General features: G+C 40.3%; 1 long non-coding RNA gene across 1 annotated transcript; it reads right to left on the reverse strand.

Annotated features, from left to right (window-relative positions):
- Positions 1-26,139: 26,139 nt before the first annotated feature.
- On the reverse strand, positions 26,140-35,732 carry LOC112428849 (uncharacterized). The gene is made up of 3 exons (XR_003020919.2): positions 35,601-35,732; positions 26,913-27,021; positions 26,140-26,355 (listed from the first exon to the last, which is right to left on the reverse strand). It is a non-coding gene; the product is annotated as an uncharacterized lncRNA (long non-coding RNA).
- Between the last annotated feature and the right edge of the window lie 36,357 nt (positions 35,733-72,089).

Genomic DNA, 72,089 nt, shown 5'->3' on the forward strand with positions numbered 1-72,089 from the left:
CTTCCAGAACCCCAAGGAAGATCCTACTCAGCTGCCTAATGATAACATTTTCATCAGATTTCCATTCATTTCATCTCACTGACTTCACGCTCACCTTTATTTTGTTTTCGTCATTTCTGGAGTGGGTCAATTACTTAACCCTGAATAGAGACGTGATATAGCAGAGTCTTAGGGTGGGTTCTGGCTGATTCCTCATAAAGAATAAGATTCTATTTCCTTTGTCCTGAACAGGGTAATCTCTTCAGATTACAAAGTTGTACCTACCTAGTACTGTTTGTTGATATTTCTGTTGTTTATAAACACTGGTCTCATCTCTCCAAGAGCATAATACACTCCTCAAAAGCACTCACTTCCCTTATAGTTCTAATTCTTCATGACACTCTCTAAGAAGCACATGTGGATACTTAACACTTGTTACTTGATTGTTCTCAATCTTAAATACCTGAGAGAGAAGGCATTTCCACAACCTTACCAGTCGCTAAATCCAAGATCTAAATTCATTGAGATCAAGTTTTTAACAGCAAAATTAAAGTCCTTTTACTTATCATATTTTACACCATTTCACCAACATCTGTAGTTTAATTGGTTAATTTCCATCTGTTGGCCTCCTAGTTAACTCTGAGGCGTTCCCCTGATGTTACTATTATAATTGTTCCTGGAGGTCTACGATAAAAAACAGTGGTTATTTGTAGAGGCTTAATCACACACAAAGTGATTTCACAGGCATTTCTACTTAGAGCATCACCCTCTGTGGTGGCTATAATTGCACTTCTCAGGTCTCCAACATCAGGAGCAACATCAGGGAACATAATTAACTCAGCGCAGACGGGCTGTAAACTCCATCATGTGTTTGTGATGTGGTCTGATGGCCCTTTCAGCCTCTCCACGCTCCTGGGCTATTTTGTCTCACAGGTGTTTCCTCTAACAAAATGTTCTCGCACACATTCTGTCTTCACATCTGTTTTTCTGAGAACCCACTCCCTCGAACCTGGCTTGACGAGCCCCTTCTCTGGGTCTCTAGAGCACCCTGGATCTGTCTCCATCAGATAATTCTGTATGCCACATTACACTGTCTGTCTCCATATCAGACCTGGATCCACAACTGTACTGTAATGAGGTGAGTGCTACCCATGCTGGGAGAGGGCGATTCACCTCACTGGTGAGTTCAAGCATGAGCGTGGAGGTCAAAGAGGGTTTCAGCAACAAGGTACCTTCACCTGTGCCTGGAAGGATGGGTAGGATCCAGGTAAGGAGGATGGGAGCCAGCATTCGATGCAGAGGGAACAGTGTGAGAAGGAGAATGGGCTTAGGAGCCTGATCAATATGCTGGTGTGGCTGGAACCTGTCTAGAAATGTGGCATCTTGGTGGTGATTGCCACACTGAATAGTTTTAACTTTATGTTGTACGTAGTGCTTCTCAACCAACGTTTCAAAAATCTGCCTTCACACAGTGTAATCAAGTAACTCTTCCCTATTATGTAATGATTCTCAGGTTGGTGGGGTGTCCCCTAAGAATTACTCTGCCTTGTACTGCCCAGGACCATCCCAATAGCCCTATGTGGCTAAATAAACTTTAAATTCATTCAAATGAAAATCAAATTAAACTTTCAGATTTTCAGTCACCCTGGACACATTTCAAGGGTTCAGGAACCACATGTGGCTCAGCTCCCCTGTATAGAACAGCACAGAGGGAAGTGGAGGAGGTAGGGATGAGGAAGGCCAGGAAAGGTGGTTTCCAGAGAGGCAAAGAGACTGTGGTGTGTCACACAGCTGACAGTGAAAGAGCAGAGCTTGAAGCCCAAATCTTGTTAGTCTTAACCAAGAGTTATTTCCACTGGATTTTTCTATTTTTTCCCAACTTCCTGGAGCTGGTTGGTAGGAAGTCTCATTCATGTCCAGATCCTAACCTATGGGTGCTGGAAGTGAAATAAAGTACAAAGCATCCAGGACCTAAATTGAGATTATTTAGATTTGAATCCAGTGCTGTCATTTAGGAGGTGCAGGGCTTGGGCAAGCCAAGCCCATGCACACATGTGCTTGGAACTTTTATTAAGCACCCTCATGGACATCCTTCCATGTCAAGACATCAGATTTTTCTCATTTTTCAAGATACATAGCATTTTATAGTTCTAGTACATAATGAATTATTTGGATATTCCCCACTTCATAGATACTAAGTTTTCTCCCTACCTTTTTAAATTTCAAATACTGCAAAGGAACTCATGTTGAGCTTTTGATTTTGTACAAACATAGTTCAAGCATAAATCCTAGAAGTGTGATTGCTAGGTTAAAAAGCAGTCATTGCCAAAATGTTCTCCAAAAAGGGGGCAGCAGTTCTCCTAATAATGCATTATACTCCCTATAATGCAAAAAACTGCCAATTTTCCATGGCCTTCTCAATACTGGTCTCCCTTCTTTTTTAATTAACTCACTTAATGGATACTTTAAAATGTGTTGCAATCTTTCAAATACTATGCAAATGTAAGGTGTTATGGCCAATAACCTTTTCTAGAAGGCCCCATATCAAAAAGTGGACATCCAAGCCCTTGGGGGAGCTTGTATCATCCAGAAGTTTTTACTATATGTTCTTTCATTTTCTGGAAATAATGTTTTTGGCCTTGGATCCTAATTTTTTAGGCCAAAATGTCAGTTTTCCAGGATGATGGGGTTGTAAATAATGAATAAGAGAAACCCTCCAGCAAAAGCAGCTATCACCATTCTTAGAGTTTTGCTGGCAAAATAATTGAATTTGATAGCAGATAGGGCCACTTGTGCCACCCAAAATTTTTTACTGAGCCAGCCTGGCAGGGAATGATTTGTCAGGTCTTTCGTTTACTGTTTCCAAAGTCTTTATTTTATCTACTTTCTTTTTCAAGCCTTTTTATTTTTACTACTCATTTGGAAACTGTAAAATTGAGGCTTCAGCATCTACTCACTTTTATTTATTTATTTATTTTAAGAAGCACAGGCCTAGTGCAGTGGACTGCAGGGGTCTCCCATGTTGATTTTGAAAACAAAGGAAGTCTGACCCTAAGCTCCTTTTTCCTTCCTATAGAATCCATCCACCCCAACATCACCACTTGGTAAACTCCTAGTCCTCCTTCCAGAACCTAAGGACCATCTTTCAAGTCAGTTCTTTTGTAGAGCCTTACCTGCTCTGTCTTCCCACACATTTCATTTTTACCTCTAAGCAATTATGTATTTCCCAATAATTTCCTTGTTTGCATCTTTCCCCATGCCTGTCTCCCAGCTATGAATTACTTGGGCTGAACCTGGGCCTCATTTATCTTTATATCTCTAGTTGGTAGTGCTTGGTAAGTTTGTCGAATAAACATTTCTTCATTTTGAATCCTTGCCTGGGTTGGACATAAAACAATAATAACACTCTTAGAATATGTAGCATAAAGACCAGCACTCCCCAAATATTCCACAAGCTCCCTCATGCTTCTCAGCCTCCCTTGTATTTATGGTAGGGTTATGTGACTAATTCTGGTTCATAGGCAGGCGTGTGAGTGAAGTAATCCTTGGCACTTTCTGTCTGAGGTAGGAAAGAAGGGTGGTGAGTTCCATACATGCCCTCTCTCTTGCCACTATGCCTGGAAACAAAGAACTCTGAAACAGCCAAGGTGCAAGATGGAAACAGCCTAAATGTCTCATCACTGTTGAAGAGTAGCCACCAAGGAGAGCAGTCTAACCTGCATCAGACCATTCAGAAAGTGAGGAATAGCCTTTGGGATTTGGGAGTTTATTGTCACAGCAAAACTTAGCCTACCCTAACACAGCATGTGAATTTCATGAGTTGAAAATTATGTAGAAAGGAAGCTCCTAAAATATGACAATGTCATTTGATCATGAAACCTTTAACCTTCATCCCCTAGGACAAGTGAGGGTTGGTACTATAGATTTTATGACTTCAAAGCAGATTATTTTCTCAAAAGAGCACAGCCATTCCTATTTTATTGACAGAGATTCCAAGGCTTGGAGAAGTGAAAGCACTGGTTTCTGGAATTATGGGTGAGATTAGCATGAGAACACAGACCCAAATTTCTGAACCCCCTGCCTAGATAGAAGTGCTCATCCCACAACATCAGTGTCCTCTGGGGTGAGTATTCTAGGAATAATATTGACCTACTTAGAAATGGGACAGATTTTACATCTCTAAAGCTAACTCCACTGAAGAGTATCTGTTTCGAAGCAACATGGTGGTAAAAAGGTTAACACTAAATTTGAAGTTTATTTCTAGGCAGACATCCTGAGCCCTGGGGGAAAGATTGCAGCTGCCCTGTGGCCCAGATAATGCAATATCAGGGTGAACAAGGACATCTTAGAACATTCTGTTCTCCTCCCCCGAGACCAATTAAAATCTGTAGGCATCTTTCTGTTGACCAGGCTGACTGACTAATTGAATCAGAATTATGACATTTTCACCAGCTTTCTCTTACCCTCTCTGCCTTGTCAGCAGACAGAAAGTTTGACAATCGTGCAGCTTCAAGTATATGAGGCCCAGTGAATGGATCTGCTCTCACCTTAAACCACTGAACATTGTACATTAAATAAGATCCCAAAAAGGATGGAACAAGATTGTGGGCAGGGTAGTGTACCCAGATATTAGTCTCTGTTTATCCAGATAAGAAGCAGCTAAATACCAAGACACCACCTTCAGGATGCCTGATGAACAAGAAATCTGTCATTTAGCAGCTGCTGTTCCAATAAATCAACTCCGTAATTACCTCTGCCTTCCTAATTAACCATCACACTGCCCAACTGAGAAAGCTCCTCATGTTGAAGGACCAAATACCTGCTGAAGTCCAACAAGATTCCTTCCATTCTATTAAGCTAGGAAGTATTTTCTCCTGCACATCCAAATGGCCTGGTTAGCCTTAGAGACTGCCCCAAACAGTATCAAAGCCTCTGGGAATCAGCTACACATTTCCAGTTGTGTGAGACATCTCAGCTTGAGTGTGACAACCTCCACATTAGTAACTTCTGTGAAATTATTTCTTTATATCTAAACTGCCTCAGAAGTTAGGCATTTATAGCAGCATTAGTTCCAGCTGTGAGGAAGCTTCAGCTCACAAGATATTAGGAAGGGGTGGGGTGGGGGGAACCTCTGGGACAAAGATTTCAGCCTCAGGACCGGTTTCTGAGTTTTCTAAAAGGAAACCCCCTCAACAAACTAGGCATTGAAGGAGCATACCTCAAAATAATCAGAGGTGTATATGGCAAACCTATAGCCAACATTATACTGAATGGGAAAAGCTGAAAGTATTTCTCTTGAGAACTGGAGCAAGACACAGATGCCCACTCTCACTACTCCTATTCAACATAGTATTTAGAAGTGCTAGCTAGTGCAATCAGGCAAGATAAAGAAATCAAAGGCATCCAAATAGGAAAATAAGAAGTCAAACTCTCTCTCTCTTCACAGCTGATATGATTCTATACCTAGAAAACCCCAAAAACACCAACAAAAGGCTCCTAGAACTGACAAACAACTTTAGAAAGGTTTCAGGATACACATCAATGTACAAAAATCAGTAGCATTTCTATGAACCAATAATGTCCAAGTCCAGAACCAAATCAAGAACACAATTCCATTTACAATACCCACAAAAAATTAAAATACCTAGGAATACATCTAACCAAGGAAGTGAAAGATCTCCACCAGAAGAATTAAAAAACACTGATGAAAGAAATCACACATGACATGAACAAATGGAAAAATATTCCATGCTCATGGATTGGAAGAATCAATATCATTAAATGGCTATACTGTCTAAAGCAATCTATAGACTCCATGCTATTCCTGTCAAACTACCAATGGCATTTTCCACAGAATTAGAAAAAAAAACTATTCTAAAATTCATATGGAACCAAAAAAGAGTTCAAATAGCCAAAGCAATCCTATACAAACACAAAGCCAGAGGCGTCACATGATCTGATTTCAACCTAAAGACTATGATAACCCAAACATCATGGTACTGGTACAAAAACAAACACATAGGCTGGGTGCGGTGGCTTGTGCCTTTAATCCCAACACTTTGAGAGGCCAAGGTGGGGGGATCCCTTGAGGTCAGGAGTTTGAGACCAGCCCCACCAATGTGGTGAAACCCTATCTCCACTAAAAACACAAAAATTAGCCGGACGTGGTGGTAGGCACCTGTAATCCCAGCTACTGGGGAGGCTGAGGCAGGAGAATCACTTGAACCGGGGGGATGGAGGTTACAGTGAGCCGAGATGGTGCCACTGCACTCCAGCCTGGGCAACAGAGTGAGACTCCATCTCAAAAAAACAAAAACAACAAAACAAGCAAACAAAAAACACATAGACCAATGGAACAGAATAGAGAACCCAGAAATAAAGCTGCACACCTATAGCACACCTTTGCCTGATCTTTGATGACATCAACAAAAATAAGCAGTGAGGAAAGGACTCCCCTATTCAATAAATGGTTCTATGACAGCTGGCTAGCCATAGGGAGAAGAATAAAACTGGACCCCTACCTTTCATCATATATAAAAATTAGCTCCAGATGGATTAAAGACTTAAATATAAGACCTCAAACTATAAGAATCCTAGAAAAAAACCTAGAAAACACCATTCTGGACATCAATCTTGGGAAATAATTTATGGCTAAGTCCTCAAAACAATTGCAGCAAAAACAAAAATTGACAACTGAGAACTAATTACATTAAGGAGCGTCTGCACAGCAAAAGGAACTAACAGAGTAACAGACAACCTACAGAATGGGAGAAAATATTCACAAACTATGTGTCCAACAAAGATCTAATATTCAGAATCTATAAAGAACTTAAACAATTCCACAAGCAAAAAAAAAAAAAAAAAAAAAAAAAAAATTAAAAAGTGGGCAAAAGACATGAACAGACATGTTTCAAAAGAAGACACACAAGCGGCCAAAAAGCATATGAAAACATGTTCAACATCACTTATCAGAGGAAATACAAATTAAATCCACAATGAGATTTCATCTCATATCAGTCAGAATGGCTATGATTAAAAAGTCAAAAACAACAGATGCTGGCAGGACTGAGAAGAAAACAGAATGCTTGTACACTGTTGGTAGAATATAAACTAGTTTAGCTTCTGTGGAAAGCAACTTGGAGATTTCTCAAAGAACTTAAAACAGAGCTACCATTCAACCCAGCAATCACATTACTGGCTATATATCCAAGAGAAAAAAAAAATCATTCTACCAAAAAGACATACGTACTCATATGTACATTGCAAGCACTACTCACCATAGCAAAGACATGGAATCAATCTAGATGTCCATCAGTGGTAGACTGCATAAAGAAAATGTGGTACATATACACCATGGAATGCTATGCAGCCATAAAAAGAACCAAATCATGTCCTTTGCAGCAGCATGGATACAGTTGGAGGCCATTATCCTAAGCAAATTAATGCAGGAACAGAAAACCAAATACCACATGTTCTCATTTATGAGCGGGACCTGAACATTGGAAAGTCATGGACATAAAGATGTCAACAACAGGCTCTGGGGACTGTTAGAGAGAGAAGGGAGGGAAGGGAGCAGGGCCTGAATACTATTGGGTAGTATGCTCACTACCTGGGTGATGTGATCGGTGGTACCCCAAACATCAGCATCATGCAATTTACTCATGTAATAAACCTGCACGTGTAGACTCTGAATCTAAAATGAAAGTTGAAATTATTTAAAGAAAAATATAAAGTAAAAGGAAATCTAAGGCTGAGGCATGTTTGGGAAAAGCTATTTTAGCTTTGAAGCTACCTCTCACCACATTGGCAGGAAGGGTTACGGACTAGTTGTCTTTCCCCAAAATTCATGTTGAAACCCTAATCTCAGATATGATGGTATTAGGAGATGGGGGCCTTTGCAAGCTGATTAGGCCATGAGGAAGTAGCCTTCATGGTGGGATTAGCACACTTATAAGAAGAGACACAAGTGACTATAGTTAAGAATAATGTATTGCACTCTTGAAATTTTCTGAGAGAGTAGAACTCAAGTGTTCTATACACACACACACACACACACACACAAAGTATCTAGATAAGGTAATTAATATGTTAGCTTCACTGTAGTTATTGTTTTACAACAAATTCATTGTTTGTTAAGAATTTTTCCCCCTTACATTTAGGAATAAGCCAAGAATGTGTGATGTCAACAAAAAGCAATTTTGTATAGGAAGTCCTAGCCAGTTTAATATGGCAAGAAAAATAAATGAAAACATAAAGATCATAAATAAAGAAGAAGAAAATGTGTCTCTGTTGTAGACAACATAATGATCTATGTAATCAAAACAAATTCACACATATAATTATTGATTTTCAACAGCGGTGCAAATTGATATTCTTTATAACAAATGATGCTGGAACAATTAAAATATCCACACATGGAAGTGATGAACCTTAACCCTTACCTCAAAAATACACAAAAATTAACTCAAAATGGATCACAACCTAAATATGATGTTGAAATTACATAACTTCTAGAAGGAAATAGAGGTGAAATTTTTTGTGTACTTAGGTTGGTCAAAGCCTTCATAAATAAGATAAAGTGTACACTGTAAAACATTCATAGATTGAACTGTGTCAAAATCAAAATCTTTTGCTTTTTAAAAGACACAAAATAAAATGAAAAGGCAAGCTACAGATTGAGAAAACATTTGCTAATTAAAAGCTTATACCCAGAATGTAAAAGGATTCCTAAAATTCAATAATAATATGGCAAACAACCCAATTTAAAAATTGGCAAAAGATTTGAATGCATACTACACCAAAGAAGATATACAAACGGCAAGTATATGAAAAGATCCTCACCATCATTATTTATTAAAGAAAGGCAAATTAAATCCATAAGGAGATACCATTTTATTCCCACTAGAAAGGCAAGTATTAAGTATTGTTGAGGATGTGGAAGAACTGGAACACTCTTTGTTTGCCAGTGGTAACATAAAATGGTACAGCCACTTTAGAAAATAATTTGATTTTTTTTTGAAGTTAATATACACATCTGATCCACAGCTCTACTTCTAGACATTTACCCAAGAGTAATGAAAACATATGTCCACAAAAAGATTCTTATGTGAATGTACATAGTAGCTTTATTTTTAATTCCAAGAACTATAAAGATTCAAAATATGCATCAACTGGTGAATGTTTATATATAAACTAGTATCTCCATAGAATGGAATACTTCTTAGCAATAAAAAGGAACATAAACTACTGATAGATACAACATGGATAATTCTTGAAAAAAATTATGCTAAGAGAAAGAAGACAGTCAGAAAATGTTACATACTGTATGATTCCATTTATATGAGATTCTTTGCAAAAGTCAAACCTTAGTGATAGAAGGAAGATGCTTCAATGGTTGCCAAGGTGTGGAGAATTGTACTGATGCCAAAGGGCATAACAGATCTCTCTGGGGTGATGGAAATGTTTTGCACCATGATACTCATGGCACTAACAAATCTATACAGTTGTCAAATCTCATCGAATTGTACACTGCAAATTGGTGAATTGTATGTAAATTATGCTCAGAGGTGATTTTATACACACATGCATACATACACATACACATGCATAGATATACACATTATTTAAAATGAAAGAATTCAGTGTGGAAAAGATTACAGATTACACACAACTTGGTCCTTCCCATCAGTAACAGAAGGTAAAAAAACTCTTGGTAAGAAACTTTGAATTCCAGTTTTTTCCTGTGTCCCTAATGTTATTCCTGCTGCCTCTCTGGAATAAGAGAGCAAAAGACATAGTCTGTCCAAGGACCAAAATAGATCCTGTGTAAACACACACTGTGGTTGTGATTGCACATATCTGCAGATGGACCTAAACCCTGTAGCCTTAAGCAAGGACTCTGGAATCACTGGTGCCAACTCAAATCATTTATCAAAATATATTTCCCTTGCAAAATCAAGCAGCCAATCATCAGGACTCTTGGCCGAGGTGGGAATCGTTTTGGCTAAAGCACTCTAATGCTTCTGCTAACGCAAAAGCCCATGGGCATACTAATAAATATGATGCAACAACACTTGTATTGCAGGGCAGAAGGGCAAGGAGAGGGAGCGCTTCTGTCATGGATCTGTTTACTGTGTGTTTATCAATTAATGTAATTATTGAGAATGTACGTATGCCTATTACTGTGAAGATGCTAAGGAGAAAAGGGTCAGGGGACAGATGTTTGGTGTAGCATGCTATGCCTTCAAAGTGAGTATATTTTTATACTTAAATTATAAAACGTTACTTTAAATACATAAGAAAGCAAGAAAGCATGAAAATAAATGTCATCTTCAACTTAAGAAGTTAGAAAAAGAACAAACAAAATACCCTGAAGGGAAACAGAAGGGAGGAGTTAATAAAGATAAAAGCAGAAATTTAGATAGAAAGCAGAAAAACAGTATGACCAATAAATAAATCCAAAAGCCAGATCTTAGAGAAAAATAAACATACCAAAAAAACCCACAAAAAACAAAAACTAGTTACCAATAGATTGCCCAATCAAGAAAAAAATTAGCTCATAAAAACAGAATACAAAATTAGTATGTGGGAAATAATTACAGAAACTGATGAAAATGAAGGAATGACAAAAGAGTTATTTGTTCAATTCTATGTAAATAAATTTGACATAAGTTTTAAACCTTCCAAATTCATTAAAAGAATTAAGCATAACATTGACAACAAAAACCAACAGTACACAAAAAAGATAACTATTAATTTGATACAAAAATCATAAATATTACCAACAATGCCACCAACTGAAATAAGTGCCACATTAAAGGATTATATACTATGACCAAGTGGAATTTGTTCCAGGATAGTTTAATATCGGGAAATATTTTAATAGAAGTTACCATAATCATACATTTAAAGAGAATTAGCCAAATGATCATCTCAGATGTAGAAAAGATATTTAACACTACACACATTATTGAATTGATAAAAGTCATCAAGATAGGAACAGAAAAAGACATGTATATATACATATATACACTTGTGTCAGAAAAATTTGTGTGTGTATACGTGTACATGAGACTGTGTGTGTGTGTGTGTGTGTGTGTGTGTGTGTGTATTTACATAGAGCAGGAGGCAGAGCGAGAGCCCAATGGCCAGCATCATGCTTAATGGAAAATACTAGAATACTTCCTCTAATGCAGGAATAAAAATAAATTACTACTCAATGAAAGTACAAGTAACTTCAAGATTAGTATTAAGAAAGAAATGAAGACAAGGTTAAACATAGAAAGATGAAAGTAAAATTATCACTATTTTCAGGCATAACTTTATATCTAAAAATTCTAAGAGATTCAACTGAAAAAGCATTGTACACATGAGAGAAGTCAGTGAGGTTACAGAGGACAAAATTAATATGTAGAAATCAATGGCTTTCATATATGCAAACACCAACAAATTAGAGAAAATAATGGAAGATTCCATTTACATTAGCAACAAAAAGTCGTGAAATTTTTAGGAATAAATATAAGGAACATGTAAGCACTTTGTATATGTAAAGCATATGTAAAGCATATGTAAAGCATATGTAAGGCATTTGAAACATTCCCTAGTGACAGAAAAACAGATGAAAATGAGTATTCAACCATGTTTTTAATAAAACTCACTGTTCAAGATGTTTTCCTAATTTAATTTAAAATTTTAATATACATAATTGTCTCTGTGTTGATGAAGCTATGGGGAATAGCCACTCTTGTACTTCTATTCATTGTAGGCAGGAGTATAAATTAATATAATCTTATGGAAAGCAATTTGGTTAATGGTTTCTATCAAAATTAGAAGCAAACATAGCCATTTAATAAAATGACACTTCATTTGTCTTACAGATACACTCATGCAACATGACACATGTGCAAACTCATTAATTACACCACAGTATGTTATAGTAAAAGATTTGGCATAGTGTACCTGTCCATCAGGAAGGCGCTGGTTAAATTATACTCCATTCATACAATGGAACACAATGCAGTTGTAAAATTAAACTTAAAAGAATGAGGAAGTTCTACATATATGGCTATGTAAATAACTTCAAGATTAGTATTAAGAAAGAAAATGAAGACAAAAGCAACATGTAGAGTATGCTACGGTTCATGTAAAAGTTTGTGGGTCCGGGGAATAAGAATTCATATTTCCCTGTGTATATGCAAAGACCATCCCTGGGTGGACACACAAAAAGAAATTAGTAAATTCGCTGCTGCTTTGAGGCTAGGAGGATAGAAAACAGGAGTAAAAGAGGAAATTTGCAGAGTATAGATTTTGATAATTTGTGATTTTCAATCCATATGAATCCATTGCATTTAGAAAATCAAAATCAAAACTTTAATAGAAATAAATGAAATAAAAATTTTAATTTAAAAGTAAAGACATTTAAATGGGAGAAAAGATTGAGAAAATATTTAAATACTAATAATTGCTACTTGCTTTAAATGCTTTCTATCCTGTTTCAGGCATTTTACATGTTGTAGCCTGTTTTAGACTATGGTAATCCTCACTTACAGGTGAGGAAACTGAGGCAGAGAGATTGATTACATGTCCTAAGTCACAACTAGGCCATCTCCAGATTCCTGAAGTTTTAACTTCTTAGCTATGCCGCCTCCTGATATTATGTGGTGCAGTCAAAATACACACTGTAAAGGCCACAACCACCACCAAACAGTAACACCTGAAGTTCAATCCCCCCACTTTGCTTACTAGCTATGTAACCTGGAAAAGTTCATTCAACACTTAGAGACTCAATTCTATCATGTGTCCAGTGGTTATAATTATACCTGTGCTGTCTCTAAAACTTGCCATGAGATCATACGTGTTTGTGTGTGACAGGAAAGCAGGGGGAGAGATTTAGATTTTAAATATGTGCCACAGGACAGAGATTAGAAAAGAAGCAAGAATTCATCTTCAGGGGGATTTGGACAGTACAGAAACAAATCTTGTTTATCCACTGATTTCCTCTGTGATTCTCAGGGAGAGGTTACCCTGGGGAAAGTTCTGGCCCCTGAGTGTAATTAAATGGCACTTATTTAAGGAAAGAAATTATGCCGCCAAACTCTTTCACCTGAAACGGTCAGGAAATTGCATTATTAGCATTATTACTTGGTAGCGGAGTGAGAAAGGGGGAGGTAGTTTTTTGGACAGTATGTACCCCTAGTGTGAGTACTGTATTTCCTTATTTAAGGAAATAAAAAAAAAATGGTAACTTTTCTAAGAAAATATCAACAGTCTTATCCAAAATAGTAACAACTTCAAAAATCGAGTGACACAGGAGGAGTGTGGAACTCCAGCTCATAGCCACAGCAGAACAGCTGGGAGCAGAGACATGCCCAACCTGTTGTGTGAGGAGGGCGAGTTGGTGATCATTCATAAATTGATCACCGTGGGATCACCGTGGGCCTCTATTAAGTGGATTTCTATTAAGCGGGAGCTCCATGGCTTCTTGGGAGACTCGCTGCACAGTAAGGAGAAAAGCTCTCCCTGGAGAATCTACCAGAGTAACTTCAGGGTGTATGTTTTGCTTTAAAAAATAAAATGTTGGGCCGGGTGCGGTGGTTCACGCCTGTAATCCCAGCACTTTGGGAGGCTGAGGCAGGCAGATCACCTGAGGTCAGGAGTTTGAGACCAGCCTGACCAACATGGAGAAACCCTGTCTCTACTAAAAATACAAAATTAGCTGAGTGTGGTGGTGCATACCTGTAATCCCAGCTACTCGGGAGGCTGAGGCCAGAGAATCGCTTGAATCCAGGAGGCAGAGGTTGCAGTGAGCTGAGATCACGCCATTGCACTCTAACCTGGGCAACAAGAGTGAAACTCCATCTCAAATAAATACATAAATAAATAAATAAATAAATAAATAAATAAATAAATAAATAAAGTGCTGGCCCAGGCACAGTGTCTCATACCTGTATTCCCAGCACTTTGGGAGGCTGAGGCAGGAGGATGAGTTGAGACCAGAAGTTTGAGACCTCATCTCTACAAAAAATTTAAAAACTAGCCAGCTGTGGTGGCATTCATTGGTAGGTCAAGGCAGACCAGGAGGCCAAGGGAGGAGGATGGCTTGAGCCTGGGAGGCTGAGGCTGCAGTGAGCCATGAATGTACCACTATACTCCAGCCTGGCTGACACAGCGAGACCTATCTCAAAAACAAAAAGAAAGTCATAAAGTGCCTTTGATAGCAAATATAAATAACAATATTGTGAAGGTGACAGTCACTGTTATTCTTATTGTTTGTGGCCGGAACAATTCCCTGACCTCCCTCAGGAATCCATGACACTGCCTCAGAATACAGTACTCACACTAGGGCTACATACGGTCCACAAAACCACCTCCCCCTTCCTCACTCCGCTACCAAGTAATAATGCTAATAATGCAATTAACTGAATGTTTCAGGTGAAAGAGTTTGGGGGTTTACTTCATCTGCATCACATGCATACATAGTCCCAACACTAAAGCCAGAAAAATATTGATTTAAATACATTTTCTGCTGATTAATTCAACTTAGGATGTGTAAGTGTTGATAATCCTTCACAATCCCATAAGAATTCCACTGGAGTTGTCCCCTCTGATTCCCACAACAAACTGTAAGAGAAACTAGTTATCCCCACTCTAAAGACAACAAAATGGAGGACTGGCAAGGTTAGTTGATCTCCCTCAGGGTAGATTAGGAGTAAGAGTCAGGACAGGGTCTAGGTCCAGGGTTCCTGCAACCACCCTCCTCTTAAGTGTCTGCTAAGGTCTTTTTGAATCTTAAGATTTTGGAGCCTAGAAAGTTAATTAACTTAGCCCCAAAGCTGTCCCTAAGAGTACCCTTTACCCACTCTTAAAGAGGAGACAGACAAAATTGAACTGGGTACGTCACATTCATCTCCTGGTCTACTTAAGAAGCAGAAGATTACCAAGAGTGGGAATCCACCAGGCTATAGTTCCATCTCTCCCATCTCTCCCCTGGTTATTGATGTTAAGCTACCATGTTACTCACTGATAGAAAACTGGAAGCAACTGAAACAAAAATTTTTTGGCCCTAAATTACCCCTTTGACCCTTAACCTGAATTTTGGCTGCTTTTGCTTAGCAGTTACTGATTCAAAGGCCTGACTGTAAGCCACAGTGACCATGCATCAACCCTCCATCTGGTGAACGATATTGATTTAACAAAGGGCAACGCCATGGCCAAAAATGTGTGAATGGCCCCGACATGGCGTGCCAGCCACTGAGGGACCCTGTACCACAGAGGCCCATGGTTCTTCATACAAACACTCAGACACCCCCTGCCACATACCACACCCCCATGCCCAGCTCCCAGAACAATTTGGATTCAGTTATTCAACAAATATTTATAGAGGACCTCCGAGGGGCCAGGCACATTCTATGTATTCGTATTACGGGATCTTTGGGTGTTGCTTTTCTGGTCGGAAACCTGTGGTCAATGGTACCTTTTCCCAGGTTTTGCTTGGGCCCACTGGGCTCATTCCACCTACTTGGCCTGGCAGGCTACGCTCAGCTCATGCTACCAGCCTGGATCCCATGTCCCCAAGGGAGACTGCGAGTCAGGCGTGGAGCAACGAGGGGTGTGTGAGCGACTGTGGGGTCTGGCCACTGTACAGACATGCTGGCTGCTGCTGCAGGGTGGGCAGCTCCAGGTGCCGGCATGGGCACCGGCTCTCTGTGAGGCTGTGGCTGGACCAGGTGCACTGCAAGCAGCTTCATTGGCTGACACTGGCGAATGCAGTGACACCTGGAAGCTTGGAGATGCCAGCAACCACAGGGCCCCAATGAGGGAGTCACAGCCCTGGTTTGGGGAGTTCCCAGATCTGGACTCCCTGAAGGGCCACAGCTCATCTCTCCTTCTCTTCACCTTCGATGTGGGAGAACAAGGAACATGTTTCAGCCCTGTTTGGGTTACAGCTCTTTTAGCCTCACCATTCTGCAGGTCCCAAGTTCTTGTCTTACAACCAGGAAGAATGAGGTATGCAGACAGTGGAGGGTGATCAAGATGAAGAGCAGCTTTACTGAGTGATAGAACAGCTCAGAGGAGACCCACAGTGGGCAGTTCCTTTCTGCAGCCAGGATGTCCTATTAGGTGTTCAGCTCCTAGCAGAGAGCATAGCTTCTCTCTGCAGCTGGTCTTCCTGTCCTCTGTCTAGCTCTGGCTCAACCTGGGGCTTTTATGGGCCTCAGAGGGGAGGAAGTAAGTGCTGATTGGTCGATAGGCAGCCATGGGTGGGCCCAGAAAAGGCATCACAAGTTCCCACTCTGGTCCATTGGACTGGCAGCCCGGTCCCCAACCTTCAGGACCTCCCTGACCTGAAGGTGGGAACTCACTGAAGACCCTCTCCCTTCCACCCAGGAGCCTCTCTGCCTCCTGCCATCACCCATGGTGCCCAGGCTGCTTGTACCAAGGGGCACCTGCAGGCCAGTGCTGAGCTGCCCTCAGCACCCCCTCAACTTCCCCACTGAGCTCGTCGACACCTAAAGTCTGGAGGGGACCAAGGAAACAGGGGGCTGGTGTATCAGTGCTGCCTCACATGTGCGCACATCTGGCCAGGCTGTGACAGGACCCAGGCTCAACTCCAACCCTGCCCCAAGATCAGAGCAGGTGCTAGGAGCTGGGGGAGGCCAAGAAGTGGAAGCAGACACCCCTGAGCCTATTGGGCAAGTGAGGGGGCCTTCCTCAGTCCCTGAGGGTGCAGAGTGCAGTGAACGCCTGGGTCCTGCACCTGAGAGGGCAGGGGTCCCACCTGCTCTGTGGAGTGTGCACCCTGGCCACACCTCCTCACAGCCTGGAGTGGGGGCTCTAGGTCCTTGCTGGGCCCTTTTCTGCCCACCCCTTCATGCCCAATCACACTGCTCCCCTGCTAGCGGGTGGCGCAGTTGGCTGCCTCAGGGATGCAGGGCACAGGGGACCCACTGCTGTCATTGCTGCTCCTGCAGTCACTCCTGCTACCACCGCCCACACCTCCCTGCTGCAGCTGGTGCAATGGCAGTGGCCACTCCAAACGGCCCACCACTGCCATCATTGGGAATACAGCAATTAACAACACAAACAAAACCCCTGCCTTTGTGGCACTTATATTCTAGTGGGGAGATTTAAATGACAAACACAATACTACTACTAAAATATTTAAATAAACTCACCCACTATATTTCTCCAAATCACACCTTCTAGCCTCTCTGGGGCTCTAGTTTCTAGGACTACATTTCCGCCTGGGTTTTGATTTCTAATATTCACCACTCACCTCCAAACACTGAGCCTGCCTTGGTGTTTTGGCCACCATCACCCTCAGCCACTTCTGACAGCTGGAGCCCTACCCTGAATCTCATTATGTGAAATCCCTCTCCCACGCACTCAATGAGACATGTTGGGAATTGTGCTGGAATATCCATCATCCCCTCCCATTAGCTGTTCCCTGCACTGTGAGTGGAGATGGCTACTATCATGTCCAGGGGGCCTGATTAGCTCTAAACACAGCTCCCTGCTCCACTACCTCTTTGGTCTGGTTCTAGATACTATTAGGCTTTAGGGATCTGAGATGGGAGCATCTCCAATATAATAGTCATTCAGAAGGAGATTGATAACCCAAGGGAAGGATGTACGATTCCATGGTAGGACCAACAATTCCATTTTGAAATTTACTGCACACACTGGGCAGTGTTCTTTCATCACTCAGCATCACTTGGCTTCAGTTTCCACCCTTGTCAGAGTCCATCCTCATTCTTCTTTTCTTCTGTGTCTCCCCTAGCACCACTCTCTGTGCTCGTCGATGTGCTCCCTCTCACCTCCCTAGCTTCCACTTCCCTGCTTAGTGCACTCTGAAGGTATTCTTTCTCCCTAAGCCAGCTTTTTCCTGTTAGTACCCAGCACATCCGTATATAACGACATCAAAAATCCTCTCTTTATTCCCATGGACAGGTAAAAAAAAGGTGAAGGAACACCATAACAGTTGAATGCATTGAAGGCAGAAAAGGACTAAAATTCAAATCTCCAGGCTCTGAGCTCTTCCTAGTAGTCTACATGACCTATGGCTTGTAAGAACTTACTAGTGACCTAACTTCCTTGTTTTGGAGATCTCAAGCAAAAACTTCATTCACTCTTTTTGTCTTTATGATCTCTCTCTCTCTCTCTGTCAATACACACCCACACAGAGTGAGAGAGAGAGGGATACACAGAGTCTCTTGACTTGGTTTAGGATGGGGAGGGCTGGGGATATGGAAGTTGATGCATCAAAGGCCTCCATATATTGGTGAGGCTACTGGAGGGAGGAGCAAGTGCACTTTTGCTGGCCAGAAAGATATTTGACTTTTTTGCCCCTCTCCAATACCTGGGTAAGCATTAATCTAGATAACATATACAAAGACTGCTGAGTTATTCAAAGACCAGCATTACACTGCACAGCATTACTTAACAAGGAGACTAGCAATAGCTTATACCCTTATAGACAAGGAATTTCTAGTCTTGATCTTTAGTCAGGAAAGGAAGAGAGTGGAAATTGAAAATCACTCTGATATCTGCCTCACTCTAAGGAACAATACTAATGTCAAATGAGTAAGATTGGTTTTGATAGCAGTGTATATGAATTAAATTTGTGAAAACTGCATCCATGGAGATTTGCAAGCATCAAAGAGCAGGCTGCGGGGAACTACCCTGAACCCAGCAGTCTTAGTCCATTTATGTTACTATAAGAGATTACTTGAGGATGGGTAATTTATCAAAAAAAAAAAGAGGTTTAGCTGGGTGTGGTTGCTTGCACTTGTAATCCCAGCACTTTTAGGGACCAAGGTGGGAGGGTTGCTTGAGCCCAGGACCTCAAGACCATCCTGGGCAACATAGTGAGACTCCATGTCTACAAAAAAGTTTATTTTAATTATCCAGTTGTGATGGCACAAACCTGTGGTCCCACCTACTCAGTTGGCTTGGGTGGGAGGATAACTTGAGGCTGGAAGGTTGCAGTGAGCCATGATTACACCACTGCACTAAAACCTGGGTGACAGAGCAAGATATTGTCTCAAAAAAAAAAAAAAAAAAAAAAAAAAAAAGAAAGAAAGAAAGAAAGAAAAGAGGTTTATTTGGCTCACAGTTTTGCAAGCTGTACAAGAGCCATTGTGCTAGGATCTGCTTATGGTAAGGGTCTCAGGCTGCTTCCATTCATGGCAGAAGGCAAAGAAGAGCTGGTGTGTATAGATCACATGACAAGAGAGGAAGCAAGAGAGAGGGGAAAGGAGCCAGGCTCATTTTAACAGCCAGTTCTTGAGGGAACACTCTCATGGAAACTAATAGACTGAGAACTCACTCATTACCTTGAGGAGCGCACCAAGCCCTTCATGAGGTATCCATCCCCGTGATCCTAACACCTCCCACCAGGCCCTATCTCCAATACTGGGGATACATTTCAACATGGGACTTGGCAGGACCACACAAACTCTATCCAAACCATAGCACCAACTAAATTATTGATGCTAAGTTTTCAAGAACAATTCACCTTTGGGGCACAAGGTAATTACACAAAGCTCTGATGCAACAGCTGGAGGAAATAACCCAAACAAATAAACAGGGCCCATCTAGGGGAAAAAAAGTCCTCCAAAAGGGAAGCTTAATAAAGTACATGTGTTCAGTTGATTGTGGGGAGAAATTATTTTGCTCTGGCAAATTATATTTGTATGTAAACATCATATTTTGAAATAGGATTGTGTTCTCAGTCCAGCATCACCAGGAAAGGCAGAAGTGTCCTGAATGTTCAACAATATACCGTACAGATTCTTTTTATTAAAATCTCATTTCACTGGGATAGCTCCTTTGAGAGAGATGTGCAGAATAATGCTAGGAAATCAGTGAACCAACACCACGTAATTATATCACGCATATTAAATATTTCTGCTTACGCATTCGCTACGCACTTTCCTGCACTTAGTGCACAGAGACAGCAAGGACGTCACTAGCTCAGGAGCTTGGGAGAATTATTTCTTTTTCCTTTTTTCCTGTTCCCTCCTTTCCAGCTTTTTTAATCAAATAAGAGAGGGAGCAAATCAAAGTTATTAAGTCTTCACCCCCTCTTTGCAATGCTGCCACTTCAAAAGTGCTTTATTTGGCTCCTTTCATCAACAGAGTTCTGAATGATCAATGGGAAATAACTGCTAAGTCACCCAGCACAGATTTTCATCATTACCTGTTCCCTCTCTGGACTCAGCCCCAGCCCCGGGGAGCTTCTAAACCATGTGTTCAGCTCCTTTGGGACCCACTTGATTACCCTGGAAACAGCAAAACAGCTCCAGCTGAAAAATCAGATGATGCTAGGAGTTTTTCATTTTTTATTATGAGATTAAAAGGAAAATGGTTACCCCTATGGTTTGACAAACATATAGTTTATTTCAAAGATGGCTGGCTCTGGGAAAGAGAGGAACATCTGAGCACATGATTTTATCCAATTATGGCAAGATTTAGTATAAATCAAAAACACTGATCCTGAATTCTTATAGCTGATTAGATCTTCGTTCTTTCATTCATTGTGAAAGAAATGGTGGCAGGAGCCTATAGTGTCAGCTACCTTGGAGGCTGAGGCAGGAGGGTCCCCGAAGCCCGGGAGTTGAGTCTAGCATGGGCAATATCGCGAGACCCTGTCTCCTAAATAAATACGTAATTTAATGGACAGCTACTTTGTGCTGTGTTCTGTGCAAGGCACTAGTATTGGAGAGTCAATTGAGAATCAGAAAGAGATCTTCTTCACAGAGGAGTGTAATGAATTAACAGAAGAATTGAATGTGTGTGGATTGTTCTAATACCAGATAGAGGGCGGCAGCGATGATGGCAGAGACTGACCTGGAAGGCTATGATTTAAAGAGAGGGAGAATTTCCTTTGGCTTGCTGATCTAAGGAAGATTTGTTGAAGAAAATGTTATTTTATCTGGGTCTTGAAGCATTAGTAGAATTGCACACAGGGAACATGCTAAGAGGAAGAAAAGAAATTTTCAGGCAGAAGGAATAGTAAGCATACACAAAGGCCAAGTTAGAGAGTGTGGGGACTGTCTTAGGATCCCAGTGAATAGTTTCAGGGAAGGAAAGGAGCCTGAAATAAAGTAACAGATGAACTGGATGTCAGGGAGTTCCCAAGTGCCTGACCATTTCATCAATTCTCTTCGATGGTAAACAAAACAAGACAAAACCCTAGAGGCAGTTGTTTGTACGGAAATCCTTCAGTTTTGTGTCATGTGACCCTGTTACCCTGCCTGAAGGTGGCCTCATTGTTTGTGCACCATCTCTTGTCTGCATAACCTGCTCTTCTGCTTACCTGTGCTTTCTGTTCAGCTTGCAGGTGGCATTGTCTGGCCCTGGTGTGACTGCAGCCTGGAAAGAGTTAACACACTTTTCACCTTGCATCTCCTTACCTCAGTGTCTTTGTACCCCAAATCTGAATTCTCAAAAAAAATTTTGTTGGATTGGACTGATTCAGGTACACATTTCTAGTTCCATCAGTTGTGACTGGTGAGGATGGCATCCCAGGGCAAATATGGCAGCCCATGTCCACCCCTGAAGCACCTGCTATGCGTAAAAGTGATATCAGTAGGCACTTACCCTGAACAAGAATCATAAGTTTCTAAAATGTCACAAATGTCTGCAAACACTTAAGAAGATAAGGAGGTCTGCAATGCATACCTTTAGAAATTATTTCAGAAAGGTAAGAAATTTGAAAGTTTTGGCATTCACAGAAACGACCTTCAGTTACATGAACAATCGCGATATGGAGATGTTTGTAACTCCGCACTGCTGAATAAATGAGATGATTCACTCCTTTGAGTCCCCATGACCTCTCTGAGATTCATGGATGTAATAATTTGCTTCATTTCTCTCCACTTCAAGATTCCCAACAGTATGTTAAGTAGGAAAACATAGTCTTTCTTTGCCTCATCCCATATGCATTCAAATTACTTGTAGTGTGGAGAACATAGTTTATGCATCCACTTATGTAAACTTACCAGGATTATGAACAGAATATATTCTCACCAGGCAAGGGCAGTGTTTTACTTTTATAGGATACATAATCTGATAAACAGTGTCAGCAGAAAAGGGGATTTTACCAGGTAATGGTTAAGAAAGTGGAGGGGGACTGCAAATAAATACTTTAAAAACCATTTTAGTGCTGGTTGCCTTCCTTTATAAGGCTACCACAAAGCCACCTATTTATACAGTGTCTGATTTACCAATCAGTAAAATCAGTGTCTGATCTGAATGTACCAATATTGGCTGTAAATTACTTGGGCAAGGATGCACAGATCAAAATTGCAGCTGCCACTACTGCTGCTTTCAGCTTACCACTAAATTTGACAAGATTTCCTCAATAGTTAATTGATTAAGTGATAACCGATTATGTGGGGGGTGATCATGTGCACCTCTAACACACACACACACACACATACACAACCAATAGCAGAAATTTAAGCTCATCATTCCTATGAACATACGTGACTGTTAAAGCCATAGATCTACCACTGCAATTGACTCCTCTGACAGCCCCAAACTTGAATATGATTCATGTTTTCTCATCAATAAGGTGGTGTACTATTAACTTGGTTTTTGTGATTCTTGAGGTAATCTGGAAATGTTCTCTCTCTTTCTTTGTTTATAATCTTAGCAAACCAATTTTACTAAAAATGTCCTATTTACATCCCACAGGCATCCAGGGCTCAGCTAAGACTTTCTGCTTCCAACTAAAGAGAAGAATTGGAACATTTAGGGAAAATATTAGGCTATCCAGCGAATGTCAGTAGCTGAAATTTTCTACTAGTACAGATGATAAGAATTCTTTTGCTATGTGAGCCTGATCTGTTTCCACAGTACTTGAAACGTCTGCAATGTATTTAAATCAGATGAGTTTGTTGTAAGTTAGAGCTGAAACGGAAAGGAAACAAACAGAGAAAGCCCCTGCAACTGAGAGTGGCTGATTTCCGCTAATGGTCACTGAAATTGAGTTTTTCAGTGGCCAAAGCCAAAGGGGCTCTGCTTTGTTACTGAGACAATGTTTTAAGGCTGCAAACCAATGATTTTTAAAACATATTGATACAAAAGTCAATTGCTTGGGGCTAAAAACCAAGAGACTATGTACACTCTTTAGAATATATGGACTTCACAATGAATACGCTGATAGCCTTGAAGTTTGTAATAAGAGAAGCAAACTGTTACATATTTTTTCCTTTGGTATAAGTACTATAGATTCTGGAATGTGAGCAATTCCACCTTCAGTTAGCCACAAAAGCATGTAGCCTAGCCCTAAAATAAATGAATAAACCTGGAAAGGGATACAACGTGCATATGTACCAACTTGGCAAGCGTTATCAACTCATGACAGAAAATAAGGGCACTTTTCCAGGGCTACACAAGTTATTCTCAGAGGCCTCCAGGGGCCGCAAGATTCTTCTGCACTGGTCCTGTTATCAAGGTCAAGCCACAGCATTACCCCTCCATCACCAAGGTCCCTGTGGGACTGCCACTGGTCTGGTCTCCATCTCTGCTCCTATGGAGGCTGTTGTCTCCCTGTAAGTGCTTTCCTTAATGCTCTCCACAGCAAACCTGGGACAAGGTCCACTTTTAAAAAAAGATTTTATTTTGAATGTCAGAGATAAATAAACGAAAATAGCCTGGCAAACTGAGATTTACAAATATTCGCCTACTTTACTTTTCTTAAAGCCCACAGACACGGGTCCTAAGGAGTCTTAACCTTCCTCCTGATCTATCCACATGTAGAATTCCTCCAGGTTCTGAGTCATGTGCTCTTTTAAGTCTCTGGCTTTCTCCTGCAGAAACCTAGAAGGCTCTTACTTCTTCCCCTTCCCCTGGTTCATGTGACACCAACCTTGGCCTTGTCTCAAGTGTCACTTCCTCCAGGAATGCACCCCAATAAGTCTCTCATTGCCTAATCAGGTCTAGGCACCTGTGTTACTTTCACTGCTCAGGGGTCTTTCATTTCACATTTCATAGTTGTGTTTTTATTTTTCATGTTTAAAAAGCTATTTGTCACCCAAAAGAAGTAGAATCAGGGACTCCAACACCTTTGTACACCTATGTTCATAACAGCATGATTCATAGTAGCCAGAAGGTGGAAGCAGCCCAAGTGCCCATCAACAAATAAATGAATAAATAACATGTGGTGGATTCATACAACAGAATATTACTCAGCCTTAAAAAGGAAGGGGATTTTGACACAAGCACAGCCTGGATGAACCTTGAAGACACAATGCTAAGTGAAATAAGCTCGTGACCAAAGGACAAATATAAGATTCTACTTGTATGAGATACATAGAGTAGTTAAATTCATAGAGATAGGAAGTAGAATGGTGGCTGTCGGGTGCTATGAAGAGGGGAAGATGGGGTTCTTGTTTGATATGTATGGAGTTTCAGTTCTGAAAGATGAAAAGTTCTGGAGATGGACAGCAGTGATGATTGCACAACCATGTGAATGTACTTAATGCCACTATGGACGTGTAAAAATGGTTAAGAGAGTAAATACTTATGTGTATTTGACCACAATTAGAAATAATAAATAGACAAATAAAATTGATTTTTAAAAAGCCATTTAATACTTATCTCGCACTCCTAGATGATAAGCTTTCCAAGGATAGATGCTGTATCTATTTTTTCAGTGTTATCTTCCTGTGCCTGGCATATAGTAATCACTCCATATGTACCTCTTGAAAATAAGATAAATGAGTGCACGGCAGGACCAGATCATCTTCTTTTTACAGGGTCACCGAATATATCTGTGTCTGAGCTTCACCTCACCTCTTGACATCTCCTACACCAGGAAGGAAAATGTCCACTTCACTGTGTAATTTTCATCATTCAAGTTCTTATTTCCTTGATATCTGCCTCCACCCAGGATGAGTGATGATGAGCCCCCCATCCACACATTGGGAATCCCCCAAGAAGTATGGCCTCATTCTTTGGCCTCAGAAGAACAATCTTATCAGAATATGTTACCACAACATCAGTGTACTTTCCAAAACTTGGTCATTCTATCTGATATAACCCTACCGTTAGGACAAATCAGTTCCATTGGCAATAGCTGTGATGAACTCAGAATAGTTCTCTACACCAGTGAGTGGGGAACAGCATGTTGGTGAGCCCTTTCTAAAGTCTTCCATGTCAATACTCAGTTCCTGTAAGTAACTACTTGAGCCAAAATACCTATAAGAACTGACTCTATATGAATACACCACAGTTTTCAGCACAGGGTACTCTAAACTCACATAAAGTCCCCCAAAAGTGTATACTCCCTGTTTCCTTTCCACTTAAAAATTCTAGAACATGAAAGAGAATCAATACAGTTTTGGCCCAGCCATGCACAACAATTTACACTACCTATGTTATCAAGCAGGACATTTATTTTTTAATCTTAAATATTTTGCTTTAGATTAATGACACTTGAACTTTGCCTCAAAACGTGTGGAACAATTGGTAACCAACTGGTGTATTTCAACTGGTCCTAGAACAAAGGGACCATCTTCCCTAAGTAAATATTAACATTTTAAATTTTGATGAGATATCGAATTGATTTTAAGTTTAACTGGTAGGTTTTACAGTTCTTACCCATCATGGTTACAGAAATCTCTGGCTTTGATTTTTAACCAAGACACTCGTTACTTCTACACATGCCCCGTACTTCGGTGCTCACCTTCTTGTTAAATCTGTACTTTTAAAAAATATCCATTCAATTCTTGCAGAACTTATCAACTGTGTATCAGTTTCTTTATTAAAGGTATTATATCTTTAGTACAGATATTTCTTTAATATCTCTCTCCAATATTTAGTAATACCTTTTCCAATCCTGAATTTTTATAACCGAAGGAGCCAGCAACAGAGAACAGGAAATTGTCAACCTCATGTCAGAGCTTATAGTGAATTTTTGAAAACTCACAACTTAAATCTATAAATCCAGAAGTTTTCTTGTTTTATTTCTCTCCCCAACAAGATATACTTATTGCCTCATTGTAACCATAAAACCTGGGGAGACAGATCTGTCTCCTACTCTAAGATCCTTCTCAGATTCCAATCACCTCTGAATCACACTGACGCCACTTTCTACAAGGGTCACCTAAGCAAACCTTGCCACATATACCATCGTCCCATATCACACACTAAGATAAGATGACTGCAGAAATTTAATCTTGTGCAAACAATGATCTCTGTTAGAAGCCACTGAAATAGAAAACTAAATATTCTGCTGCTTTTGAAAAAATCCAGGTAGATGGTGTTACCGATCTTGTGACCTGAAGATGCTTCTTGCTGTGTGTTTCCCACACGATGCTTTGTATCAGGAAAGAACGTAGTCATCATGCCTGTGTGATTCAGGGACTGCAATGAAAATTGAGCCATCAGGAACTGTTCTTTTTTGGCAGGCATCCCAAAAACGTAGCAAATCATTCAGCAAAGAGGTACTACAGAGAGGTGAGGTATAGGGGCCCTGGAACCAGCTAGGTTCCTCCCCAGCTGCTCTGCTTACTGAGCACACGATGTGTGCAAGTTATTTAATCTCTTGCTGTCTCAATTTCTTCATCTATAAACTGGGGGTGACAGTTGTCTTCAGAGAATTGTGACGAGGGCAAAGTGAATAGTGCATGCAAAATGTTCACAGTATCCTGTGAATGGTTCATGGTTTACACGCACTTTTTTACATTTAAAATGTAGCATTTTACATTTAAAATGCTGGGCATGCAGTAAGGAACCAACGAATATTAGCTAATGTCACTATTTGCTTCTTTCTTTAATTGATTTCTAGCTCCCACCATTTTCAAGGACCTTAGCTTAAACCCGATCCTTTACATTACAAATCACCCCCTCTCCCTTCCTCAGTTACAACTGGAAAACAAAACATGCCCTCCCTCCTCAGCTGAACAATCATTTATATTCACCTGCTCTATCGGGGCCTAAGAGGAAACCAGCCATGGAGAGAATTCAAAAGTAGAAAGCTGGGTGAAAGGTCTCTCAGGAGTGAGAAGGCCATTTTTTCACTGGTTTGCTCTGCAGAGGAAAATAAATGGGCCTGAGACAATCACTCTGAAAAATGAGTTGGGGGTGGGCAAAAGAATCTCATTCAATATTTGTGTGTGTGTGTGTGTGTGTGTGTGTGTGTGTGTGTGTGTGTTTAACCTATGGGTGACCAAGATGCCTTAAGTCTGAGGCTTCTCTTCAACACAGGTAAATTGTGTGCCCCAAGCCCACTAGTGGCTCAACTAATAAATTGATTTAGTACTAGTTTAAAAGAGCTGTTAAAATGAATGAAAGACTCTGGACTGTTTCTTTCTAACTAGCATGTCACTATCTTGCTCAGTTTTATTTGGGGTTCTTAGTGTGGGAGCACACAGAGGAGGCAAATGGGAGACCTGTCAAAGCTTAACTCTCTGCCATTGAACTTCTGACTTCTGAGGAATTGAAAGGTAACTATATCTAGTAGCCTTACTGAATGAAATGCTATGCTAAGATCACCGTGAACATTATGAATGGCAGTGAAGCTCCATATAGGTTAATGAGAGGGAGTAGTGAAAACAGTCAAAGATAGGAAGTTCCATTCACTTTACCATCCTTGTCCTAAAAACTCCTTAGGGGTGGGACATGGTCTGAAAGGCAAGTATGATGACACATAAATCACTTAGTGATTTTCCTGAACTAGACAGCACCCCAGGTAGGTGGGCTTAGCTGAGAAGGGTTGAGGGGATAGACAGCCCACTATACGCATTTCCCCCATGAAGCACGCTACAAATCTTCTCTGCAGTCTTCTGTGTCAATATATCTTCTATAAATAACCGCTCAAACGTTCTTCCTGGTGGGGAAGGGAAAATGTTTACAAGAAGGGGCTGTTCTGTATGAAGGTACTTCCTTCCCCCAGTCCCAGCAGGTTGTGACATGAGTTTGGGCTACTCCTGTTCACCAGTCATTCTCCTCTCTGTGCAACACAAGGAACAAAGAAAGAGCAGATGTGCAGTGGAGTTGGGGATGTTGAAGAGTGTTGAGCATAACCGATGGACTTTTCTGTCATTCTGAGAGCTTTCCTGAGAAAAAGGAATGTCCATGTGTATCATAAGCTTGAAATAATAGAGTGACGTGGGAGAGATGTGTGGCATGAGTAGCAGGGCATATGGTTGGGGACTCTATATGACTAGTGGGGTAGATTTCTAAGTAGTTCTCATTTCCTTCAGGTCTCTGCTCAAAGGTCACCTTATCTGTTTTACACGAAATAGTCTCCATCCACTTCTCCATTGACACTCCCCACTCACTTTACCCTGGGTATTGTACTCTGACATTCTCATCACCACCTGACATAACCATGCATTCACTTGTCTATCTGCTTCCTCCAGTTGGGGCATAAGCCTGAAGAGAATCAAGACTACTGTGTTCATTGCTTTATAATCAGCACCCAAGACAATGCCTGGAACATAGTGGTGCTCAGTAAATATTGCTGACGGATGAGTAAATCTGTTGTATCTGTTTAGTTTTTATACAAGACTCCTGGAAAGAGAAAAGGGTGCCAAGCATCAACTTTAGAATAGTCTAATCTTCTCATTTTACAGACGAGAAAACTGAGGCTGAAACAGGTCATGGCTTATGCCAAGTCTGGCTGATGCAGAGAATGACGCTGAGGCTCCATGGTCCACTGAGCAGCCTGTCCTCAAGAGCATAAACAATTTTGCTGAGCATATCTGACATATGACAAGGTGATGGAGAGGAGCTGGAAGGAAATTTCCTGGGCACGCCTGAGACATTCCCCAAATGAAAAGGAGAAAACTGATTCCAGAGACACTGAACAAATGGGAAAAGAAGGAATGACCATGCCCCTGTCCAACAGGCTGCCTGCCTGGGGATGGCAATGAGAGAAAGCAGATGGCTGCACTGGCACACAGCAGCTGGCTGGAGCAGTACAAATTGAGTGCCCTTGGTGAATATCATTAGAGTAAGTGGTGCGCTAAAACACCTAGAGGAAGAACAAGCAAGCAGAACACACACACACACACACACACACACACACACACACACATTTTTATTTTATTTTATTTTATTTTTTTATTATACTTTAAGTTCTAGGGTACATGTGCACAATGTGCAGGTTTGTTACATATGAATGCGTGTGCCATGTTGGTGTGCTGCACCCATTAATCCGTCATTTACATTAGGTATATTTCCTAATGCTATCTCTCCCCCCTACCCCCTCCCCACAATAGGACCCAGTGTGTGATGCTCCCCTTCCTGTGTCCAAGTGATCTCATTGTTCAATTCCCACCTATGAGTGAGGACATGCGGTATTTGGTTTTCTGTTCTTGTGATAGTTTGCTGAGAATGATGGTTCCAGCTGCATCCATGTCCCTACAAAGGACACAAACCCATCCTTTTTTATGGCTGCATAGTATTCCATGGTGTATATGTGCCACATTTTCTTAATCCAGTCTGTCACTGATGGACACTTCGGTTGATTCCAATTCTTTGCTATTGTGAATAGTGCCGCAATAAACATACGTGTACATGTGTCTTTATAGCAGCATGACTTATAATCCTTTGGGTATATCCCCAGTAATGGGATGGCTGGGTCATATGGTACTTCTAGTTCTAGATCCTTGAGGAACTGCCACACTGTTTTCCACAATGGTTGAACTAGTTTACAGTCCCACCAACAGTGTAAAAGTGTTCCTATTTCTCCACATCCTCTCCAGCACCTGTTGTTTCCTGATTTTTTAATGATTGCCATTCTAACTGGTGTGAGATTGTATCTCATTGTGGTTTTTGTTTGCATTTCTCTGACTGTGAGTAATGATGAGCATTTTTTCATGTGTCTGTTGGCTGTATGAATGTCTTCTTTTGAGAAATGTCTGTTCCTACCCTTTGCCCACTTTTTGATGGGGTTGTTTGTTTTTGTCTTGTAAATTTGATTGAGTTCTTTATAGGTCCTGGATATTACCCCTTTGTCAGATGAGTAGATTGCAAAAATTTTCTCTCATTCTGTAGGTTTCCTGTTCACTCTGATGGTAGTTTCTTTTGCTGTGCAGAAGCTCTTTAGTTTAATTAGATCCCATTTGTCAATTTTGGCTTTTGTTGCCGTTGCTTTTGGTATTTTAGACATGAAGTCCTTGCCCATGCCTATGTCCTGAATGGTATTACCTAGGTTTTCTTCTAGGGTTTTTATAGTTTTAGGTCTAATATTTAAGTCTCTAATCCATCTTGAATTAATTTTCATATAAGGAGTAAGGAAAGGATCGAGTTTCAGCTTTCTACTTATGGCTAGCCAATTTTCCCAGCACCATTTATTAAATAGGGAATCCTTTCCCCATTTCTTGTTTTTCTCAGGTTTGTCAAAGATCAGATGGCTGTAGATGTGTGGTATTATTTCTGAGGACTCTGCTCTGTTCCATTGGTCTAGATCTCTGTTTTGGTACCAGTACCATGCTTTTTTGGTTACTGTAGCCTTGTAGTATAGTTTGAAGACAGGTAGCGTGATGCTTCCAGGTTTGTTCTTTTGGCTTAGGATTATCTTGGCAATGCGGGCTCTTTTTTTGTTCCATATGAACTTTAATGCAGTTTTTTTCCAATTCTGTGAAGAAACTCATTGGTAGCTTAATGGGGATGGCATTGAATCTATAAATTACCTTGGGCAGTATGGCTATTTTCACAATATTGATTCTTCCTACCCATGAGCATGGTATGTTCTTCCATTTGTTTGTGTCCTCTTTTATTTCACTCAGCAGTGGTTTGTGGTTCTCCTTGAAGAGGTCCTTTACATCCCTTGTAAGTTGGATTCCTAGGTATTTTATTCTCTTTGAAGATATTGTGAATGGGAGTTCATTCCTGATTTGGCTCTCTGTTTGTCTGTTACTGGTGTATAAGAATGCTTTTGATTTTTGCACATTGATTTTGTATCCTGAGACTTTGCTGAAGTTGCTTATTAGCTTAAGGAGATTTGGGGCTGAGACAATGGGGTTTTCTAAATATATAATCATGTCATCTGCAAACAGGGACAATTTGACTTCTTCTTTTCCTGACTGAATACCCTTGATTTCTTTCTCCTGCCTGATTGCCCTAGCCAGAACTTCCAACACTATGTTGAAAAGGAGTGGTGAGAGAGGACATCCCTGTCTTGTGCCAGTTTTCAAAGGGAATTTATCCAGTTTTTGCCCATTCAGTATGATATTGGCTGTGGGTTTGTCATAAATAGCTCTTATTATTTTGAGATACGTTCCATCAATACCGAATTTATTGAGAGTGTTTAGCATGAAGGGCTGTTGAATTTTGTCAAGGGCCTTTTCTGCATCTATTGAGATAATCAGGTGGTATTTGTCTTTGGTTCTGTTTATATGCTGGATTACGTTTATTGATTTGCATATGTTGAACCCGCCTGGCATCCCAGGGATGAAGCCCACTTGATCATGGTGGATAAGATTTTGATGTGCTGCTGGATTTGGTTTCCCAGTACTTTATTGAGGATTTTTGCATCAATGTTCATCAGGGATACTGGTCTAAAATTCTCTTTTTTTGTTGTATCTCTGTCAGGCTTTGGTATCAGGATGATGTTGGCCTCGTAAAATGAGTTAGGGAGGATTCCCTCTTTTTCTATTGATTGGAATAGTTTCAGAAGGAATGGTACCAACTCCTCCTTGTACGTCTGGTAGAATTCGACTGTGAATCCATCTGGTCCTGGACTTTTTTGGTTGGTAGGCTGTTAATTATTGCCTCAATTTCAGAGCCTGCTATTGGTCTATTCAGGAATTCAACTTCTTCCTGGTTTAGTCTTGGGAGAGTGTAAGTGTCCAGGAAATTATCCATTTCTTCTAGGTTTTCTAGTTTATTTGCGTAGAGGTGTTTATAGTATTCTCTGATGGTAGTTTGTATTTCTGTGGGGTCGGTGGTGATATCCCCTTTATCATTTTTTATTGCGTGGTCTCTGTATTTCCTGGATTTGAATGTTGGCCTGCCCTACTAGGTTGGGGAAGTTCTCCTGGATGATATCCTGAAGAGTGTTTTCCAACTTGGTTCCATTTTCCCCCTCACTTTCAGGTACCCCAGTCACGCGTAGATTTGGTCTTTTTACATAATCCCATACTTCTTGCAGGCTTTGTTCATTTCTTTTCTTCTTTTTTCTTTTGGTTTCTCTTCTTGCTTCATTTCATTCATTTGATCCTCAATCGCTGATACTCTTTCTTCCAGTTGATCGAGTCGGTTACTGAAGCTTGTGCATTTGTCACTTATTTCTTGTGTCATGGTTTTCATCTCTTTCATTTCGTTAATGACCTTCTCTGCATTAATTACTCTAGCTATCAATTCTTCCACTCTTTTTCAAGATTTTTAGTTTCTTTGCGCTGGGTACGTAATTCCTCCTTTATATCTGAGAAGTTTGATGGACTGAAGCCATCTTCTCTCATCTTGTCAAAGTCATTCTCCGTCCAGCTTTGATCCATTGCTGGTGATGAGCTGCACTCCTTTGCTGGGGGAGATGTGCTCTTATTTTTTGAATTTCCAGCTTTTCTGCCCTGCTTTTTCCCCATCTTTGTGGTTTTATCTGCCTCTGGTCTTTGATGATGGTGATGTAGTGATGGGGTTTTAGTGTGGGTGTCCTTTCTGTTTGTTAGTTTTCCTTCTAGCAGTCAGGACCCTCAGCTGTAGGTCTGTTGGAGTTTGCTTGAGGTCCACTCCAGACCCTGTTTGCCAGGTTATCAGCAGCAGAGGCTGCAGAAGATACAATATTGCTGCACAGCACGTGTTGCTGTCTGATTATTTCTCTGGAAGCTTCGCCTCAGGGGTGTACCCCGCCGTATGAGGTGTGTGGTGTTGGTCTGCACCTAGTGGGGGATGTCTCACTGTTAGGCTACTCAGGGTCAGGGACCCACTTGAGCCGGCAGTCTGTCCGTTCTCAGATCTCAACCTCTGTGATGGGAGATCCACTGCTCTCTTCAAAGCTATCAGACAGGGGTATTTACCTCTGCCAAGATTTCTGCTGTTTTTTGTTTAGCTATGCCCTGTCCCCAGAGGAAGAGTCTACAGAGGCAGGCTGGCCTCCTTGAGCTGTGGTGGGCTCCACCCAATTTGAGCTTCCTGGTGGTGGCTTTGTTTACCCACTTAAGACTCAGCAATGGTGGGCACCCCTCCCCCAGCCTTGTTGCTGCCTTGCAGTTAGATCTCAGACTGCTGTGCTAGCAATGAGGGAGGCTCCGTGGGCGTGGGACACTCTGAGCCAGGTGTGGGATATAATCTCCTGATGTGCCTTTTGCTAAGACCCTTGGTAAAGTGCAGTATTAGGGTGGGAGTTACCCGATTTTCCAAGTGTTGTGTGTCTCAGTTTCCCTTGGCTAGGAAAAGGGATTCCCTTCCCCTTAGCACTTCCCAGGTGAGGCGATGCCTCGCCCTGCTTCAGCTCTTGCTGGTCGGGCTGCACCAGCTGACCAGCACCAATTGTCCGGCACTCCCCAATGAGATGAACCCAGTACCTCAGTTGATAATGCAGAAATCACCAGTCTTCTGTGTCACTCACGCTGGGAGCTGGAGGCTGGAGCTGTTCCTATCTGGCCATCTTGCACACACACACATTTTTAAATTTTTAGTTTATTCTTTCAATTTCCCTTCACTACAAGGTAGGCTCCATGAAGACAGGACCTTTGTCTGTGTTAATAATTATTAGTTGGATACATGAAAAGATGAATGAATGAATTATTAAGCATCTCCCATGATAGACATAGTGCTAAGCACAAAGGATGGTTTCTGCATCAGAATGAATCAGAAGGGGAAATAAATAAGACCCCCAACTACCAAGTGGTACGTTTAGTGTTATGAAGGAGCTGAAAGGGTCCCAGAAGAAGCTAGACTTTGGGGGTCAGGAGGTCTCAAGAAATACATCAGGTGGTGGTTGATGATTAGCTCAGGTATTACAAGAAAAGCCTAAATGGATCAGGAATAGAAGACGGAGAACTGAGAGAATAGCATGTGCTAAAGCCAGAAACAAGAGGGGCCTAGAGGAACTCCAAGCAGCACCACATCATGTGGGAGGGACATAGCCTTTTGAATTAGACAGACTCAAGTTCAAATCCTAACACTGCTCCTTACTACCTGAATATTTTTGAACAATTTACTCTGGTAGACTGATCTTTGGTTTTAAAAATCTGTAACATAGGAAAAATATTGCCAGCATGTCAGGTTCTTGCAAAGATTACATGAGATCGTGTTTTCTATAGAGGATGCCATGGTTGAGATCAGGAATTACTGGCTGCTACTCTAGTGGGGAATTGGGGAAAGGTGGCCTAAATGAGCAGGCAGGGGTCAATTCATCTGTGACTTGAGGGTACTAGGAGGATTTTGTACTTTGACCAGGAGGCATGAGGAGGAGTTGCAGGGTTTTAAGTAGAGGGATTATGAGAGTGCAGGCAATGAGACTATTTAGTAATCACTCACAATAATCCAGGAAGGAAATAAAGGTCTCTCTAAGGAAGATACAATGGGAATGAAGAGGAGAGGATGCACGTAGGATACACAGGAGGAAGAATGGATAGGACTTTATTACTTATGGTTCCTATGAAAGGAAGAGACATCTAGAACTATTTCTACTTGTACTTCTCAGTAAGCTCTTCAGATCAGGGCCAGAACCAAACTCTTTTTTAGCAGCAGGCAATGAAATAAATACAGGATCCAGGGGAAAGATTTAATATGTTTTATAGCAAGATATTTTAATTTGAATTTTATAAAAGTATCAATCTGCAATAGATTCCTCATTTTAGTTTAAGAACCTTTGGTTTACAATAGTGCTGTCCAATGCAAGCCACGTATGTAATGGTGACATTTACGGTAATATTATTTTTTATTCAACCTTATATATCCAAAGTATTGTCATTTTGTGATGGTTAATATTGAGTGTCAACTTGATTGGATTGAAGGATGCAAAGTATTGTTCCTGGGTGTGTCTGTGAGGGTGTTGCCAAAGGAGATTAACATTTGAGTCAGTGGACTGAGAGAGGCAGACCCACCTTCAATTAGATGGGCACAATATAATCAGCTACCAGTGCAGTAGGATAAAAGCAGGCAGAAGAATGTGGAAAGACCAGACTCACTGAGTCTTCCAGCCTTCATCTATCTTGCATGCTGGATGCTTCCTGCCCTTGAACATCAGACTCCAAGTTCTTCAGCTTTTGGACTCTTGGACTTACACCAGTGGTTTGCCAGGGGCTCTCAGGCCTTCAGCTGCAGACTGAAGGCTGCACTGTTGGCTTCCCTACTTTTGAGGTTTTGGGAGTCGGACTGGCTTCCTTGCTCCTCAGATCGCAGACAGCCTATTGTGGGACTTCATCTCGTGACCCTGTGAGTCAATAACCCTTAATAAATGCCCTTTCATATGTATATGTATCCTATCAGTTCTGCTCCTCTAGAGAACCCTTACTAATACACATTTCAATATGCAATCAATATAAAAATATTAATGAGGCCAGGTGCAGTGACTCACGCCTATAATCCCAACACTTTGGGAGGCCGAGGCAGCTGGATCACGAGGTCAGGAGTTCGAGACTAGCTTAGTCAACAGAGTGAAACCCCATCTCTACTAAAAATACAAAAAATTAGCCGAGCCTGGTGGCGGGTACCTGTAATCCCAGCAACTCCGGAGGCTGAAGCAGGAGAATCGCTTGAACGCAGGAGGCGGAGAGGTTGCAGTGAGTGAGTCGAGATTGCACCACTGTACTACAGCCCAGGCAACAGTGCAAGACTCCATCTAAAATATATATATGTGTGTGTGTGTATATATATATATATGTGTATATGTATGTGTGTGTATATATATGTATATATGTGTGTGTATATATATATGAGATATATTGCATTTTTGCAATCAAAATCCAGGCTATATTTTACAATTATAACATACCTGAATTTGTAGTAGCCACATTTTAATACCTCAATAGCCATATGTGCCTAATGGCTACAGTGCCAAGTGACACAGATGTAGAATATCCACTCATTGCTGGTTTAGGTGATTGAGTGAATAGTTGGTCATTCTTTAACCACGTCTTAGAAGAAGCACAGTGTTAGAGGGAAATCCTTGTTCCCCACTCTCCTAATTTTACTTCAGGGAGATTTATTCTAAACATACCAAGCCTCTTGCTTTACCCCTTAGTCCTCTCCTAGAAAAGTACAGTGAATTTCCCATGGGTAGTTTTGGGAAAATAAGCCAGGCATGTCCATCTCAGCAACTCCATCCTTCTTCTTTAAAAAGCCAGCCTGATGAGGGAAACCAGGGATCTGTGCTCCTCCTCTTGTGTACCCCCTTCATGTGGGAAGGCCTGCCGTGGCCTGGCACTGCCTTGATCCACAAGGTAAATTCCCCTAGTTCTGTGGTTGTGCCTTCAAGCTTCTTTGACACTCACAACAAGTCATATTATCCAAATTTATTCTTTATCATTCATAAAGACAATTCTCAGCCTCCAGCTCTGTCTGCATTAGCAGAGGCTGCTCCTAGGGACAGGTGTAGAAGAACAGGGTCTCTGCAAAGGCATGGGCATCTCAGGAGAGGATTTTTAAGGTGCAGGTGGCTATAGCTTGACATTAAATTAGCAAGTGGCCTAAGTACACATGTGTGACCCATGCAGAGACTGAGCAGATGCTGGCCGGCCACAGAGTCCTTAGTAAGCACAGCTGTGGTAAGGATTCAATTATAGAAAAAATAAAATTTTCTTTCTGCCATTCTTTTAGGCTTCAGGGAATGTACAATATTTGCTGTTTTTAAACTTCAAAAGAGTTGAGTTTCAGAAAACTAGGGGAGTAAATTGTTAATGTCAAAGCTGTCAACAGTGTATTAGCTGCCCCAAACTCCACTGTACCTCCTTAAGAAGACAATGATGGCATAACTAATCTTAGGGTTTAGGTGTTTTGTTATCAAACTCAAGAATGAGCCACCACCAAATGTTCTCAAGTTAGTTCATGATTGCTTAAGAACATACAGTGGAGACAGTTTCTTAACCTTCAGCAACTCCACAGTCATATTGGTGTAGGTTTGTATAACACCTGTGAAAAAGAGAATGTGGTTTCTTTGTAACTAAATATAGTCTATGCTCAACTTGTTGGTTCAGAACTGAAGAGGTAGGTCTGTATAATTCCGGGGCTCATCTGTCACTCATACAAATAGTGCCCTCCAATTTAGCATTTCTAAGCAATTACGGTGATATTTTGGCTTCCAACTAATTACTTATTTTTCATTTGACATTTTCTACATAAAGTTCTGAAAAAAATAAAAGTTTCATTTTGGAGATATATATTTTTTTGTTTTTTTTGTTTTGTTTTTTTTTAGTCGGAGTTTCACTCCTGTTGCCCAGGCTGGACTGCAATGGCGTGATCTCAGTTCACCGCAACCTCTGCCTCCCGGGTTCAAGCGATTCTCCTGCCTCAGCCTCGTGAGCAGCTGGGACTACAGGCACGCACCACCATGCCCAGCTAATTTTGTATTTTTAGTAGAGACAGGGGTTTCTCCATGTTGGTCAGGCTGGTCTTGAACTCCCGACCTCAGGTGATCTGCCTGACTTGGCCTCCCAAAATGCTGGGGTTACAGGCGTGAGCCACCGCACCTGGCCCTGGATATATATTTTTAAACACCAGAGAAATATCAAATCATTCTACAGGTAATTGACTAAATTGTCTAAAGATATTAAAATTAATTTGAGTAGAGATGAAGATGTGGAAGTAATCAGAATACACACGCGCACACACACACACACATATATATATACACATGATGTTTGAAGGCATAAATATATAAGAAGTTCCCCGAGAAGCTTTTAAGAGAAGAGAGGGGGGCAAGAGCTGAACTCTGAAGAATACAAACATTTCAGGGATATACAAAGAAAGGAAGGGAACTAAGGAATTTCCAGAAGAAAGTAAGAATATGATGTTTCTGTGGATGAAGACAGAAAGAATGTTTTAAGAAGGGAATAACTGCCTGAGTGTAAATAATATTAATAAATGTATTCATTCAACAAATATTTATTGAGTATTATAGGAAGAGACTATTCTAAGCACTGGCCATTCAACAGTGAATAAGACAATATGTTTTCCCTCATGGAGTTTGTGATCTAGTGTAAATTCACACAAAAAAGGTAAGATAAGAAAGGGCTGAAAATGGTCCATTGGGTTTGACCATTTATTGATTATTAGGGTTTTCAGTAAAAGGAAATTCAATGGTATAGAGGGATAACAGCAGACAGGAGTGGGTTTATGAGTTCACAGAGCTGGGCAGTAATGAGACAGGGTGGTAGCTGGACAATGTGCAGTCCATAGTGGGTGATGGCTATGGAGAATATTCAAGGGAAGAAGGTAGGAAGAGCCAGCAGAGACAGAAACTAAAGACCAAAGGAAGAAGATGCAAAGTGACAGAACACACTGATAAACAACGCATGGGTAAATGCAGTAAGTCCTCAACTAATGTCATAGATAGACTCTTGGAAACTGCTACTTTAAGCAGAACAATGTAAAATGAAGCCAATTTTACCATAGAAGAATTAATATAAACAAGAGTTCAGTCCTGAAGGCATATTTCTGGTGACAAAAACATCACCAAACTTCTAAATAAAGACCGAAACACTTCTAATATTAAACATTGAAATAAATGTGAGCTATAGATACATTAAAGAGAGGTTAATGAAAATAAGATAATTATTTACCCACTTATTTCAGCTCAGGATTGCAGGTGGTTGGAGCCTATCCCAGCACTTGGGATGCAAGGCAAAAACCCACCCTGGCCAGGCCACCATTCCATCACAGAACACAGGCACACACACAGCCACGCTCACTCACACTGGGATCATTGAGACAGCCCAAGGAATTTAGCAGGCACAGCGCTGAGATGTGGGAGGAAATCGGAGTACCTGAAGAAACTCACAAAGCCATAGGAAGATGTGCAAACTCTACACAAACAGTGGCCCTGGCTGGGATCCAATTTTGTTTTCTCACCAACCAAATTGGCATTAGTGAGACGCAGGAGAATACTCCTTGATCATAGGGATCTCTCAGGCTAGCACAATAACTGAATGAGTGATTCAAATGCTGATCATCATGTATGGAACAAAACATGGTTCTAAGCACACACAGGGAATATCCCATTTAATCTTCCCAGCACACCATGCAGGAAGGACAATTATTGTCCCCCTTTGACAGGTGAAGCCACTGAGGGATAGAAAGGTAAAGCACCTGGCCCAGGAGGCAAGCTGGTAAATGACAGAGCCAGAAATCACAACAAGACAGGCCACAAGTCCAGAGCCTGAGCTCTTATACACAGAGCTTAACCACATTTGCTTTTGTTTATCCCCATGCCATATTTTCACTGAAATGTCTCTTTTCTGGTGAGGTGTCAACATCATTTATGTCCCCCAGAGTCAAGCCTTTGGTGCATCTGAAAAGTGAGTTCATTTTCTTTCTTCTTTCTTTCTTTCTTTTTTTTTTTTTTTTTTTTTTTTTGAGACAGAGTCTTGCTTTATAGCCCAGGCTAGAGTGCAGTGGCACGATCTCGGCTCACTGCAGCCTCCATCTCCCACGTTCAAGAGAGTCTCCTGCCTCAGCCTCCTGAGTAGCTTAGATTATAGGTGCACACCACCATGCCAAGCTAATTTTTATTTTTTATTTTTGTATTTTTAGTAGAGAAGTGTTGGCCAGGCTGGTCTTGAACTCCTCACCTCAAGTGATCCACCTGCCTCTGCCTCCCCAAGTGTTAGGATTACAGGCATGAGTCACCACACCCTGGCCTGAAAGGTGAGTTCAAAATGAATGTTTTTCTTATGTTAGCAAACTCAAGAATGACAAAGAATTCACCTGCTTCAAGAAAATTAAGATAAGCCTGTAATCCCAACGCTTTGGGAGACCAAGGTGGATCACTTGATGCCAGGAGTTTAAGATCAACCTGGGCAACATAGCAAGACCCTGTCTCTACAAAAAACATTTAAAAATTTAAAAAAAAGAGAGAGAAGATAATAAACATTTGACCTTCTGTGGATTATTGTTGACCTGAGGGCTGGGTCATGGCAAGCTCATCTTTGCTTTCCACAACCTTGACAATCATGGAAGACTCTTGTAATTTTTTTCAAACAGGAAGTCTCTCAGTACCTTCAGAACATTATCTGTGACTCTCACTTCACCTGACTCCAAAAGAAAATGGGTAGGTTAGAAAGAGAGAAACACTTTAAAGCAAACCATGGAAAACATATGGAACTAGGACAGAGTGGAAAATTTTAAAGGTGTTTTATTCTCCAGAGGTCATCAAGTATAAGAAGAAAATAAAAATAAAGTAATGAGCACACAAAAGATTTGAAAAAAATTTAAAAACATGCCAAATTCTTAGATGAGCAAGTCTAAAGAATATATATATAATAATACCTTCCATTAAGGCAATCCTGATAAATCTCACTAACACTTTGTTTAAAATTGAAAAAATAATTCTAAAGTTAATCTCAGGAAAAATAAATAAAAAGACAACAATGGTGGAGATTAGAAGAAGAGACACTTATTCTATCACGTAAGAAACTGGGCTATAATGAAGCTACAATAATTGAAATCTGGTTCTGGGGAAAAACGAGACTGGAAGATTCATGGGACAGACACAGATAGAAGAATTTAGGATATGGTTAAGTTGTGATTTCGAATCAGTAGGAAAATGCTAAATTATACAAAAAATCATGTTGGGTCAACCGGCTAGCAGTTCGAATAAAATGTAATTTAGATTCTTAACCATGTATCTTGTTCTAAAATAAATTCAGATGGATTCAATATTTAAATATAAATCAAGCACATGAAAACACTAGAAGAAAATTTAAGTGGATATCTTTATAATTCTGAAATGGAAACGTTTTCTAATCATGCCACCAAAGCAAGAAACCATGAAGGATAAATTTGAATACATAAGAATTCAAAACGTTTATGTGGCAACTCACTATAACCCAAATTAAAAGATAAATAAATTAATAAAACATATAACGTGGCCTCTTTGACAGAGTGCTGAGAAAAATGAGATGTCCATGCATCTGAGGAATAAAGTGTGGTTTCAATAATTCATGCAGGAAACATTTATTGAGCTGCTCTGGGTCAGGAGCTTTTCTTGGTGGCAAGGATACAGCTAAGCAGGGAGATGAGGTCCCTGATGTCACTGAGCTTAAAAACTGTTTTTAATGTCATGGAGGAGTACTATGATGAAAATAAAGAGAGTGTTAGGGACTGGTGAGGAGCTGGAGGCTAAAGAAGTTCGTTTTGAAGAGGCGATTGTTAACCTAAGGCCAGAAGGATAAGAAAGAGCAGCCTGGTAGAGATCTGGGGTGAGTGCTTTCCAAGTGGGGGAAATAGCCAGTGTAAGGCCATGAGGTAGGAAGAACCTGGCCTGTCTGAGAGTTGAAAAGAAGCCAGGCAGCCAGAGAATGCAAGGCAGAAGGGAGTGTCATATAGGAAGAGACAGAGGAATTGGTGCGGCTGTGGATCATGCACGCCTTCATAAGCCAGCGTTACCTTTTACTCTGAATGTGAGAGTAGCCACCGTACCCTTTAAGCAGGTGACTGGCTTCTGGCTCCCTGAAGGAAGAAGCTGCTACTTCTACTTGCTTAGCAATTTCCAACCTTAGCCTACCTTAGCCATTTGCACATGGTGAGGCTCTAGGCATGTACCCCTCAAATCTAAATCACAGCACAAGGTAAATCCATTCAAAACCTCAGAACGGAAATGTAAGCATTCAGAGGTATTAATGTTGTATATAAAGAATCTCAGGGTTTGTCTACCAAATCCAATGTACATTCACCATTCTCAGTCCAGTTAGCTCTTTGCTACTACTTCTTTTTTATTCATGTTTTTGCCAGCCTAGCCAAGTTGAAGGTCAATTTTACTTATGTTTTGTTTTAATTTTAGCACCTGAGCCATTTTTGAATATTCCATGTTTTATAAGCAGATATATAGGCTTTCTTTTTTAAAAAACATGAAAATTAACCAGAAGCTGAGATTGATTTCCAGGATTCACAAAGAAAATCATGTGCTTTTTGGAAGGGACTTACACGTGAATAGAGAAGGGGCTGATATGAATGGAGATGAGCATACGTGTTTGTGTGTGCACACATGGGTATGGTGGGGGTGGGCAGAGAACCACAACACATACTGTGGGCAACAGACACCTACATGTGGCCCAAACCAAACACATTTCCCCACAACTTCTCTGTGACTTCATTCTTTCCTCTCCTATTCAAAAAAGCAGTTATGTGAATTAAGGGAAATTTAAAAGGGCAGTTAGGTATGTTGAAAATGCAACAGAAGAAATTAAACCCACTCTACCATTTGTAAAACACTTAATCATATATCTCATGATAGAATCCAGTTCAAAATTCAAAAGGCACAGGAAATTGTTATTCTCAGCAGGCATAGGCCCAAAGAACAGGAAAACCTAAAATATACTGTATGATGATAAAACAAAAAAACTACTGTGAACTATAAGGTAGTTTAGAAACAACATAATCTGTAAGTCAAAGAATAATAATAATCTTGATCTCTTATTTCCTCTCAAAGACCTAATTCAACAAATTAACCACACAATGAATAGGGTTGGGGCGAATAGATCTGCCCCACTCAAGAGTGCTTGTTATTGGCTAGGCAAGCAACTCATTCCTGTAATCCCAGCACTTTGAGAGGCTGAGGCAGAAGGATTGCTTGAGTTCAGGAGTCCAAGACCAACCTAAGCAACATAGTGAGACATCATCTCTACAAAAAGTTTAAAAAATTGTCCAGGCATGGTGGCACATGTCTGTAGTCTAGCTACTCAGGAGGCTGAGGTGGGAGAATTCCTTGAGCCCAGAAGTTGGAGGTAATAGTGAGCTCTGATTGTGACACTGTATTCCATCCTGGGTGACAGGATGTCGCCCTGTCTCAAAAAAAATAAATAAATAAATAAAAGAGTGCTTGTGGCTACTATTTCAAATTTCATTGTCCTTTAGCACTGAGAGTTGATGGTTAGGTAAGCTGGTATAAGATCCAGTCCCATCACCCGAAGGAGAACAGATCATGTCTCTTCCTGTTTCCAGAGCCCAGGAAGGAAGCTTTGTCAACACAGTGTGGACCCTGAGCAGCCCCCCATCCTTCAGAGCCCAGGCCATTTGTTTTGCTTAAAACATAAAAAAAAAAAAAGAAAAAAAAAGCCATTTAACCCAATCATGTTTTTATTTTTTATGAGATGATGATATCATGACAAAGCTATTTTATAGCTTCTTTGTTAAAGAAGTTTGGAATATATAAAGAAAACAGAGTTTTAGAAAAAATAACAATGACCATATTTTAGCTTTAATGTCTTCATTTTTGTTGCATGAAACAATGGTTCTTGAGCCTATTTTTTTTATATATTATATATAAAACTGTTTCAAAGGAGCCCTCTCCTTTCCACTATACTCCATTCATTCAGCCAATATTTACTGAGTATTCACTGTGTATCAGCTAAACTTGGCCCAGTCAATGGTACAGAGTTCTTGTTTCCTTGGGGCGCATCAGCAGTTAGACAAATAAGTACAACAGCACGCATTATTACTGCCAAGATGGATGCGCTCCATGACACAGGCAGGGTACAGATACACATTAGTAAATCCTACCCTCACTCTCATGGGATCTTTATCTCTCTTTTCTTCTCAAAGTACAACGGGAAATGAGCAGTTAAACTTGACTACCGGGATTATATCTCTGCTCATTCCAGTAAAGTGAGTTAAAATGCAGGAATGGTGCTAATGACTAGAATGAAGAAAGGACTCCAAACCCATGGGGGCTGAAACATAATCGAATGCATTTATAAGAATCAAAGTAAAATCATTTAATCTATTAAATAACCCATCATGCCTGAAGCAAGTAAGTAGAAGGGGAGGGAGCAGAGGCTTTGTTACGAGGCATGAATCTTTAACTAAATCCACAAACACATACACACACAGGACATAGACACACACACCCAATCATACACATGGTCACATCACACACACTCGCACACCAATTCATGTATACACACCAACACACACAGCTTCACACACTCCCTACCTGACAAAAGAAATATTGCAGACATCTAAATGTGGGGAGAGTTTCAGTGCTGGAACTGCAAATCCTGAAAGCCTTTTTCTTTCTACTGCAAATCTTCTCAACCATCCTAAAGATTCATGGAAACAAAAATGGAAAAGATCCCCAAGGCAGCCTGCAGCAGTGGGCGGGTAGGCAGCAGGTTTGCATTCACTTGCTCCAGGATGATCACTTTCTTTCCCTGCACAACTAAACCTTGTTCTGACACAGATATTAATGTAATCTTTGATTTCTATAACACATGTCTTTGGAAAAATCAGGGATTTCACACTGGTTGTTTTTTTTTTAACACAATACAGCATTATTGTTTGACTTTTGTAGGTACAGATGCTATGACAGTGAACACTAAAATGGTCCCCCACATGCCACATGCAGATGATAGAGAAGAGCAGTGGCCTCTGGTCTCCCGGGTGCTGGGGCTCTTTTTGCCAAATGGTACTGTGAATATAGCCAAGGGCCACTCAATAAAAAAAGAGAATGCGATAGAGGAGGTAGAGCAAGATGGGCAAATAGAACCCTCCAGTCATCATCCCCCACTGCAGGAACACCAAATTGAACAACTATCCACACAAGGAAGCACCTTCATAAGAACCAAAAATCAAAGGAATGATCACAGTACACGGTTTTAACTTTATATCCCTGAAAGAGGCACTGAAGGATATAGGAAAGAAAGTCTTGAATTGCTGACACCCCTCCTTTCTCATCCCCCAGCAGCCGCTGCACGGTGCAGGGAGAGAATCTGCGCACTTAGGGGAGAGAGAATGCAGTGATTATGGAATTTTGCTTTGGAACTTCATGCTTCCCTGTAACAGCAGAAAGCAACACAGCAAAATTTAGCCAGTGCTCAGAGACGGAGCATTTAGACCAGCCCTACCCAGAGAGGAATCATCCATCCCAGAGATAAGAACCTGCGTTCTGGCTAGCCCCACCTCTACGTGTTAAAGCACTCTGGGGTCCTAAATAAACTTAAAAAGCAGTCTAGGCCACAAGAACTGCAATTTCTGGGCAAGTCCTGCTGCTGTGCTGGACTGGAAGCAGTGGACTTGGGGTGCACATGACCTAGTGAAACACAAGATGGAGTGGCCAAGCGAGTGCTTTTGTCACCCTTTCCCCAACCCCAGGCAGCAGAGCTTGCTGCCGCAGAGAGACTCCTTCCTTCTGCTGAGGAGAGAAGAGAGTGAAGAAGACTTTGTCTATGAACTTGAATGCCAGCTTAGCCACAGCAGAATAGGGTATCACGCAGAGTCCTGAGGTTCCTATTCCAGGCCCTAGACAACACCTGTAGACACACCCTGGGCCAGAAAGGAACCCGCTGCATTGAAGGGAAGAACCCAGTTTGGCAGGATTTCTCACCTGCTAACTGAAGTGGGTACCTTGAATAAGTGGTACCCAGGTAGTACTTGCGTCAGGCTTTGGGTGAGACCCAGGGGCATGCTGGCTTCAGGTGTGAACCAGTGCATTTTAAACTGTGGTGGCCATAGGGAGAGACTCCTTCTGCTTGAGAAAAGGAGAGGGAAGAGTAGAGGGGCCTTTGTCTTGCAGCTTGGGCACCAGTGCAGCCACAGTGGGGTAGTGCACCAAGCAGGCTCCTGTAGTCCATGATTCCAGGCCTTGCATTTTGGATAGCATTTATGGGCCTTCTCTGGGACAGAAGGGAGCCCATTGCCCTGAAAGAAAAGACCCATTTTTGACAGCATTCACCACAAGCTGACTGAAGAGCCTACAGGTGTTGAGTGAATATTGGCAGTAGCCAAACAGTACTTGCCATGGGCCTGAGGTGGTGGTGGCCTGGGGGAAAGACTCCTTCTGCATGAGGAAAAGTGAGGAAAGAGCAGGAACAACTTTGTTTTGTGTGTTGGGTGCCAGTTAAGTCACAGTAAAATAGAACACCAGATAGACTCCCAAGTTTCCCGACTCCAGGACCAGGCTCCTGGACAGCATTTCTGGACCTGCTCTGGGCCACAGGGGGGCACACTGCCCTGAAGGGAAGGATACAACATTGGATGGATTTGCCACCTGCTGACTGAAGAGCACTTGGACTTTGCATGAACATTGGCGATAGCCAGGCAGTGGTTGCCACAGGCCTTGGGTGAGACTCAGTGCTGTACTGACTTCAGGTTTGACACAGCACAGTCCCAGTGGTGGTGGCCACACAAGTGCTTCATTATCCTCCCTGCCAGCTCCAGGCAGCTCAGTATGGAGACAGAGACTCTGTTGATGTGGGGGAAAGTAAAAGAGGAGAACGAGAGTCTTTGCCTAGTAATCCAGAGAATTATCCCAGATCTTCCTCAAGACCACCAAGGTGGTACCTCTACAAGTGTGCAAGAGTCACAGCATTGCCAGGTTTGGGGTGCCTCATAATGCAGATAGGGCAACAATGACCAAAGATTTAGATCACAATACTCAATTCCCTTTGAATACCGAGGAAGCTTTACCAAAAACGACAGGTACAAACAAGTCTGGAATGTAAAGACTACAATAAATACCCAACTCTTCAATGCCTAGACATGGACAAACAACCACAAATATCAAGACCATCCAGGAAAACGTGACCTCACAAAATGTACTAAATAAGCCACCAGCAACCAATCCCAGAATGACAGAAATATGTGACCTTTCAGACAGGAAATTCAAAATAGCTGTTTTGAAAAAGCTCAAAGAAATTCAAGATACCACAGAGAAGGAATTCAGAATCCTATGAGATAAATTTAACAGAGATTGAAATGATTTTTAAAAATTAATCAGAAATTGTGGAGCTGAAAAATTCTATTGACATGCTGAAGAATGCATAAGAGTCTCTCAACAGCAGAATTAATGAAGGAAAAGAAATAGCGAGCACAAAGACACACATTAAAAAATACAGTCAGAGAAGACAAAAGCAAAACAAATAAAACGAATGAAGCATGCTTACGTGATCTAGAAAATAGTCTCAGAAAGGCAAATCTAAAAGTTATTGGCAATAAAGAGGAAGTAAAGAGAGAAGTAAGTGTAGAAACTTTATTTGAAGGGATAATAACAGATAACTTCCCAAACCTAGAGAAAGATATCAAAATCCAGCTACAAAAAGGCTATAGAAAACCAAGCAGACTTAATCCAAATAGGACTATATAAGACATCGAATAATCAAACTCTTAAAGGTCAAGAATAAAGAAAGGATCCTAAAAAGCAGCAAGAGACAAAAAGCAACACAAAATGGAGCTCCAACACATCTCACAGCAGACTTATCAGTGGAAATCTTACAGGCCAGAAGACAAGTGGCATGACGCATTTAAAGTGGTGAAAGAATAAAACTTTTATCCTAGAATGGTATATCCAGCAAAAATATTCTTCAAACATGAAGAAGAAATACTTTCCCAGACAAACAAAAACTGAGGAATTTCATTAATATCAGACCTGTCCTACAGGAAATGCTAAAGGGAGTTCTTCAATCTGAAAGGAAAGGACATTAATGATCAATAAGAAATTATCTGAAGGTACAAAACTCATTGGTAATAGTAAGTACAGAGACAAATACAGACTATTATAACACTGGAATTGTGGCATATAAACTACTTATATCTTGAGTAGGAAAACTAAAAGATGAACCTATTGAAAATAATAACTACAACAAATTTTCAAGTCATAGATAGTATAGCAAGATATAAATGGAAACAACAAAAAGTTAAAAAGCAGAGAGAAAAAATTAAAGTGTGAAGTTTGTATTCATTTTCTCTTTGCTTGTTTATTAATTCATTCTTTTAAAGTTTTCTTTTTTTATTTTTTATTTATTTTTATTTTTTTATTTTTTATTTTTTATTTTTTTTTGAGAGGGCGTCTCACTCTGTCGCCCAGGCTGGAGTGCAGTGGCGCAATCTCGGCTCACTGCAAGCTCCGCCTCCCGGGTTCACGCCATTCTCCTGCCTCAGCCTCCCGAGTAGCTGGGACTACAAGCACCCACAACCGCGCCCGGCTAATTTTTTGTATTTTTAGTAGAGACGGGGTTTCACCGTGGTCTCGATCTCCTGACCTTGTGATCCGCCCGCCTCGGCCTCCCAAAGTGCTGGGATTACAGAAGTGAGCCACCGCACCCGGCTTCTTTTTTAATTTTTATTATTTATTTATTTATTTATTATTATTATTATACTTTAAGTTCTAGGGTATATGTGCATAACGTGCAGGTTTGTTACATATGTATAATTCTGCCATGTTGGTGTGCTGCACTCTTCAACTCGTCAGCACCCATCAACTCGTCATTTACATCAGGTATAACTCCCAATGCAATACCTCCCCCCTCCCCCTTCCCCATGATAGGCCCCGGTGTGTGACGTTCCCCTTCCCGAGTCCAAGTGATCTCATTGTTCAGTTCCCACCTATGAGTGAGAACATGCAGTGTTTGGTTTTCTGGTCTTGTGACAGTTTGCTAAGAATGATGGTTTCCAGCTGCATCCATGTCCCTACAAAGGACACAAACTCATCCTTTTTGATGGCTGCATAGTATTCCATGGTGTATATGTGCCACATTTTCTTAATCCAGTCTGTCACTGATGGACATTTGGGTTGATTCCAAGTCTTTGCTATTGTGAATAGTGCCGCAATAAACATACGTGTGCATGTGTCTTTAGAGCAGCATGATTTATAATCCTTTGGGTATATACCCAGTAATGGGACGGCTGGGTCATATGGTACTTCTAGTTCTAGATCCTTGAGGAATCACCATACTGTTTTCCATAATGGTTGAACTAGTTTACAATCCCACCAACAGTGTAAAAGTGTTCCTATTTCTCCACATCCTCTCCAGCACCTGTTGTTTCCTGACTTTTTAATGATCGCCATTCTAACTGGTGTGAGATGGTATCTCATTGTGGTTTTGATTTGCATTTCTCTGATGGCCAGTGATGATGAGCATTTTTTCATGTGTCTGTTGGCTGTATGAATGTCTTCTTTTGAGAACTGTCTGTTCATATCCTTTGCCCACTTTTTGATGGGGTTGTTTGTTTTTTTCTTGTAAATTTGTTTGAGTTCTTTGTAGGTTCTGGATATTAGCCCTTTCTCAGATGAGTAGATTGCAAAAATTTTCTCCCATTCTGTAGGTTGCCTGTTCACTCTGATGGTAGTTTCTTTTGCTGTGCAGAAGCTCTTTAGTTTAATTAGATCCCATTTGTCAATATTGGCTTTTGCTGCCATTTCTTTTGGTGTTTTAGACATGAAGTCCTTGCCCATGCCTATGTCCTGAATGGTACTACCTAGGTTTTCTTCTAGGGTTTTTATGGTATTAGGTCTAACATTTAAGTCTCTAATCCACCTTGAATTAATTTTCATATATGGAGTAAGGAAAGGATCCAGTTTCAGCTTTCTACTTATAGCTAGCCAATTTTCCCAGCACCATTTATTAAATAGGGAATCCTTTCCCCATTTCTTTTTTTTCTCAGGTTTGTCAAAGATCAGATGGCTGTAGATGTGTGGTATTATTTCTGAGGACTCTGTTCTGTTCCATTGGTCTATATATTTGTTTTGGTACCAGTACCATGCTGCTTTGGTTACTGTAGCCTTGTAGTATAGTTTGAAGTCAGGTAGCGTGATGCCTCCAGCTTTGTTCTTTTGACTTAGGATTGTCTTGGCAATGCGGGCTCTTTTTCGGTTCCATATGAACTTTAAAGCAGTTTTTTCCAATTCTGTGAGGAAACTCATTGGTAGCTTAATGGCGATGGCATTGAATCTATAAATTACCTTGGGCAGTATGGCCATTTTCACGATATTGATTCTTCCTATCCATGAGCATGGTATGTTCTTCCATTTGTTTGTGTCCTCTTTTATTTCACTGAGCAGTGGTTTGTAGTTCTCCTTGAAGAGGTCCTTTACATCCCTTGTAAGTTGGATTCCTAGGTATTTTATTCTCTTTGAAGCAATTGTGAATGGAAGTTCATTCCTGATTTGGCTCTCTGTTTGTCTGTTACTGGTGTATAAGAATGCTTGTGATTTTTGCACATTAATTTTGTATCCTGAGACTTTGCTGAAGTTGCTTATCAGCTTAAGGAGATTTTGGGCTGAGACAATGGGATTTTCTAAATATACAATCATGTCATCTGCAAAGAGGGACAATTTGACTTCTTCTTTTCCTGACTGAATACCCTTGATTTCTTTCTCTTGCCTGATTGCCCTAGCCAGAACTTCCAACACTAAGTTGAATAGGAGTGGTGAGAGAGGGCATCCCTGTCTTGTGCAACTTTTCAAAGGGAATTTTTCCAGATTTTGCCCATTCAGTATGATATTGGCTGTGGGTTTGTCATAAATAGCTCTTATATTTAGGTACATTCCATCAATACCGAATTTATTGAGCGTTTTTAGCATGAAGAGCTGTTGAATTTTGTCAAAAGCCTTTTCTGCATCTATTGAGATAATCATGTGGTTCTTGTCTTTGGTTCTGTTTATATGCTGGATTATGTTTATTGATTTGTGAATGTTGAACCAGCCTTGCATCCCAGGGATGAAGCCCACTTGATCATGGTGGGTAAGCTTTTTGATGTGCTGCTGAATCCGGTTTTCCAATATTTTATTGAGGATTTTTGCATCGATGTTCATCAGGGATATTGGTCTAAAATTCTCTTTTTTTGTTGTGTCTCTGTCAGGCTTTGGTATCAGGATGATGTTGGCCTCGTAAAATGAGTTAGGGAGGATTCCCTCTTTTTCTATTGATTGGAATAGTTTCAGAAGGAATGGTACCAGCTCCTCTTTGTACCTCTGGTAGAATTCAGCTGTGAATCCATCTGGTCCTGGACTCTTTTTGGTTGGTAGGCTATTAATTATTGCCTCAATTTCAGAGCCTGCTATTGGTCTAGTCAGGGATTCAACTTCTTCCTGGTTTAGTCTTGGAAGAGCGTAAGTGTCCAGGAAATTATCCATTTCTTCTAGATTTTCTAGTTTGTTTGCGTAGAGGTATTTATAGTATTCTCTGATGGTAGTTTGTATTTCTGTGAGGTCGGTGGTGATATCCCCTTTATCATTTTTTATTGCATCTATTTGATTCTTCTCTCTTTTCTTCTTTATTAGTCTTGCTAGCGGTCTATCAATTTTGTTGATCTTTTCAAAAAACCAACTCCTGGATTCATTGATTTTTTGGAGGTTTTTTTGTGTCTCTATCTCCTTCAGTTCTGCTCTGATCTTAGTTATTTCTTGCCTTCTGCTAGCTTTTGAATGTGTTTGCTCTTGCTTCTCTAGTTCTTTTAATTGTGATGTTAGAGTGTCAATTTTAGATCTTTCCAGCTTTCTCTTGTGGGCATTTAGTGCTATAAATTTCCCTCTACACACTGCTTTAAATGTGTGCAAGAGATTCTGGTATGTTGTATCTTTGTTCTTATTGGTTTCAAAGAACCTCTTTATTTCTGCCTTCATTTCATTATGTACCCAGTAGACATTCAGGAGCAGGTTGTTCAGTTTCCATGTAGTTGAGCAGTTTTGATTGAGTTTCATAGTCCTGAGTTCTAGTTTGATTGCACTGTGATCTGAGAGACAGTTTGTTGTGATTTCTGTTCTTTTACATTTGCTGAGGAGTGCTTTACTTCCAACTGTGTGGTCAATTTTGGAATAAGTGTGATGTGGTGCTGAGAAGAATGTATATTCTGTTGATTTGGGGTGGAGAGTTCTATAGATGTCTATTAGGTCTGCTTGCTGCAGAGATGAGTTCAATTCCTGGATATCCTTGTTAACTTTCTATCTCATTGATCTGTCTAATGTTGACAGTGGAGTGTTGAAGTCTCCCATTGTTATTGTATGGGAGTCTAAGTCTCTTTGTAAGTCTCTAAGGACTTGCTTTATGAATCTGGGTGCTCCTGTATTGGGTGCATATATATTTAGGATAGTTAGCTCTTCCTGTTGAATTGATCCCTTTACCGTTATGTAATGTCCTTCTTTGTCTCTTTTGATCTTTGATGGTTTAAAGTCTGTTTTATCAGAGACTAATATTGCAACCCCTGCTTTTTTTTGTTCTCCATTTGCTTGGTCGATCTTCCTCCATCCCTTTATTTTGAGCCTATGTATGTCTCTGCATGTGAGATAGGTCTCCTGAATACAGCAGACTGATGGGTCTGGACTCTTTATCCAGTTTGCCAGTCTGTGTCTTTTAATTGGAGCATTTAGTCCATTTACATTTAAGGTTAAGATTGTTATGTGTGAACTTGATCCTGCCATTATGATATTAACTGGTTATTTTGCTCGTTAGTTGATGCGGTTTCTTCCTAGTGTCGATGGTCTTTACATTTTGGTATGTTTTTGCAATGGCTGGTACCAGTTGTTCCTTTCTGTGTTTAGTGCTTCCTTCAGGGTCTCTTGTAAGGCAGGCCTGGTGTTGTCAAAATCTCTAAGCATTTGCTTATCTGTAATGGATTTTATTTTTCCTTCACTTATGAAACTTAGTTTGGCTGGATATGAAATTCTGGGTTGAAAATTCTTTTCTTTAAGAATGTTGAATATTGGCCCCTACTCTCTTCTGGCTTGTAGAGTTTCTGCCGAGAGATCTGCTGTTAGTCTGATGGGCTTCCCTTTGTGGGTAACCCGACCTTTCTCTCTGGCTGCCCTTAAGATTTTTTCCTTCATTTCAACTTTGGTGAATTCTGCAATTATGTGTCTTGGAGTTGCTCTTCTCGAGGAGTATCTTTGTGTTATTCTCTGTATTTCCTGGATTTGAATGTTGGCCTGCCCTACTAGGTTGGGGAAATTCTCCTGGATGATATCCTGAAGAGTGTTTTCCAACTTGGTTCCATTTTCCCCCTCACTTTCAGGCACCCCAGTCAGACGTAGATTTGGTCTTTTTACATAATCCCATACTTCTTGCAGGCTTTGTTAATTTCTTTTTCTTCTTTTTTCTTTTGGTTTCTCTTCTCGCTTCATTTCATTCATTTGATCCTCAATCGCTGATACTCTTTCTTCCAGTTGATCGAGTCAGTTACTGAAGCTTGTGCATTTGTCACGTATTTCTCGTGTCATGGTTTTCATCTCTTTCATTTCGTTTATGACCTTCTCTGCATTAATTACTCTAGCTATCAATTCTTCCACTCTTTTTTCAAGATTTTTAGTTTCTTTGCACTGGGTACGTAATTCCTCCTTTAGCTCTGAGAAATTTGATGGACTGAAGCCTTCTTCTCTCATCTCGTCAAAGTCATTCTCCATCCAGCTTTGATCCATTACTGGTGATGAGCTGCTCTCCTTTGCAGGGGTAGATGTGCTCTTATTTTTTGAATTTCCAGATTTTCTGCCCTGCTTTTTCCCCATCTTTGTGGTTTTATCTGTCTCTGGTCTTTGATGATGGTGATGTACTGATGGGGTTTTGGTGTAGGTGTCCTTCCTGTTAGATAGTTTTCCTTCTAACAGTCAGGACCCTCAGTTGTAGGTCTGTTGGAGATTGCTTGAGTTCCACTCCAGACCCTGTTTGCCTGGGTATCAGCAGCAGAGGCTGCAGAAGATAGAATATTGCTGAACAGCGAGTGTACCTTTCTGATTCTTACTTTGGAAGCTTCCTCTCAGGGGTGTACTCCACCCTGTGAGGTTTGGGGTGTCAGACTGCCCCTAGTGGGGGATGTCTCCCAGTTAGGCTACTCAGGGGTCAGAGACCCACTTGAGCAGGCAGTCTGTCCCTTCTCAGATCTCAACCTCCGTGTTGGGAGATCCACTGCTCTCTTCAAAGCTGTCAGACAGAGTCATTTGCATCTGCAGAGGTTTCTTCTGCTTTTTGTTGTTGTTGTTGTTGTTTAGCTGTGCCTTGTCCCCAGAGGTGGAGTCTACAGAGACAGGCAGGTTTCCTTGAGCTGCTGTGAGCTCCACCCAGTTCAAGCTTCCCAGCGGCTTTGTTTGCCTACTTAAGCCTCAGCAATGGTGGGTGCCCCTCCCCCAGCCTCGCTGCTGCCTTGCGGTTAGATCACAGACTGCTGAGCTAGCAATGAGGGAGGCTCCCTGGGCATGGGACCCTCCCGGCCAGGTGTGGGATATAATCTCCTGGTGTGCCCATTTGCTTAAAGTGCTGTATTGGGGTGGGAGTTACCTGATTTTCCAGGTGTTGTGTGTCTCAGTTCCCCTGGCTAGGAAAAGGGATTCCCTTCCCCCTTGCGCTTCCCAGGTGAGGTGAGCGATGACTCGCCCTGCTTCAGCTCTCGCTGGTCAGGCTGCAGCAGCTGACCAGCACCAATTGTCCGGCACTCCCTAGTGAGATGAACCCAGTACCTCAGTTGAAAATGCAGAAATCACCGGTCTTCTGTGTCGCTCACGCTGGGAGTTGGAGACTGGAGCTGTTCCTATTCGGCCATCTTGCTCCGCCCCCTTATTAATTCATTTTTGCAATCAGTGTTAAGTTGTCATCAATTTGAAATCATGTTATTTGCAAGATAAAATGTTATTTGCCATCCTCATGGAAAACTCAAATTAAAAAAACCTGTTACAAATATATAAAAAATAAAAAGCAAAAAAAATAAAACTTAGCACTAGATAAAATTACCTTCACTAAAAAAAGACAAGAAGAAAGAAAAGAAGGAAGAGAATGACAATGAAAAAACAAATAACAAAGGGCAGGAGTAAATCCCTACTTATCAATAATAATATTGAATGTAAAGGGACTAAGCTCTCCAATAAAAAGACATAGAATGTATTGATGATCTGTTGATTACAGGAAACACATCTCAACTATAAAGGCATATATAGAGTGAAAATAAAAAGATAGTAAAAGGTATTCCATGGAAAACCAGAAAAGAACAAGACTAGCTCTACTTATGTCAGACAAAATAGATTTCAAGACAAAAACCATAAAAAGAGACAAAGGTCATTTTATAAAGGTAAAAGGGTCAATTCAGCAATAGGATATAATAACTGTAAATATATATGCACTCAACACTGGAGCACTCAGATATGTAAAACAAATATTATTAGAGCTAAAGAGAGAGATAGACCCCAATACAATAATAGCTGGAGACTTCAACACTCTACTTTCAGTATTGGACAGATCATTCTGACAGAAGATCAACAAAGAAACAGCAGACTTAATCTACACTATAGACCAAATGGACCTATCAGATATTTACAGAACATTTCATCCAAGAGCGGCAGAATACACATTCTTCTCCTCAGCACATGAATCATTGCCAAGAATAAACCATATGTTAAGCCACAAAACTAGCCTTAAAAAATAAATAAATAAATAAATAGATAAATAAATAAATAAATAAATTATATTAAATACCTTCTGTGACCACAATGAAGTAAAAGTAGAAATCAATGAAAAGAGAAACTGTGGAAACTATAGAAACACATGGAAATTACACAATATTTCCCTGAGTGACCAGTGGATCAAGAAATAATTAAGAAAGAAAGTGTAAATTTTATTGAAACAATGCCCATCAATGATAGACTGGATAAAGAAAATGTGGTACATATATACCATGGAATACTATGCAGACATAAAAAGGAATGAGGTCTGTCCTTTTCAGGGACATGCATGAAGCTGGAAGCCATCATCCTCAGCAAAGTAACTCAGGAACATAAAACCAAACACTGCATGTTCTGATCCATAAGTGGGAACAGTGAGAACACTTAGACACAGGGAGGGGAACAACATACACCAGGGCCTGTTGTGGGGTGGGGTCGAGGGGAGGGAATTTAGAGGACAGGTCAATAGGTGCAGCAAACCACCATGGTGCACATATACCTATGTAACAAATGTTCACATGTATCCTGGAACTTAAAGTAAAATATATATTTTTTAAATCCCCAACTGTACCTTACCTTCTAGTCACAATCTTCAAAAATAGATTTTCATAATAAAAAAGAAAGTTTTATTGAATCAAATGGAAATCGAAACACAATATATAATACCAAAATCTAAAGGGTACAGGAAAAGCAGTAGTAAGAGGAAAGTTTATAACAATAAATGCCTACAATAAAAAAGTAAAAACTGTCACAGAAACAACCTAATGATGCATCTTAAAAAACTGGAAAAGCAACAGCAAGCCAAATCCAAAATTAATAGAAGAAAGGAAATAATAAAAATCAGAGCAGAAATGAGACTGAAACAAAAAAAAATACAAAGATCCACAAAATGAAAAGTTGTTTTTTGAGAAGATAAGCAAAATTGATAAATCTTTAGCAAGACTAAGGAAAAAAAGAGAGAAGACTCAAATAAATCACAGGTGAAAAAGAAGACATGACAACTGATACTGCAGAAATTCAAAGGCTTACTAGAGGCTACTGTGAACAACTATATGCCATGACGCTGGAAAACCTATAGAAAGCCGCTCTTGGATGAAATGTTCTGTAAATATCTGATAGGTTCATTTGGTCTATAGTGCAGATTAAGTCTGCTGTTTCTTTGTTGATCTTCTGTCAGAATGATCTGTCCAATACTGAAAGTAGAGTGTTGAAGTCTCCAGCTATTATAGAAGAAATGAATACATTCCTAAACACATAAAACTACCAAGATTGAACCATGAAGAAATCCAAAACTTAAATAGGCCGATTATAAGTAAAACAGAAGCCTGGGAACTGATGAATTTTACCAAGTATTTAACAATAAAATAATACCAATCCTACTTGAACTATTCTGAAAATTAGAGAAGGAGGGAATAATTCCAAACTCATTCTACGAGTTCAGTATTGCCCTGATACCAAACCAGATAAAGACATAAAAAATAAAAAAAGAAAACTACAGGTCAATATCTCTGGTGAATATTGATGCAAAAATTCTCAACAAAATACTATCGAACTGAACACAGCAACACATTAAAATGATCATTCCATCATGACCAAGTGAGATTTATCCTAGGGATGCAAGGATTATTCAGTATATGCAGGTGAATCAAAATGAGGCATTATATCAACAAAATGAAAGACAAAATTCATATTATCATTTCAATTGATGCTGAAAAAGTATTTGATAAAATTCCACATCCCTTCATGATAAAAACCCTAAAACAAAAACTGAGTATAGAAGAACATGCCTTAACAAAATAAAAGTCATATACTACAGACCCACAGCTAGTAGCATACTGAATAGGTAAAACTAAAATCCTTTCTTCTAAGATCTGGAACACAACAAGGATGCCCACATTCACAATGTTATTCAACATAGTACTGAAAGTCCTAGCTGGAGCAATCAGACTAGAGAAAGAAATAGAGGGCATCCAAATTTAAGAGGAAGAAGTAATCAGACTAGAGAAAGAAATAGAAGGCATCCAAATTTAAGAGGAAGAAGTCAAATTATCTTTGTTTGCAGATGATATGCTCATTTATTTGGACTCCACCCAAAAACTATCAGAACTGATAAATACATTTAGTAGTATTGCAGCATACAAAATCAACATACAAAAATCAGGTGTATTTCTATGTGCTAACACCAAGCAATCTGCAAAAGAAATCAATAAAGTAATCCCATTTATAATAGCTACAAATAAAATAAAATGAAATACCTAGAAATAAACTTAACCAAAAAAGTGAAAGATCTCTACATAAAAACTATGAAACACTGAGGCAAGAATTGAAGAGGACAAAAAAAAAAAAAAAAGGAAAAGTATTCTGTGCTTATGGATGGAAAGAATCAATATTGTTAAAATATCTATACCACCCAAAGCAACCTACAGAATCAATGCAATTCCTATCAAAATACCAATGACATTCTCCACAGAAACAGAGAAAATAATCCTAAAATGTATGTAAAACCATAACAGACCCAAAATAGCCAAAGCCATTCTGAGCATAAATAAATAAATACTGGAGAAATCACATTACCTGGCTTCAAATTATACTACAGAGCTATAGTAACCAAAACAGCATGGTACTGGCATAAAAACAGATACACAGAACACTGGAACAGAAAAGAGAACTCAGAAACAAATCCAGATACCCACAGTGAACTCATTTTTGACAAAGGTGTCAAGAACATACACTGGGGAAAAGACAGCCTCTTTAATAAATGGTGTTGAGAAAACCAGACATCCATATGCAGAAAAATGAAACTAGATTCCTTTCTCTTGTTATATACAAAAATCAAATCAAAATTAATTAAATACTTAGATCTAAGATCTAGAACTATAAAACTACTAAAAGAAAACTTAGGGAAACTCTCCAGGACATTAGTCTGGGCAAAGATTTCTTGAGTAATACCCCACAAGCACAGGCAGACAAAGCAAAAATGGACAACTGGATTCACCACAAGTTAAAAAGCTTCTTCACAGCAAAGGAAAACAATTAATAAAGTGAAGAGATAACCCACAAAATAGGAGAAAATATTTGCAAGATATCCATCTGACAAGAGACTAATAACCAGTGTATATGAGGAGCTTAAACAACTCAATAGGAAAACATTTTTTTAAATGGGCAAAATATCTGAATGGATAGCTCCCAAAAGAAGATGTAAATCGCAAACAGGTATATAAAGGTGTGCTCAACATTATTAACCATTGGAAAAATGCAAAGCAGAACTACAGTAAGATATCACCTCACCCCAGTTAAAATGGCTTTTAACCAAAAGATAGGCAATAAAGAATGCTGGTGAGGATGTGTAGAAAATAGAACTCTTGTACACTGCTGGTGGGAATGTAAATTAGTGCAGCCACTACGGAGAACAGTATGGAGGTTCTCCAAAAAACTAAAACTAAAACTACCATACAATCCACTGCTAGGTATATACCCAAAAGAAAGGAAATCAGTATTCCAAAGAGATAGCTGCAGTCCCATGTTTACTGCAGCACTATTCACAATAGCCAAGATTTGAAAGCAACCTAAGTATCCATCAACTGATGAATGGATTAAAAAATGTGGTACACATACAGAACAGAGTACTTACTATTCAGCCATGAAAAACAATGAGATCCTGTCACTTGCAACAACATGGATGGAATTGGAGGTCATTATGTTAAGTGAAATAAGCCAGGCACAGAAAGACAAACTTCACAAGTTCTCACTCATTTCTAGGAGTTAAAAATTAAAACAGTTGAACTCATGGAGCTAGAGAGTGGAATGATGGCTACCAGAGGCTGGGAAGGGTGAAAGGGTGGTAAAGTGGGGATGGTTACTGGGTACAAAAATATAGTTTGGTAGTACAAATATAATATAGTATATAGTTAGTATAAATAGTATAGTATAAATAAATAGTATAGTATCTAGTTAGATAGGATAAATATTATCTATATTGTGATAGCACAACAGGGTGACTATACCTAGCAATAATTTGTTGTACATTTTAAAATAACTAAAAGAGTATAATTGGTATGTTTGTAACCCAAGAAAAGGATAAATTCTTAAGGTGATGGATATCCCATCTTCCCTGATGTAATTCTTATGCATTGTATGCCTGTATCAAAATATTTCATGTACCCCATATATGCACCTACCAAAAAAGTAAAAAGCAAAACAGGTGAACAATGATCTAAACAAGAGTGCCAACCATGATCAGACAATCCTGAATTTTTTCCTGTAAAAAAAAAGTGGTGGAATATCTGTCACCCCAATGACATATTTCTGGCTGTCACCAGTTCTCCAAGTATGAAAATATTTATGGTGCCAAACCTAAGTGTCATTCGCCCTAAATATTTAAGAGCAACAACTGGAGCACAGTGAGAGATGATCATACCATAGCACTCCAACCTAGTTTAGAGAGCAAGACCTCACCTCTAAAGAGAGAGAGACAGAGAGAGAGAGACTGTAGCAACTGGGCACACACCTCAGTTGCAGGAGAGCTGAGGATGGAGACTCTGTTAGGCTAGGAAAAAGCCCAATTGATGGTATCTGGAAAGGCCTACAGCAAACTGGAACTCAGCAATAGGCACTAACATGTCCACAAATATTACTGTTCTTCCTAACCACATTACACTTCCCTTTTCCAATCCCATTAGCCTACTTTACCTGTCCTCCATGGCTAAATGTTGAGAAGACTCCCCGCCGTATGCTTATATATCAATTAATTCGCAAGTATTTAGTGAGCACCTACTATGTATTCGTCACTATTCCAGGCATCAAAGGAGGATATCAGAGAAAAATTAGACAGTCCCCTATCCCAAGGAAGTCCTAAGCTTGCAGTAAAGACAACATCACGTAATTACCCAATATTATAAAACATATGAATCAGACCTAATTTGTAGATTCAAGATGAGAAAGGAGAAACCTAAGTTTCAGAGCAGTAATGGTACACTTCATGGAGGAATGGGACTAAGCTGATCCTAATACCCCATTTCTATTCCTGAAACTGTGAAGTGAAGCCTGGGTCCCTGACCTGGAGGGGTAGCACACCATGACGCAGTGGGTGATTATGGTCATGCCCTTCTATTCCTGACAGACCTGGGTCCAATCCCAATTCTTTCTATGTTTGTAGATTCAGAAAAGTCATTTAATCTCCCTGAGTCCCAGTTAACTCATCTATGAAATGGTATTAAGGGCCTAATGTGTTCAAAGTCTTACATTAAAGCCTGGCATGTAACAGGTGCTCAATCCATGGTAATTATCATTATTTAAAGTCACTTCAATATATGGAAGGATGAAGCTTTTCCATGATATTTTAGTCAAAGTTCAATTATATATCTGAAATAATTAAAAGTTGCCTCAGACCTTCAAATTTTATTTCAAGGCAGTGGTGCCCAAGCTTTGCTGAACATTTGAATCACATGGAAATCTTTAAACTATACTGATGCCTGGGCCCCACCCCAGACATTCTGACTGCTTTGGTCTGGGGTGTAATCTTGGCACTGAGATTTTTGAAACTCCCCAGGTGATGTTTATGTGCAACAAAGTTTAGGAACCACTGTTTATGGCAAAATTCCATCTCCTGTTCCACAGGAGGTTCTGAGAGCAGCAGACCAAGAAGCAAGTAGGGGACACACTTCTTGACATGTTGTCTTATTTATTGTATTAAACAGTGGTCTCCAGAGGAACAGAACCAGTAAAATACACACGTGCACACACAGACACATACACACATATATACATGTGTGTATCTATATACACATAGAAAGAGAGAGACTTACTATAAGGAATTGGCTCACATGATTTTGGAGGCTGAAAAGTCCCCAGATCTGCAGTTGGCAAGCTGGAGAAAAGCCAATGGTATAGTTTCAGTCTGAGTTTGAAGGTCTGAGAATTAGAATGTTCAATGGTGCAGTGCCAGTTTGAAGGCTGAAAAAAAAATAATGTCCCAGCCAGAAGGTAGTCAAGTAGGAGTTCTCTTTTACTCAAAAAGAGGTCAAGTTTTATGTTCTCATCAGGCCTTTAAGTGATTAGATGTGGCCTACCCGCACAGACAGCCCATCTACTTCACTCAATCTACTGATTCCAGTACTAATCTCATCCAGAAACACCCTCACAGACACACTTAGAATAATGTTTGACCAAATATCTGTGCACTTGTCACCCAATCAAATTGGCACATAACATTAACTATCACGTGCATATTGTATCCCAGACATCCAGCACATTCCTAGGCACAAAATTGTGCAAGGGACATTCTATGAGCCAAGGAGGGACACACAGTCAATGATTCTTAGTTTTGATCCCTCAAAGAGAACATACATGCAAACACACCCATACACACACTCCAAAAGTATGCATCTACCAAAACAAGCCATAGAAAGAACACTTTTAGCTTATTCCTTTCATTTTAAAGGCAAGGAAACAGGCCCAGAGAGGTAAAGTGATTTTCTCGAAGTTACACATCAAATTAATGACTTCTCCAGAACTAACACTCAGGACTCTAGAATTTAAATTCAATGCCAGTGCGATGTTGTTTGTCATTTGTATGACCCTGCTTGTGATCCCGCAGGCCTCAGACATTCTAAAACCCCTTCTTGCTTTTGCCAAACCCTGTATGATGAGGAGCTAACGGCCATGTGGCATGACTCTTCATGTCCTTCCAAATAGCGGAACCAGCCTTCCAGGGGGCAGTGGTTCATTGTGGACCTAAAAGTACATATTTTGAGAAGGAAGGCAAAGTAGTTGGGAGGCAAATTCATGAGCTAATTGCTTTGGGATAATTACAATCAATATCAGTTGCCCCAGGACAAGACTGCCTTTGCCTTGTCAGGCTGCTGACATTTTGTGCTTGGTCATCCAGCTCCTTGCTCCAAAGTGATACATTATTGATTTTCATCCTGTCCCATTAAGGCCACCCTTCCATCTCCCCAGGGATAGATGATGCTTTTGCACACAGCTTGCATGTGCCCAGACTCCTTAGTGGGAAAGGCTACAGGATGAGAAGGTTACCTTTGCAATTTCATACCCTCAGATTCTGTCTGCAGCCAAAGAAAATCACACAAATCATACTGCCTGAATTTCCTAAATTCCCTTTTTCAACTTCCCTCACATGTCAACATTTTTTAAACTCAGATAAAACATTTCTGCCTCCTCCCTGGGTTCCAATCGATGCTGGCCTTCAAACATATAAGGTGAGTTTTTTATCCAGCTCTCTCTCTCCTGAACAGTGGGGATGTTGGGAAAATCATGGGATTTGAGGGATGACATGCCTGGGCTCAAGACGTGGCTTCTCCATTTAGCAAAATGATGACCTTGGACAGCCTATCTTACCCTTCTTTAGGCCTTCATCACTTCATCCTTGAGAGAGGAAATAATAATACCTACCCAGTCACTTTCATAAAATGTTTAAATGAGATCACGTGTGTGAAGCACCGAGTCTGGAGCACAGTACATGTCAATGCCTCATCCGTTTCTATTTCTCCTGCTCTCTCCTGGGAGACTGGGAGACTGTGGCTTCCCCAGGGTAGGGGCCACTCATTCCTCATCTTTGTCTGTCCCTAGCATCACATTTGGCACAGATTAACGTTTGGGGAATTGAGGAGAACAAGGCAGATACACTTTTATAGATAATGACACTGCCTCTTAGAGAGATTCAGTGCCTTGTCCATGCCCAGGTCACTGATAGAAATGAGTCTGTTAAGTTCCAGCATTTTGACTCTTTGTCTTGCCTTTCATTCACTAAATCTTGGTGCCTTATGTTCACTCCAAAACAATCTGAACACAGCAACTATGCAGACTAAGTGTGGTGGTCACTTCCTGACTTTTCATCAGAGTTAACTAGTTCCAGCCTCTGTTTAATGGTAAACATAGATTTCCACCACAATCTGTACTGGCCCCACCTCTTGTCACTTGCAGCTGTCCTCTTCAATTTTCCTATAGCACAGCCTTCCTAGTTACCAGCAAATGGGACTTTGAAGCGGAAGGTGTTGAAACCATCTCAGCCCACCTCCAAGTTACACAGATGAGACCCAGGGCCTTTGGGCTTCCATGCCAAGTTTCCAGCTGCAGTTTAGCCTCTTTGCAAACAGCACTTCTTTCGCCAAATCCTTCCACATGCTTCAGTTTTAGGTGTTAATTCTGCCTTCTAAATTCTTGTTCTGAATATCAGCCCAGTGGCCAGGCTTCACTACCCAAGAGCTGCCAGCCTGTGGTCTGAATTTGCAAGTGTCTCCTGCATGCTTTCTCATTATTGGCTTCACCCACCTGCTGGGGTCCCTGGTATTGCACCAGCTGGCAGCACTGCTGGTGGTGACTGTTGTCATAAACCACTATGAGAGCTAGTTGCTTTCCCCCAGACTCTTCTCTGTTGTCAACTAGGATTGCCACTTAGCCTCAGCCCAGTTCCCAGCCCCCTCCCCATCTGTGCAGTCTGCCTGCCAGCACACTGCTATAACTTTCTTTTCATAAAATACTGCTTTATTTATGAGTAGATCTCCTTTACCACATCGCCATTGATAAAATACACACTTGCCCCTTCATCTCAACAATGACATTTCTTCATAGTCTCTTCCTACAGTTTTTAATAAATAAGGACTGCATAATACAAGGGAAAATACAGGATTAAAGAGAATAACAAGAAAAAGTTCTCCTTCATTCCTCCCAAAATCCCACATGCCTTATTACAGATAACTGATATCAATAATGCATGTTAATGTAATGGTCGAACAATATTTTTTTTCTCCAGGCTTCTGGAGTTGATCCCCATTGGCCATTGATAGATAAGGTGTATAAACACATATTTAATTGCTTAATAAGGGCAAGACCAAGGAAAGAGTGAAGTATGTTAAGCTTTCTACTTGTGGTTTATTTGGTTTGCTCCTCACAAGTCCTCAGTATCATGACATTTAGCCAGAAATCAAAATATGTTCTCAGTATTTCTGAAGTTGGCATTCCTACAGTTAGAAGCATGGTGCTGGAAGATGTGGGTTTCTCCAGAGTAGGACTCACCCTAAATTAAATCATATTCTTGAGCACAGGCCCTAAGCCCAGTCCAAAATGAGTTTCTGCATGTGGTTCAATTTTGAGCAACATTCCCAGTGAAAATGTTATCCCTCTTTATTAAATCGGAATGGTAGCCAGGTGCAGTGACTCCTAATCATAGTCTCAATGCTTTGGGAGGTCGAGGCAGGAGAATTGCTTGAGCCCAGGAGTTCGAGACCAGTCTGGTCAACATGGCAATACCCCATCTCTGTGAAAAATGCAAAAATTAGCCAGGCTTGGTAGTGTACACCTGTGGCCCCAGCTACTCAAGAGGCTGAGGTAAGAGGTCAGGAGGTCAAGGCTGCAGTGAACTGTGATTCTACCACTGCACTCCTAGGTTACAGAGAAAAACTGTGTCTCAAAATTAATTAATTAATTAATTAATTTAATATAAATGGCTTGATTAGAGAGGGAGTGGGACCCTCAGTCTTGTCAACCATGAGAGGAAACACCACCCAAGAGCAAATCAGGACCTCAAGAGAAGAGCATGGGCAAACTTACCCCTTGAGCTCTTAGTCATCTGCCTGGAGCCAAGGCACCACATACTACTGGGCAAGCTCGTGTGAGAACCCACAACCTCCATCCCTGTTTTACCCGCAACACTAACCTCAGGAGGCAATTCACTCCCTGTTTTACCTGCAACACTAACCTCAGGAAGCAAATCACTCCGGAGGCAAGCCACTCCTGTCTGATATGTCCCAAACATCCCTATCTGCCATGTTTTCTTGAAACTCAGAGACTCTGTTCCAGTGGCTGGAGGCAGACAGCTAGTCTACAGCTGCGGAGTTGCAAACAATTTTCCCTTTCTGGTCAAGCTTTCACCTACGTGAGAGTGTGAACAAAACTAAAGGCATTAGCGCTACTCTCAGTTACCATCATTCCAGGTTTCTGGTCTCAACACATCATTCATAGGTTATGATGTACTCATGATCACATATTTCCCGGAGTTTTTGTCATTCCAACAGAAGAGAGGCCATTTGATGTTTGACTGATGGCTGTGCAAACATTTAAAAAATTTTTAGAGGACACAATGCACCAGGGAAACTAGTATTATGACTATCTGGAGAATACTATCAAGATTTTGAAATATACTCCTTAGCTAGGGTACCAGTAAGTCAAACCAACTAAATTTGAATAGATCAAAGAATGAGCCAGATGAGGGGTGGACCCATTTTAACCAAATAACCAGTTTGTTAATTTTTGTAATTGGATCTCTAAATTACCCCACATATTTTTTTCCTGAACAACAAGAAATGTTAGCAACTGCACAGATTTCTCCCTATGTAGCCAGAGGCATCAATTCTTTTATCTAGCATTACATGACTTGGTTAAAGTAGGGAGGGGTGATGTGCAGGTTACCTGTAGAAGCTAATGATTGTCAAAGTTTAGCTACAGCATTATCCTGCCATCTGAAAGAGAAAGGCATAAACAAGGGAAAATTAAGAGGGTTAAAAGTCTCATATCATGGAGTCTTGTTCTGACAGTCTTGGGAAAAACTGCATGAAGTCAGCAACTTCTTGTTCTGGTTTGCAGTTTGTATGTTTCTGATTATGGCATCAGGCATTTTGGTGAATTCTCTGTGTGGCCCATACATCAGGCATGAGCTTTGCCTCTTGAAATTTATTAAGTTGGCCTTATGGGTTTTATAAACAGAGTAGTTTTTGTTCTTAGTTGGAATATCATAGCCAGATATTAGAAGAAACTGGAAGAATTCAGAATCAAGTTCAGTCTACAGGTAGAAAATAAAAACTTGAAAGCAATGAACTGGGCTACAATTGAATAAAAGATGTAATATAGTTTTCTTCTAAAATGTAATTTTTCTCTCTATAGTCACTACCATTTCTATAAAAGATAATCAGAGTAAGACTAATTTGTTTGCAAATTAAGTTTAGTTCCATTAAACTTGGCCTATTTATTCACCTAAGTGCAGCGTGCATAATCACATAGTTTCCTTTTAAATTTTCTTTGCTGGAAATTTTGACAAGGAATCTCAAATTAAACTTTTAAAAATCTCTTGACACTAGGAAGCCAAACCAAAGCAGATCAGACCTTGCCTGAAGTATCTAATATCTTGAGGTTCCTGGGCCTGCCAGAAAGTGACAACTTTTTGTTCACTCATTGTAATGGTGGGAACACTTGAAGCTAGGCATTTTATGTACATTTTCAAATATGACATTCCAGTCAAAACCCTGATGATATAACCAATGTTTCCAATTGCATCCTCTTATAAAGAGAGGAATTTTTTGTGAACTTATATATATAGCCATATTGCCATAATAGTAAGAATATTAACAAATAATTAAAAAATTTTGGAGGTGGCTGGGCATAGTGGCTCATGCCTGTATCCTAGCACTTTGGGAGGCTGAGGTGGGCAGATCACAAGGTCAGAAGTTTGAGACTAGCCTGGCCCACATGGTGAAACCCTGTCTCTACCAAAGATACAAAAAATTAGGTGGGTGTGGTGGTGCATGCCTGTAAACCCAGCTACTTGGGAGGCTGAGTCAGGAGAATCACTTTAACCCAGGAGGCAGAGGTTGCAGTGAGCCAAGATCATGCCATTGCACATTGGAGGGATTGGGTAAGAAAGAAAAGCAAATGTCTCATTTTTATTTGAAAAAGTATTATTTACCACACTGCTGTAAGCCATTCGTAGTTTAAAAGAAAAAAACAATAGTTTCCTGAAGCCTGGAAAACAAAACATTAAGAGAACTAGCAATGTTTTAAATTAAAAAGTTGTAAAAACCCATAATTCTTCCTCGTCAGTTCATTCCATCTCATGTAATTAATTCTTGCTGTGTTTGATCTCAGTTAACAGTTTCACAAATTCATTGGTTTCTTTATTAAAGTTCTCAAAATTGTTACTCAGTCCAGTGGTATCTCAAAGCAATCAGACACCTGCACTTGTTAGTGTTCTTTCCATTCTTTCTATAAACCTCCTAAAGACACACATCTGAGGATTAGAATTACTTGCAAAAAGCTTTCAGAAAGCTACTGGAATAAAGCCGTTAATTATGGGCAACATAACTTCAACTGGCCATGGTTAACAAGCTGATGAGAATTTATTATAATAATGATGCAATTGACAAAGAAATTTGTTTAGTTCTGAGGCATACAATATGTTAACATAATAACTAAACAAGATTGATAACACAATTGATCTATAGAAATATCATACAAATTAGGAAAACATATTAATAGCCATACAAATATAACTCAAATAAGTATAAATGTTATTTCTTCTTTGATAATGTTTTCTATATAATTTAACATAATTGAAGGAGCCTAATTGGTTTAATATCTCTCTTTTGGACATTTAGGAGTTTTTCTAGAATGTCTAAAAATTAATTTGAGGTCAAAACTACTTAATTTTAGAATTTGATTTTGGGAAGTTTGTTAAAAATATCAAAGACTAAAAACATTTGATTAAAATAGAATCACTAGTCATTTTGCATCAGTGTATTTTGTCAAGACATAACCAGTACAACAAGATCTAAATAGAAACAATAAAAAGTTAAAAAGCAGGAGGACAAAAGTAAGGTGTAGAGTTTTTATTCATTTTCTTTTTGATTGCTTGCTTCTTTATTTATGCAAATAATGTAAAGTTGTTATCATATTAAAATAATGGGTTATAAGAGTATTTGTAAGCCTCATGGCAACCTCAAACCAAAAATCATACAATGGACACACACACAAAAATAAAAAGCAAGAAGTTAAATCATATCACCAGAGAAAATCACCTTCTCTAGAGGAAGACAGGAAGGAAAGAAAGAAGGAAGAGAAGACCGCAAAATAACCAGAAAACAAACAACAAAATCACAGCAGTAAGTTCCTACTTATTGATAATAACATTGAATGTAAATGGACTAAACTGTCTAATCAAAAGACGTAGACAGGCTGAATGGGTGAAAAAACAAGATCCATCGATTTGTTGCCTACAAGAAACATACTTCACCTGTAAAGACACACATAGACTGAAGCTAAAGAGATGGAAAAAGATATTTTGTGCCAATGGAAACCAAAAAAGAGCAGAAATCACTATATTTATATCAGAGAAAAATAGAACAGGTCTGGTGTTGATGAAATCCTTCAGCTTTTGTTTGTCTGGGAAAATATTTATCCTTCATGTTTGAAGGGCATTTTCACTGGATATACTATTATTCTAGGGTAAAAGTTTTTTTCTTTAGCACTTTAAATATGTCAGGCTACTCTCTCCTGGTCTGTATGGTTTCCATCGAGAAATCTGCTGTCAGACTTTTGGCAGTCAGACTGTCGGAGCTCCATTTTACATTATTTGTTTTCTTTTTCTCTTGCTGCTTTTAGGATCCTTTTCTTCTCCTTGATCAATTCTCCTACAAAAGGACTCTGATATATTCTTCAGTATGGCAATTGCATTTTTCAGCTCCAGAATTTTGGCCTGATTCTAATTATTTCATCTCTTTGTTAAATATTTCTGATAGAATTCTGAATTCCTTCCTTGTGTAATCTTGATTTTCTTTGCATTGCCTTGACACAGCTATTTTGAAATCTCTACCTGAAAGGTCACATATCTGTTTCTCCAGGATTGGTCCATGGTATCTTATTTAGTTCATTTGGTGAGGTCATGTTTTCCTGGATGATGTTGATGCTAACAGATGTTCTTTAGTGACTGAGCATTCAGGAGCTAGGTATTTATTGTAGTCTTACTATCTAGGCTTGTTTGTAGCCATCCTTCTTACAAAGGTTTTCTAGATATTTGAAAGGACTTGGGTGTTGTGATCTCAGCTGTGTCTGCTTCATGGGGCACCCCAATCCCAGTATTACTGTGGTTCTTCCAGGCTTGTAGAGGTACCACCTTGGTTTTAGACCAGATCTGGAAGAATTCTCTGGATTACCAGGAGGAGACTCTTGTTCTCTTCTCCTACTTTCTCCCAAACAAATAGAGTCTTCTTTCCATTCTGAGTCACATAAAGCTGTGGGTGAAATGTCATAAGCACCCCGTGGCAACTACCACTGTGACTGCAATGGGTCAGACCTGAAACCCAAGGCCTGCTAAAACAATTCCTTGGCTACTGTCTATGTTTGCTCAAAGCCCTGAGGCCTTGTAATCAGCAGGTGACAATGTCAGTCATGCCTGTATCCTCCTCTTCAGGGTAGCAAGTTCCCCTAGGCCCAAGGTGGTTTCAGAGGTGCTATCTGAGAGTCAGAGACAAGAGTCAAATACCTTAGAAATCTAACTTGTGCTCTATTTTATTATGGCTGAGCTAGCACTCAAACCAAAAGGTGCAGTCCTTCCCACTATTCCCACTTCTTTCTGAAGGCAGAGGAGCCTCACCCTGTAACCAGTGCCACCCAGGCCACAAGGACTACTACCAGACTACCAGCCAATGTTCCTGTAAGGTCCAAGGGCTCTTCAGCCAGCTTGTGGTGAATACTGCCTGGCCTGGGACTCATTCTTCAGGGCTGTTGTCTCCTTTCTATTGCAGGGCAAGCCCAGAAAAGCCATCCAAGAGTCAAGTTCTGAAATCGGGGACCCTAAGAGCTTGCTTGGTTTTCTGCCCCCATGGCCATGATGGTACCAAAGGTGCAAGACAAAGTCCCCTTTATATTTTCCTTTGCTTTTCTCAAGTGTTTCCCTGTAGCCACCAAAGCTGGGAATGTGCTGAGTCTCACCTGAAGCCAGCAAGTTTCAGAGGCTCACTCAAGGCATTTGATGTAGTACCTGGGTATTGCTGCTTGTTATTCAGGGCCCAAGGGCTCTTCAGTTAGCAAATAATGAATGCTGCCAGGACTAGATACTGTCCTTAAAGGCAGTAGGTTCCCTTCTGGCCAAGTCGTGTCTAGAAATGTCACCTGGGAACAAGGCCCTAAAACAGGGGCCTCACAACTTTGTCTGGTGCCCTACCCTGCCGTGGTTGAACTGGTATCCAAGATGTAAGGCAAAGTCCTTCCTCTCTCTTGCCTTTTCTCTCCTCAAGTGAAAGGAAGGGGTCTCTTTTGAAGCCTTGAGCTGTGCAGCCTGGGGGAGGGGAGGGAAAAGGCCAGCAGTCCCTAGATTGCCACAACTAGTATCTCAATATGTCTTGTGCACCCCCAGTCCATTGTCTCTGGGCCTAGCTTAGCACTAGGGCTTGCCTAAGAGTTACATTCCTTATGGCCTAGAGTGCCTTTCAAGTTTACTTGGAGACACAGTGCTGTAGCCCTCTGTGGTGAGGTTTGCAGGCACTCAAGTTCTCACCGCTGGGATCCATGATTCCACTTTGGCTAGAGCTGGCTTAAATGTTCCTTCCATGGGGAGGTGTCAGCTAGGTTTGGCCCAGTTTTACTTTCTGCTGTAACAAGACAGAAACTGAGTTCAATGCCTCACAATTGTTGTATCCTACCTCCCCCAGGACCCTGAGAGACTCTCCACACCACGCTGCTGCTGCAGGTGGAGCGAAGTGATGTCGGCAATTACCAACTGTTTTTTGTATCTCTTCATTGCCTCTTTCAGTGATACTGCTCACCCAACTTTTGGTTTTAATGAAGGTATTTTTTCTGTGTAGATATTTGTTTACTTGTCCTTGTGGAGGGACAATCGGTGGAGCCTTCTACTTTGCCATCTTGTTCTGCCTTGGAAATCTCTCTTAATTTTAGTCAACTTAATCACACAAGATTTTTTTTTATATGATTCATTCTTCACAAACCTTCTACAATTTGCTTAGACCTTCAGTTTTGTCCTCTATTTCCTTTTATTATCCTATTGGGACAACAAATCATTCTACATTAGGACAAAAACTTACTTCTCTTTTTCCCTTACTATTTTGACCACAAAAACTTATTTCATACAAAAAAATGCCCTTTTTCACTTTTCATTTTTTTCCTAAAATACACCCTCATACATACCTTTTTGCATCTCTTTCTTCTATTTACTGTTTTCTTTGTGCCTTTCTATTTCCTTCTTATATTTAAATTTTGAAATAACTTTAAATAATGTCAAAATTAAGCAAAATTACTTTTTCCAACAAAAATATGTCTTTAAGGTTTTTAAATTTTTTATCACCAAAGCATGTCTTACTTTTCTGTGCACATTGCATGCAGAATTACATATATTAATTAAAATATGTAACTCTTAGTAGCCTTTTTAGTGAAAATCTAAAAAGATTTTGAACTGTCATCTATAACATTTTACAAAATACATTTCATAGGTTTTGGTAATATATGCTTCTTCATAGAACAATTAATTAATATAAAAGAGCAATATTTACTGTCAGGCCTCTGAGCCGGAGCTAAGCCATTGTAACCCCTGTGACCTGCATGTATACATCCAGATGGCCTGCAGGAGCCAAGAAGTCTGGGGCAGCCAAGAAACCACGAAATAAGTGAAACAGCCAGTTTCTGCCTTTACTGATTAACCAACCTTACGACATTCTACCATTATGACTTGTTCCTGCCCTACCCTAACTGATCAATCGACCTTATGACATTCTTGTCCTGGACAATGGGTCTCATGATCTCCCCAACATGCACCTTGTGACCCTCTCCCCTGCTGACAACAGATAACCACCTTCAACTGTAACTTTCTACTGCCTATCCAAATCCTATAAAACTGTCCCTCTCCTATCTCCCTTTGCTGATTCTCTGTTTGGACTCAGCCCATTCACACCCAAGTGAATAAACAGTCTTGTTGCTCACACAAAGCCTGTTTAGGTAGTCTTCTATATGGACAGGCATGACACTTGGCACCGAAACCCAGGACAGGGGGACTCCATCAGGAGACCAATCCCCTGTCCTTGCCTTCTCTCCATGAGGAGATCCACCTATGACCTTGGGT

Source organism: Macaca nemestrina, chromosome 1 (assembly GCF_043159975.1).
Source record: "Macaca nemestrina isolate mMacNem1 chromosome 1, mMacNem.hap1, whole genome shotgun sequence".
NCBI classification, from domain to species: domain Eukaryota; kingdom Metazoa; phylum Chordata; class Mammalia; order Primates; family Cercopithecidae; genus Macaca; species Macaca nemestrina.